This window comes from Papilio machaon, chromosome 28 (assembly GCF_912999745.1).
Source record: "Papilio machaon chromosome 28, ilPapMach1.1, whole genome shotgun sequence".
In the NCBI taxonomy this organism is placed as follows: Eukaryota; Metazoa; Arthropoda; class Insecta; order Lepidoptera; family Papilionidae; genus Papilio; species Papilio machaon.
Window position 1 is genome coordinate 2,143,293 of NC_060013.1, and position 72,089 is coordinate 2,215,381.

Below are 72,089 nucleotides of genomic sequence, written 5' to 3' on the forward strand. Positions count from 1 at the left end.
CTTGATAATGAACATATTTATTTACATAAGGGTTAATACTGAACTCGAATAATAGCGTCGGAAATAGAGCATGAATTTAATTGATGTTTCTAAAAAAAAAAAAAAATGGTTATTGTGAGAAAACTATAAAAGGTAGATATGCTATTGCGGAGTTTTATTAAGCACATCTAAAGAGCTGCAATTCTTCCACACTAAATTTTTATGCAGGTCCTATAGTTTAGCCTACGTAAGCGCTGAAGGCAAAAATGTCCCTAATTTTCGCAACGCATTTTTAAGCTTAACTCAAAATCTACTACCATCCCCATGCCAACGAGGGTCATCCAGGAATAGTTCTCATGAAAGCTACATTGAGGACCAAAGTTTGGTGGCATAGGTAATATCAGCTCCAACCCCTCTTAAGTCCCCTTACGCGACAAGAATTACCGAATGAACCTTAGGTCGACATAGCCATCGATTTAATGGAACCTCTTTACTCGTCGTTACATACTTGACATTATAAATGAGAACATAACTCTGTCTGTCTGCCTGTCTCGTTTTCACGCCAAAGCTACTGAACCGATTAAAGTGAAGTTTGGTACACGGATAATCTAGAGCCTGAGGAAGGACATAGGTCACATTTTGGCGCGAAAAAGGGGTTGTAAAGTGTTGAAAGTTGGGTAGAAATTTGTATGGAAGTATCGTCATTTTTACAGTTAGAATGTGGAAACTTATTTTTAGGCTGCTGATCTGATATAAATAAATATGACCACCAGTCCCACTCACCCTGATGAAGGGCCCCCGAAGGGCTCGAAACTAGTCGGTGACGACACCGGATATATAGACGTGAGTGTTTAAGCTGTTTCTATATAAGTTGATAAATATGACATTTGAAGTTTGTAAAAGTTTTAGCCTCAAGGTTGCAATGTAACAAAACGGAATAGGGAATGAAAGTTTTTATGGGAAGATGTGTTTGTGAATATTTTGTAAGTTTAATATTTTTGGCATAAGTTTTTATAAGTTTAATTAAAATACCACAAGAACAACATAATTCACGACCCGTAACCCAGAGGGGTAGGCTGAGACACAGGACCTACATTTGGCGCGGTCCTGGCACACGTCTTTCTATGTCTTCTACATTCATACGTCGAAGCATAGCACGTCGGTTAAGTAAAATAATTAACAAAAAAAAAAAAAAAAAAAATGTTACCCGAGATGGTATTTCACGCGGACACAGCTAGTCTAATATATAAGTTTTCACATATAAGTTCTCACTGAGACATACATAATTGCAAAAGAAAAAAAAATTACATACTAAGTGTAAAGTGACAAGTGACAATTAGTGATGTAACGGATCTCTGCTCCTGTTTCCGCTACTTTTACAGCGGAGATACAAACGTAAGTTTACGACGACTGAGAGTTACACATGCGCGGTTCGAGACGCCCAGTCCGTGCACGGCCTTACGGCATTTGTTTGTTTATGTACTTTTTCGTGAATTTAAGAGCGTATTATTTTGCTGCTGTTTGAAGCAATCGGTTTCTCTTGGTGGAGTAAACGGTCTAGTTATTGTCTATATAAAATTTGACAGCTGGCAACATGTGACTATTTCATACTTACGAGTTATTAAATGTACTTTTGAATAACTGATAACCACGTAATATGTCATCATCATTATTATCATCAGCTCACTATGCGTCCCTGCCGAGAGGCTCGAAGCTTCTCCCGTGTTGGGGGTGATTGGGCCATGGTCAACCACGCCAGCCTTTGTAAATATGTTTTTCATATTATTTACACTGCTGTTTCCGTTTCGGGTTCCGCTAAGACGCTCCCGTTGCATTACTAGTAATAATATATATAAGCTCGGAATGATTTTACGGGATTAGTTCCGTTGAGTGTGATCAAGGCGAAATGTAGTTAATTTAAAAAGAATTGAGGGACTCTGGCGAGTTCTAAATGACAATGAGAAGAAAGAAATAATTTAAATAAGGAAGATAATTACAATATGGTATCAGATTAAAATAAATATATATGTGGTTGTTGTGAAAACATTTGTGAAGTGAATTTATAACTGATTATTGAATCAAAGTTAATCAAATTAACAAAATTAGTTTATATGTAAAAGTGTAGAGAAATTTATGATATCAAATAACAATGTTACAGAATAAATAAAGATTACTGCTATACCTACACGCCTAGTGATTTAATTACGATCAAATACAAGTATACATACAAAGATCAAATAAATTAAAATAAGGAAGGGATGTAGTGTATGTAAACAGAGTGTCGTTTGTCTCGAGCGTATACGTCACAAGTGCAAGCCAGTACACCTGTCCTAAAGGTATTACCTACCGAGGTAGGGAGGCAGTCGGGGTCAGACGGTTGGACCCGTAGCACGTGGTGGTACGTAGGCGAGCCAAATATAATGGACGAATACTACAGTCACCATTGTAGGTTGCTCATTATTTATAAACTGCTCGATAACCGAAGAAGATAATATTTTAGAAAAATTTCTATCTGCTATTATTTGGTCAGTAATCGAAGGAGAAGGTGTTCTTGAGTGATCTACATCTACTGACAATACTATGTGTTGATCACTACAAGGTATCGGGTCTTCTATACTAGGCGGATTCTCCATGGTTGTTGCGGGCAAAAATTCAGAATCATCAAAGATCAAAGCTCAAAGCGCCGCTTTACCTTATTCGGCCATTTTGTTTTAAAATTCGGCTGCTCATACTTCTATACATTTACGTTTGAGTAAACTATGCACAACTCAAGCCAAATAGATAATAAACAATATACGTATTATAAAAGGATTTAAATATAAAGAGGTATGATCAAAACAGGATGAACTGACCTTTTTTTTTCACCTGACTGCCCTGCGACGCATTATGGCGGGGCCACGGGAACGCGTGAGCTTACTTCCGTGACCCCTCCTGCGTTTTCGCCCTAAGGGGGCTCCTCTCACATGTTTGTGGGGGGAAGGGCAGCGGCGAATTGCCGCCTCCTCCCCACTCTACGGCGTCGGAAGGATGAACTTACCTTGTTGCATTTTTTAACAAAACTGTGCAAATCTACTGGTTAATTTTAAATCCGTTACGATTGCACCAGTTATATTGAGGAACCGGGTGGACGAGTTTAAAAAAAAATAAACTCCTGGACTATTGTCCCTTAGCTGTATTAAGAGAGAATTAACTTTTATTAATAAAAATACATCTTGTATAAATTTCTAATTTCTATGTTTTGTAGGCTTTTTACAGATTTTTTATCATAATCATAATCTTCAGAAACTTCAGTAACTTCAATAGATGTATTGACATTATTATTAATTTTGTTTTTCTTTGAGTTGTAACATTGATTAAAAATTTGTATAGAACAATAGGATGTTTTACTGGAACAAAAACATTTATAAATTTTATAAGCAACAAAACAAATTACAATGACTATTAATACATAAGTTATTTCAGAATTATATTATGTGTGACTGGTTTTCACGTTCACGTATTTTATTATTTAAATGATCTAATTTGTGTGCAGCCAAATTAAGAGATTCCAGATCAACATTTGACAAACTTATTGGATTTATACGATGAGATGATTCATTTATTATAAATACTACTTATTCCTATAACAAAGGACTATTACTGCTATCTTGTGAATGGAATATTAATTATTTTGTTGCGTGAGGCTTTATCACTTCTATTACTTCCTTATCTCTTCCTGTTTTTCGTTTCAATCCTTTATTAAGAGGATGTACTGGGGTCAAATTTAAAAAACCTTTAATGATATAGTTAATTATTTGCTCTTGTTACCTAATAGTCTTGCAGCAGCTTACACAGAAGTTACCTTGCGAGTTTCATTTGTTTTTTTTGTAGTCCATTGGTGTCCATCGGGTTCTACTAGACGATAGTGTACTAAATAATTCAAACTCTGTAATAAGGGCGTACTGTTCCGAAAGCCCCTGTTTAATACCAAGACAATTACCGTTTATAAAATATGATCTGAGAGGCTTTTAAATGTTTTGAAGCTCTTCCTGTAAAATATCAGTATAACCTTTAAAATGCATATAGCCCCGAATTTAAACAATAATATAAACAACCCAGTGTGCATTAATTTGACGGCCTCTGTTATACTTCCGTCTCCCACATTTGGACCCGTCGATCTGAACAATTTTACCAGAACCACCAACCAATAGTGGACTGGTAAGTCAGCTACAAAAAAGTCTCATTAGAGTCTATTACCGTGATGCAACCTGTACAAATATGCCGTGCAACTGAAAAACCGTATGCAATGGCTATGCGTTTATTTAATTTGGCTATTTTTGGCTAATGTCTATAGCGGTGTTTAAAATCGATTACGGTCCACGCGGCGTAAGCTGAGCTGAGCATTTGTGTGAGTGATCGCCAAAAGTATAGTTAGTAAAAAATCAATGTTTTATTGAAAGTTAATGCTGATATTTTGATTATACTAAATCATAGTAATAACAGTAATACAATACATAACTCTTCTTCTTCGCTCATTGCATCTTCATCTTCACTCTCGTCTCATCACTCATGACTCATCAGAGCCTGTGATAATAATGAATCGCTCCGATAAACCGTCGATAGCGGCGTCTCGACCATCAAATGCTTTTTCTGCTTTAACTGCACGGTCACAAACATTTTTCCACTCTTGTACAGTGATCGCGTCAATTTTTTCCTTTGTTAATCTCATTATAGTGTCCATATTCATTGACATTTTACTATTGCCCATATATTTTCAATAGGATTGAAATCAGGGTGGTAGACGTAGAACGCTGTGACCATGTTCTTGGAGCAAATTATCAATTTTATATTCAACAAATCTTGCTTTGTTTTGTAGTATCAACTGATAAAGTTGTGGTTTAAGCATCGATCCATAGTGATCGATATTTCGATATTTGAGCCAATCAATCATAGCATGTTTACGATGGTTTAAATTGGGCGCGGGATTTTGATACGAATTGTGATATGATGCATTGTCGACCACCACAACACTATTTGGTTTTAATAATAATAATAATAATAATGGAAGTAGCTAGAACTTGGAATTAGCTGCGTATGCTAAAGGAAGTTATGGTGTAAAAGTAAAATAACAGTTAAGGATTTTAAAAATATTATCCTTTTAAATATAATTCAGCATGGAGGCATATGTCAGTTCACACACTTCAATAATAGAAGAAAAAGAAATTACCACAGATTAATTTTTGCACCATTAATAAATTAAATAAATTCAACATGCGCCCTCAAAAATTAATCATTTAATCAACAATTTATACAAACATAATTCCCTAAACAGATCATATACCTTCCATATGCTCACTGGGATACATTATAATGGACCAACATTTGTTGCGAGGATTAGGGAAACCCAGTAAAACCTAATCAGACCATTCATTTGCTTGATTAAACAATATTTCAATTAAGTAACCAAAAATAAAAATATTTATCTCGCCTCTAAATAAGCAATCAATCAAACTAATTTTAAACCCATTTTCCTTCTCATCTCATGAAAGGTGACAGCTGGTAACGACTTCGTCAACGCATCTGCGAGTTGTTGACCTGTTTGAATGTAATTTAAATTTCTTCTTCATCTCTTAGAAATCTTCTGGCTATGTTACCACCATTTGTAGCGCTTGCACCTTGTTTCACCACATCAACTAACAAGCCGCACTCCTTTTTGAATTATTGTCTTATTGCAGACTTTTGTAGCAGCTCTCTTGTAATGAGGTAAATAGATAAGGGCCGATTCAATGGATCTTTGATCTGGCCGAGCGCGAGCGGCAGGGGCAAGTTCAGATAGCAACTGTGGTATGGCCATTTCACGTTGTGAATCTTGTGCAGCATGTCGGCTTGTCGGCCAACAATTATGACAACGAAATAAAGCACTTTAAGAAAATTATAAAATACACAATCCTTTAAATAACTAAGTTGAGTAACAAAAAAATCTCCAAACCAAAGGAGTTATGACGTTTATCTCAGGTATGATTAAAAATTGAAGAATTTTTTTTCTAATATGGTATGAGTCCATTAAACATATTCAATATAAGTAGTAATAGGTAAATACTTGTATTGATCTATTCCACGGAAAATATTCATAAAGGGGTCTATTTTCTTCAAGAAAGTAAAGAGCAGCCACAACCAACAGACATTAGTATGACCTAATGTCCTAGGTGTGTTTACATCAGCATTTTGTATCAATACAGAACAAGCATAACAATGTCTAAGAATTGATTGAATTGTACAGCGTTTTTCATTATTTACTACTCATTAAAATGTCTTAAAATAAAAGTTTGTAAAACAGCATTAGCATTAATGCTACCCTTAGGAACTTCTCCAGACACTTCACTTTCACTGTTATTTTCCATGCTGCTCTCTACCTTCATGTCTCCATGGTCAACTGCAATATTGTGCAGTACAGCTAAAGCAACTATTGTGGTCTTCACATTTGGTAAGTTGCAGGTCATGCCAAATAGAAGGCATTGAAAGTGTTGCTTCCATATTCCAAAGCAACGTTCTACAGTATTTCTTGTAGCAATATGTGCTACATTATATTTTTCCTCTCTTTGGGTCCGAGGTCTTAAAATGGGAGTGAAACGATAAGGTTCTAATTTGTATCCAGAGTCACCTAAAAGTCGTCCTTTAAATGAACTTGCCTCAAAACGCTCTTTGAGTGATGACTCATTAAAGAATCGGGCATCATGGGTACTACCTCTCCTAAGAGCTGCATCACACCTGCGATAAACAAAAAAACATTTTAATTTGGTAGATAAACTAGAAAAGTATATATAATTATTTAAAAATGTATTAGTATGAGAAGATACCTGAACATTTAATGAGTAAAATCATTTTCTATTTATATAATATTGAGCTGCATCACCTCCACATTTGAGGATTTTGATGTGTGTACAATCGATACAACCAATAACAGTTGGGAAACTTCGAATTCTATATAAAATTCTCTCATCATACGCTCTTCTTTAGCAAAAGTACTGGGCATTTTAATAAAAAAAGCTGAGTCGTGCAAGTGCATGTGCAACTCTGGTACAAATCCTACTTGTGGTTGCTTGAGATAATTCATGGTGGTCTCCAGTGTCTTCTTGAAACTGTAATGGAAATATAGGATTTATAAAAGGTTTCATGTAGTACTTACAATAATTTCGTAAATGATTTTGTAACATAGTATTATGTTCGGATTGTAAAAACTTACTTCTCGACGACGTTTTTTAAATAAAATCTAAGGTTGGTGACACATGCGAGGCGCAATATTCATTATAAAGATCATTGTCTATATCACGGCTAATAGCGGAGGTACAATCTCCATTTATTCGCTTGGCAACGGTTTTTTGCAATATGGCAAGAAATTGCTAACAGGTTTCTACAAAAAAACAATTTTCCTAATTGCATAGGAGCTGTCGATGGCAAGCACATCCGAATCATAAATCCAGATGGTGGTGGATCAATCTTCTACAATTACAAAAATTTTTACTCCATAGTTCTCCTGGCTATGTGCGATGCAGATTATTGTTTTACATGGGTAAAACTCGGACTCATCTATATTCCAAGACAGTGCGTTATATAGGAGCCTAGAAAATAACACTTAATATACCAGGGCCGAAGCCACTGCCTGGAACAAATAGTCCAGTTGAACATGTAATTGTGGGTGGCAACAATTTCAACAATAATGAATATTATAAAACATAACCCTTTTCTTTAATTTTAGAACTAAACATAAATTACCTAACCATAGGTTTAACTTAATATTAACGTACAAAGGAAAATTATATTACTTATGTTTATAAAAGTATAGTAATATTCACTTTTATTTTATTGGCAAAGGACATAACTTCCTGTAAGATCTTTTATAAGTTTTGTTTACAATTTCTACTTCGGCCACTCTCACCCTTCCATCAGTACCAGCAATAGTTTTCACTATTCTGGCCATTGGCCATTGAAATTATTCTCTGAGCGGACAATGACTAATAATCTCCTACAGTCAAATTGGGCCAAAATGCTCATTATGCCATTTAGGCCTGTTCTGCAGCTGAGTAAGATAATCTTTTGACCAAGATTTCCAGAAGTCTTGTTTAATTTTAGTTATAATATGTTCCAAAATTTTAATCTATCGATTCTATTTTCAGAAAGGTTTATTTCTGAAAAAAGAGCTAAGTGTTTAGCTCCTAGCTAAGTTGCCATTTTTAATAATTAAATGTTTAATATTTATTTATTAAACAAGTTTAGATTTTTGTAATTTGTGATATACGTCGTATTTATAGCTACGTAGGTAAAATGCTAAAAACAATCGGAAAAGCCAGGTTTTCCTAAAAATCGCCTGCACGATCTTGCGCTTTAGGATTACTTTGATTGTAAACCTTAAGTGGCGATGGGCCGGCCATATTGCCCGCAGAACGGACGGCCGATGGGGCCGCAAAGTACTGGAATGGCGGCCACGTACAGGTCGACGCAGCGTGGGCAGGCCTCCCGCCAGATGGACCGATGATCTGGTCAAGGTTGCGGGAGTATCCTGGATGCGGGTTGCACAGGACCGATCTTTGGGGGAGGCCTATGCCCAGCAGTGGGCGAAACGAGGCTGAATGGATGGATGGATGATGGATGATTATGCACATTCGTGCATCTCTATGGATTTGTGTGTATGTTGAGGTAATTAGACAGCAATTAAGGATTAAATCATATATTTTTAGAAAAAATAAGTATTCCATAATCGGTGTTGCTAATTATTAATAACGAGTATCAGAAATAGGAACATTTTGTTACAAAACATTAACTTAAACTTTTTTAAGTAGTAATTAAATCACAGCAGTATTTAAACTTTAAAGTAATCATCAAATTTTAACAAAAAATTCTTTATATCTAATAAAAATTTTTGAACATTTAAAAAATTAAAATTAAAAACAATCAAGATGAAAATCTTTGAAGCAATTTTATCCACGAATTACACAAAGATAAACGTTACATTTCAAGCAACGAATTTTCGTGCGGCTTACATGTTTCTAATTGGCAAAATCTAGGCGATTCTAAATGATCGTACCCATCATAACGTAGTGTTGCCGACGACTTCAAAGCTTTTTTAAATTTCCTCGGCATTAAGTTTTCCATTTCTTCCAAGCCTTCTGCGCGACATTTTTCAGGGGAACTCAGTAAGATTTCAGATAACTCAAGACGAAAATCAAATAAATCTAGTGTTTTATTCCGTCTGTAATTATTATTGGAAGTGCAATCGATTTTGTAAGCACGCCATGAGTTGATTAAAGCTAAATCATAAAAGTGAATCATCACTTTTAGTGTTCATTTCCTAGTTTTTATGAATGTTCGATAGTATTCAACCTGTTGGTCGAGAACATCCACTCCTCCCATGTATTTATTGTAATTTTGGATTATTTTCGGTACAGTCACGTCAACATATGTGCGAGTTTTCTTATCCAATCTTTTAACCATATCTGTATAGTTTTGATCCAGTGCAGTTAGAAGCTATCAAGACAGACTTATTGTCTTTCCACTTTACCAAAACTGTAGGGTCCCTCACCATCTGCTGGCTCTCACCTCGATACATTTGATTGTCTTTTTTGAATTTTAAACTAGTCTTATCTGGTATTCTATTCGCCATGATAGTTCCTGTGCTGTGTAGGTTCTGCTTTTGTAATTCCTCTATTAATGGAATGGTGGTAAAATGTCTGTCGTGATATAAACAACTTCCTTCGGGAACGCTTCTGGATAAGTGCAAAACTACGGATGGTCCAAGATCAAGATTAGTGTTCCCAAACATTGTCTTAGCTCCTTGATAAATGTCAAAGTCTAACATAAGCCCATCACTTGTTGTCAAGACATAGTTTTTGAGACCAACTGGTCGTGGTTTATTTTTAACAACTTGTCTCAATGGGCATCGACCAGTGAATGGAATCATCTGCTCATCAATAGAGTATCCTGGCCTCCTTTCTTGCTTGTAACAACCATTTCGAACTTGATTTATCATAGGTTGTACTTTCCACAACAAATTTGTTGCCTGTCCAGGTAGTGCAGTAACAGTAGTTACAACATGCAGTGCATTTCGCAATTGTAAGAATCGATCGCGACTCATTCTTCTCGTTATTTTATCCAGGGAAATGCCATTACGCCAGTACATAGGCAGCCTTGGGAATGGAATACATCCCATTAAAATATGAATACCAAAAAGTTTCTGTATCTCGGACTTTGTGGTTTTTAATTCATTCCCAGTCTTTTTCAAATAATATAAATTTGTGCAAGTACTGACCATTTCATAAAACTGGTCATCAAAGTAATCTTGTACGTAATCGATTAGGTTGTCTTACCGATTTAACAGGTCGTGCAGGGTACGTATGCTGCTTATCTTCAAACGAAGTAACTAAGTAATTAACCAAGTAATTAAGGGTTGAATCTAGATACGCACCAAGGTTTTTGAATGCGTCGCTCCAAGGTAATGTTACATTGTCAAAGATTATTCTGGGAACAGTGCCATAATTGGGCCGATTAATCTGCTTCGATCCACCGATGACTATAATTTGCGACTTGTTGGGGTTTACTGTTAGACCATTGGCTTCAACGAAGGACAGTGGCAAGATCTTTGTTGATTTCTGAAACAACTGTATTAAGGTCATCAGCACATCGCTATTATTACGTTCTCAGCGTGTTCCGGAGCAACAAGATGTATTATTGTTTAAGGACCTAGGAGAGTGGACTGTATGAAGGCTGGTTTACTGCCGTCTTGAAAAACGATCGTTCTTAAAGGTCGTCCGTTGCCGGTGGGGTCCAAGATGGCGAGTGTCGTCGCCGTCGACCGCCGTCCGCTCCCTTTTTCAGCCAAAACTACAGTTTGTTTGTGGACTGTAATGTTTTTCCATCCATGTTATACAAGCGTTCTGGATGTGCAATAATGTCTATCTCTTTAAAGAGTTCCTTCACTTCTTTAACATGGTGTAACATAATGGGCTTATTAATTTTTTGAGCTTTCACTAGATACATTAGCTGGGGTTTTCTTTTTGATATTGATGGGTTTCGAGCCAAAACAAATTTGAGCCATTTGGGAATTTAGTGTTGTTTCAGGTCAGTCAGTCATTAATGATTGTTTTCTCTGTTTGTTCATCACTAGAATCTGTATCCATATGGTTTAATTTACTCATAAAACAAAACTATTTATCTTCCTTAAAACATTTTTCACCACTTTTATTTTTCAAATCTTGAGGTTTTTCTGCTTCAAGACTAAAATCTATTTAAACATATTGCTGTAAAGTAAACCGAGTTTTGTTTTTTCCTGTGGCTTTGGTTGTCTTAGACAAAAAGGCCTGTAAATCTTTTTTACAATCTTTAATAAGGTATCAATACATTGAACGGGCTAGGATTGCTTCTTGCTTATGACACAACTTTCAAATATTGTTCAGCTGACTCAATAGTTTTCCGAGATTTTAGTAATATGCCATACCTTCTGAAGTTTCTGTCACATTGGTTATGAGAGTGGCCTCTTACTGGAAATTGTTCGCAAAATATGTGTTCGTACAGTGGAAGTGGACTGTTATAGAAACACTTGTATTTGGTCTAAAGAACGTTTATTGTATCTTTATAAATATTGCAATTTTCAAAGCAGTGTATTTGACTCTACACACACAAGAAGAAGAGACTAGGTACGAGCTCATAGACACAGGTTTATAAAAATTGAATCTTGCCGTATTTAACACACCCCCTCAATAAACAATTTTTTTTTAAAATTGGGTTACAACATTTTTTTTGTTGTAATATGTGTCATGACGTGTCTGAATTTTATTCATATATTGAACACAACTTTTCCCTTTTTTTATTTGTTGAGCAGTATCACAGTTTGACACTTGTAAAATATTTTTATTGTATTGTTAAATTAAAATGCAAGCTTAAACATATTAAATAAAATTTATTTTAAGATATAACAAAAAAGTGACATGCAATAATATTAAATTTTATAAAGCAAGTGTTGCAATAAAAATATCTCCTAGCTAAATTGCCATTTTTAATAATTAAATGTTTAATATTTATTTATTAAACAGTATAGTCTTGTTACAATTATAGATTGTGCCTTTGCGTCTCTTGTAGGCCATTTTTCATCTTTTCATAATTTAAATCGGATCCGTTTACAACTCCAAATATTCCTTGTGCTTTTAATATTACACGATTTTAAAATTTCCAAGACATCCAATTCGATAATCCTTCCTAATAAATGTTGGTTTTCTGAAGTAACCTCTATTTTATCTGTACCGTTTACCCGGCCCGATCTTTCTTCGGATTTACCGCGATATTATATCTATAGCAATCCTAAATCTGAGCCATAGCCCATAGCCTGTTCGCATACTATGTGTTCGTACAGTGGAAGTGTACTGCTATAGAAATCATCCAGTCTGAAGCAAACTCTCTCCCATGGGTTGGATGAAAATTGGTTGAAAAAAAAACCAATTAGTATAATCATTCGCAAGTAATTCAGCTACTTCGTGTATCAAATCAGCTTGAGAGTTTTTAAATGCGTGCCGGACCTTTCCACCATAATGTTGCCTTTTCTAATTCAATGAGACTCATGCCGCACGAAGCTGGGTTTTACGGACATCTAATGTGATGCCATTGACTAGTGTGTGAGATTTAATATCTCCGTTGTACGGTTAGCAACGAACGTTGTCCATGAGTTTGGGTGCTTGCGTAGCCAAGCCCACACTATGGTAGAGTCTGTCCACGCATAGATAACAACGCATAACAATTTTGCCAACAGTACCGCACAACAAAGCTCTAAGCGAGGAAGTGACACTTGTTTCACTGGAGCAACTTTTGATTTTGCAGCCATAAGTCGTATTGTGACTACATCGTGAACAAGAACTCTGAGAACATCATTTTCGATTAAGTAAGCGAATTAAGATGTGATTGACAATTATTCTTTTGCTATCGTAACGATTCACTAACGTTTCCCGAGCCTTTTCATAACTTGCAGAAGTGAGTGTGAAGTGTTTTAATGATTGCGGAGCTTCTCCTGAAATACTAGATTTTAAGTAGTGAAGTTTTTCTATGTTGCTTTATTTATCAACATTGTGAATAAGAGATGTAAATATGTCTCTTAAGCTGAACCATTCTGTATAACTTCCCGAAAAGTTTGGAATGTTGATAGGTGGTAACTTGGTCTTTCGGGTTTCCGAAGAACATGTACCATGTGTTGAAAAATGGTTTGACTCATGTGACAAATTAAACATGCATTCTTTAATCAATGTTTTAAAATCCAAATAAACTTCCTCAGTTACCAAAGTTCGCTATATGATCAAATTTATCTGTTCCAAAACATCACTTGTAACCTTCTTTAAAATTTCTTCATGTTGATTATTGATTATATGTGTTCTAATACTCGGTTAAAGTGTCCAGTCTAGTTTCCAAATAACCCCGTGTATATCTTGTCTTAGAAGTATTTTTTGTTTTACTAAAGTTTATGTTTTATGTTTATTTCTAAAGCGTAAATAAGAGACAATTTTTACTATTTACATCTTGTTTTATTATATGGTTGGCATGACAACCAGTGTGTACACATCACTCCTCCACACTATTACAAACAAATTAACAAACAATAAAAAATAACAAAACTTACAAAGAAACCCAAAAACAAATAACATTAAAAATACTTCTTATAATCTACACGTGGCTTTCGCTTCGGGCGTGCACAGAATTGAGTGGTCCCTTCTACAGGCGCGACTTCAGCGCCCGCCTCCACAGTATTGATCTCCCGCGCCCGCCCTTCAACAACACAAGGCAGGTTAGGTGACCCGACAGCTGCAACCTGCTGTTCATCAACTCTAGCCTCACTCTCTCCTACGGTACCGCCCCTAACACACAACCCTGGCGGTGCTTGTTGATGATCGGTCGGCACGCTTGGTGGATCAGCCTCAGCTGGCAACGAATGTTGTCGTCTGCAGTCACTAACATGATCACTGAGTTGTTTTTGCGTTCCACATAATTGCGACATGTTTGAGCGTTCTATTTAGTACGACAAGGTTGAAGTTCCATAATAAACACACACATTAGGGATACAGCGTCTGTTATATCAAAAAAAACATACATAACACAATCACACGCAAGGATGAAAAGGTCACACATACAGAACACGTTAGTTAGTAAGTGAGCGAAGGAAGAAAGACGGCGTATGCGCACAGGAGCGGTTGCGTCGCGACTACCTAACGGGCGCAGGATTCCAGGAGTACGTGTCGTGAGGTGTGGTGCGGGTGGCGAAGTATGGAAGGTGAGGTGTGGGAGGCGAGGTACGGGCGCGCTATAGTCTCCCCCTCTAACCCGAATGAACGTCCCCGTGATCGGGTTAGTTTAATATAGCTCTTAAGCTTCTCCTGTAGCGGTGCTTGCACAGGGCCTTTTTTTTTAAAGTCGGGAAATGCATTTACGCACCTCTACGCCGGGCTATGCAATGGCGTAGTTAGTGTGGGACCCGCCGGCCACAGAAGGCGACCGGAATACCCACTAAAACCTGACTGCCCTCTGACGCATTATGGCGGACACGACCTTCAAATGGTGACAATACCGAGGCGCGGTATTTACCGAGCACCGTGCTATCGCTGATTCACTCGAGTGTGTATGTCGTGGGATAACTATAGTTCGAACTCTGTATGTTACATCACAGCGGGGTATGAACTTTGGCGTTTGTCCACTACCTGTGTCATTTGAAACTTGGGTCTTTAACAGAACCAAATCACCAACCTTATAATTGGGCGCTGGACTACGATGCTCGTCAGCGTATTTCTTAAGTGCCGCTTGGGTACTTTCGTGATCAAGTACGGACGAGATCTTCTTGATGTAAGTTGTGATTTCACCTACGGCGTTGTCGTTTTCTATAATCGTTCGCTTTTCCGAAAGGACTTCAGCGTAAGCCTTAGGCCCCTCGCCCACGGCGACTTTTTGTAGCGATGCTGTCGCGATGGTGTCGCGCGTCCACATCGATACAGTAGCGAAGCAGTCGCTAGCTGTGTGCCCTCGCCCACGGGCCCAGATTCAGTCGCGATACAAACGCGATACTTTCGCGCTTCTGTCGCGATGCAAACGCGATTCAGTAACGGCACAAAAATACCTGCGATAGCTACAGTTGCAAGATGGACTCCGTTGAAGCAACATTAGTCACGTTGTCTTTAGTGCTGCTTTTACGTAAGCAGCCGAAGCGTAGGCAACGAAAGCAGCGTCAATATTGGATGCACCCATTTAATAAAGAAAGATTACTCTGTGGACATCATGTAACAACGTTTAAAATACTAAAAAACTATGATCTCAAATTCAGAAGTTGTTATAGAATGTCTTATTCGACGTTTTGTGAATTGCTTTCCATTGTAAAACCAGAGTTGACACGCAAAAATACAGTGATGAGACAATGTATATCAGCTGAAGAACGACTAACAATAACTTTAAGGTAAGAAAAACCAAATATTATGTTAATTATCTTATAATAGATTTTGCACATTTTTAATCACAACTAAAAAATACTTATTAATAATTCTATATTAATCATAAACAGGTTTGTAATTTCTTACTTTTTACTTTACGGCGAATATATGTTTGTGATAATAGAATCTTGTGTAGAATTATCATTACTGTAATTATATTCATTTTCATTATCATTATGTTGCAATGAACTACCTGCAGTATTGACATTGGCACCAGCAGGCGTTGGCGGCGAGGGGTAGCTATTTATTAGTTGCGACACGCTACTTTCAGTACTTGTACGAGCAGTAGTTGTGTCGTAGCTTTGGTATCCAGACTGATATCCATAGTGACTGGTGTATGCAGACGTTTGTGCCATATTGTTATATTTGCGAAGCAAATTTATCATTTCAGCTTTCGCATCGAGTTTATATTCTTCCTTTATGGAATTAAAATGTGGAAAAAGCGAAAGTAAAAAATGTTGATCTGGATGTTGAATGGTAGGCGTGACTTTGTTCAATTTCTCAGTTAGAATTTCGTACAATTTGTTTTGTGCATCATCATCGCCATCACTTTTTTTAAGCTTCTTTGATTTTGGAATAACAAAAGATTCCAGACAGCCTTCGGAGTCGTTTTCCTCCTCCTCAGTAACTGTAGGTCGACTTGGCGGTCTGATTTCGGTCAAAGGTTGTAAAAATGTCAATAATTTATAATAAACATATTGTTTTCTGGGTTTAGCCCCGGACCCACTGGGAGAGTTTTTTTCCTTTAGCCGTTCTCTGTTAAAGCAATCTTTTAAACTTTTCCATTTTTTCTGGAGTTCAATAGCTGAAAAAACATATACCAGTTTAAAGTTTAAAGTTAAAGTTTAAAGTAGACAATTATTAGATAAAATAGGTACGTAGGCCTTTCTGTTAAATAATCTGGTTCCCTGACATGACAGCTTACTAGGGTTGACAAAATTTTTGGCTTTGATAATTAATTATATTTTTTACGGGGTATTTTGTAACACGTTGTATATATATGTATGTATTTTATAATAATTTATTTTCTTTTTTTACAGGTACTTAGCAACTGGATGTAATTTCACAGATCTTCATTTGGATTTTAAATGTGGACATACTACTGCACGTACGATTGTGAAGGAAACTGTGGAAGTAATATGGAAAAAATTAAAAGACATCTCCATGCCAGAACCAACAGAAGAATTACATTTAGAAACCGCTGAAGGATTTATGAAACATGCAAATTTTCCTAACTTAATTGGAGCAATAGATGGAAAACATATAAGAATTATAAAACCATGTCATACCGGCTCAGAATATTACAATTATAAACATTTTTTTTCCATCGTGTTGCTAGCAATATGTGACGCTAATTACAATTTCATAGATATAGATGTCGGATGCTATGGAAAGAGCTCAGATTCAACAATACATGACAGCAGCGAATGGATAAAAAAGTTACGACAAGGAAATTATAATATTAGGTCCTTACATATGAAATTGGCGTTTTGTATGGGAGGAACAAAAAGTCGAATATTTTTTCATATAATATATTTAATTAATCAAAGTATAAACCATTATTTTCTATGCACTTTTGCCATCTCATAGGTAGTTCATTGATCCCTTTACTAAAAAAAACAGTCGGACGGGAATCAATAAAATCTTTGAAGGCGATTTGGATTGCCCCATCGGAGTTGAATTTTTTCCCTTGCAAGAAGTTATCCAAATTCCGAAAAAAATGGTAATCTGTTGGAGCAAGGTTCGGGGAGTACGGAGGATGTCTTAGACTTTCCAATTGAAGCTCTTCTAATTTAGTAGCCGTCTGTTGCGCAGTGTGTGGTCTAGCGTTGTCGTGAAGCAGCAGTGGCGTGGAGCGATTGACCAGCCTAGATTGTTTAGCCGCTAGCTTTTCCATCATGGTTTGCAATTGCTGACAATAGACATCAGCCGTAATAGTCTGGCCAGATTTGAGAAAACTGTAATGAACAATACCGGCACTAGTCCACCAAACGCTTACAAGTAACTTTTTTGGGGTTAATTTTCGCTTGGGGCAGGATTTGGCTGGCTGACCAGGATCCAACCATTGCGCTGAGCGCTTCCGATTATCGTAAAGAACCCATTTTTCATCACAGGTAATGATTCGGATTAAAATACCTTCATTATTGTGCCGGTTTAGTAATGTAACGCAACAGTCGACGCGCGTTTGCCGGTTTGCTTCAGTCAATTCGTGAGGTACCCACCTTTCAAGCTTTTTAATCTTCCCAATTTGCTTCAAGTGAATTAAAACAGTTTTATCACTAACATCGCAGCCTGCAGCTAACTCGGACGTGGTTTGCGATGGATCCGCTTCCACAATAGCCTTCAACTCTTCATTATCAACTTGAGTCTCAGGCCGTCCACGGGGCTTGTTCTGCAGATCGAAATTTCCAGAACGAAAACGTTGGAACCAAAAACGAACTGTGTTTTCTTTTGCAACACGACCGCCATGCACATCATTCACCCTTCGAGTCGTTTCCGCAGCACTAGTGCCACGGCGGAACTCGTACTCATAAATAATGCGATATTTTAAGTTTTCCATTTTGTAAAATGAGTGACGCAAACAGAAAAAAACAGAAGAAAAAAAACAAATGAATGACGGTCATCGAACCACAAATACATGAGTCTATAGCTGTACAAATTTGAATTTGGAATTCCTTACCAAAGAGGAGAAATTCGTGATTAAAGTGACCAGTACGAGAAACGCCAATTTCATATGTAAGGACCTAATATACCTCAATCAAGACCTATATCTAACAATGGAATACCTATACCGTTTTCGTTTATTGGCGATGAAGGATTTGCCTTATCACAACACTTGCAAAGACCATACGCTGGTAAACATTTACCACGAAATAAGAGAATATATAATTACCGCTTGACGCGCGCACGGCGTTATATTGAATGTACGTTTGGTATATTGAGTAACAAATTTAAAATTTTCAACCGGCCCATAAACGTTAATGTTGATTTTGCTACGAATATTGTTAAAGCGTGTTGCGTATTGCACAATTTTATACGTAAGCGAGATGGGTACAAATTTGATCACACTTTGAGTATAGTCGGATTCCAAGATCCACCTGCCAGTGAAAATTTACATTTAATTAGAAGACGAGGTTCAGAACTAAGTGGTACTGGTATTCGAAACATATATACTGACTATTTCACCGGTGTAGGTTCTGTACCGTGGCAAGATTCAAAAATTTGAAATAATGTAACCTAAAATGGCTATAAGTAACTAGAAAGAGCTGTAAACGTAACTTGATTCGTTCATTCTAGAACATCTCATTATTCTCACCGCTCATCTACAATTAAATAACTTACCACAAGCATTGTTTTCTTTATTTGTTTTTTCTCCAAATTCTGAATTAAATATTTCATTTATCTCTTCCCATGCCTTTCTTTTTGCAATCTTATTCGAATACTCAGGAAGACGAGAGTCCCATATTACAGGACGGTTCTGAATTGCCATAATAAATGTTTCAGTGTCGAACGACGTTTTTGCGTTCCACCAGGTTCGCCTCCGGATGATTATAACAGGTGAACGATTACGTAAACCACATGGCGTGACAAGTCTGTTGCATTACCTCGCTTATAAACTGGACGCCGTTATCGCTTACCATACGCCTGGGACCCCGTACCGCAAAAATACCTCTGCAACTAAGACCTTGGCGCATTCTTCGCTTGAGGCCGCTGTAACAAGGAACAACTCTACCCATCGCGTACATATATCTTCTACTATTAGAATTCATTTATTACCTGTATTCGTTTCAGGAAGTGGACTAAACAGGTCTATGGCGAGCCCACAGACATAGTGCAGAGAAGACACCATAGATTAAAAAACTGTTTATAAAATCTTTTATGATGCCTTATATTAACACATATGATCGTAATATATAGCTTTTGATCATGGATGGATAGATTCATACGAGTTCGACGTGTATACCAAACTACTCTTCTAGGTATTACGAATATGTATGGTAGGTACTTGTTTTTGTTTGAAATGTACTTGTTTTTGGGGAAACACAATCCACTTTCCAATGACTTGGTCGTTATTTAGGGAAGCGACCACCTCCCTAATGCTCTGTCTTGTCTCGTGCGTTAAGATACTGTTTATATTACGAATATCCTACTAAAGGAAAACATCGTTGCCAGAAAGCTTAGGGCACACAACACCTGAAATAAGACGAAATAGAAAAATAGTCTTTATTATAGGATCAAACTACAACACAACAAGACTAAAACTGTTTCTGAACTTTATTTCAAGAGTTATTTCTTTGGACCCTATCAATGACGTCGATGCCTATAGCTCAAGGTTTGAAATGCTTTTTTCTGAACCTAAAATGTTCAATGAACAAATATTTGGGCACGTCGTCCACTTTCTCCATGTGCTGCTGATAATAAAACCGCTGACGTTTTCACCACGAACTTTTATAATAATAATAATAATAAATAATAATAGGCCCGACTATGGCTGCGCCACTGTGTGTCAGCAGAGCTGGGGGATTAACTGGTGTCTAGTGATTGCAATCCGGCGTCATTTTCAGTCCGGCCGGATACGACCGGATTCCCATCAATCCGGCCGGATCCGACCGGATTAAATCTAAATGATTTTCGCTTTTTAGTACAAAATAAGTAAGTTAATCAAGTGTCACTGCACTTATATGTAGGTAGTTTATAAAAAATAAATCACAAATATATAAAATCGACTTTATTTCCTAACTAATGTTAAGACAAATAGACAACAAGAAAACAATTAAAATTTAGTAGTGTAGGTAACTAGTAATAATTTTATTTTTCTAGATTTTACTTTAACAGATAGATCAATTTATAAGTAACAATATTATTTATCAAGTAACTATAATATCTAATAGATACAATTAACCTTACGTAATTAACTGAAATGAGATCAAAATCATTATTAAAGTATTTGAGAATGCTAACAAACAAGTCTTATAGGTATCTATGATTATGACAGATACCATCATGATTTGATGAATCTGTCGAACGAATGAATGGCAAAAATTATGACAATAATGAGTTTAGAACTCTTTAGTTTAATCAACTTACGATAAATAATTATTTTAACTAATAATTGTAAAAAAATATAAGAATTAAAAGAAAATCAATATTGATTTTGAAAATAAGTTCTTTAATTCTTGTATGCAGTGCTTCATATAATTCATTACTTAACACTGTGTCATGAGTGAACAACTTCTCTGAAACAAATTTTAATGTTGTTTCTGCGGTTAACAGGGCCGAATCTCTTCTGCACAAGGCCTCTGCAGCCAATTTAAATGGCTGCAAACTGTTAATCAAATCTTTTATTTTTGACCATTCAATGTCACTAAATTTAATTTCAGATTCTACATCTATCAAAGCTTTATCAATACACACTTTCAGCTTATAAATCTTTCCATCATAGATAGAAGACTATTCCAATGTGTGCGGCAATCCAAAATAAGACTTAATTCTTTACCTGTATGTTCTTTCACATACTTTTGCAGGTGACTGAGAGAAGCGCGATCTTGTACCACCATAATATGTGGTGGTAGTATGCGTATGCGGACAGTAACACCGTTTTAGCAAACTGTTTATCGCATGAAGCGATGGCGTCATACTCGCGTTCGACAAGCTCAACATATCCAGCGGCGTCGGCAGGTGTGTCCTTGACTGCTTCAACAGCGGTAAGCCCATGATCGCCCTCACGAACTAGGGAATCAAGCCATAACGGATCATTAGTTAATGAAGTTTCAGTCTTTGATTGTACCTTAGGCTGTGGAAATTCCCTAGATTGGAAGTGGGGTTTGGGTCTTGGAAACGGCTTCTTATGCCTGGGGGCTGGTGGTGGTTTTCGCGCGTCGGCGGTTTCCGCATCAGTGTGTTTGCTCGCCATCATGGCTCGCACCTTTTACATATAAGTAAAAAGGGATTTTTGCAGGTACATATCGTATTTAGTAGGCGATCTTTTGAACAGCTTTACCACTTTGACACTACGCACAACGCATTTAAATTACCTACTCATGCAACAGCTATATTATTTTCCCACAAACTGCTAGCACCGGATCCGGTCTTCGGATCCGGTATATTGGTACCGGATCCGGTAACCATTAAATGATGCCGGATCCGCCGGATTACCGGATCTGTTTTTCCGGATTGCAATCCCTACTGGTGTCCAGTCGCCCGTCGTGGCGAGAGCAGGCCGCTAAGGTGTTGGGCGTGCTCGTTCAGATTCGGCAACGCGACACTCTGTTCTTTCTTCTGTTATCTTTGGTTTTTGTGGTCTGGTTGCTTTCTTTTTTGTTTTTTTATCCATTGCTATTGCTAGTTTTGATTGTATAGTAAGAATAAAACGTCATTAGTTATTTTGAATGTACGATTGTTTATTGAACTATTAATTTTAAATTTAAATGACAAAACATAAAGACGATTCCAGATTTACGTTAAAACTAGTTAGGTCTCGGCGGCGTCCCGACAGGATGCGCACGCGCGTGTTACTCGTTTAATGGCTCGCGGCTAACTGCCGGTGCGGGGGACTTTCGACGGGGCGCAGTCGGACGGATTGTCGGGACGTCCCCGGAGCGCGTCCAATCCGAGAGGTGGCGTGATTTGAACGCGGTGCTATAATTGTATAAAAATATAAATTGTATTTTAATTTGATTGGGAAAAAATTTCGTTTTGACAGAATCTAATGTTGCCATAGATAAATGAATATGAAAAAATAATAAATTCATTCATTTATTTAGTTATGCGCAACCCACAATAAATGATGCCTATTTCAATTTATATTCAATTAATAACTAAGGAATGAATTCAGTGATTTTTGTGATAGTATGAAAACCTAGAGCGTCGGTGACTCAGGGGTTAAGCACTTGACTTGCAATCGGCAGGTCCTGGGTTCGAATTCCGCCGTGTACAAATGTGTTTTTCGATTCTCGATTTACATATGTACATTTATCCGACGTTCTTACGGTGAAGGAAAACTCAATGAGGACGAGAAGGATTATTCTGAACATATATGTACAATCATTGGAAGACATGTTAGAATTTTCATTTAATTTTCTATTCAAAGCGACGCCCGTTTGTGTAGTGTTTTTTTTGACCCCTGTCTTTTATATCAGAGACTTTGTCAGTCTATATTTGTTTGAGTTCGCTTATGCTATTCACAGTACTTTTATCGATTTCCATTTAATGTTGTATTCTTGTTTAGCCTATACTATTCCATCACATTGGTGGCACTATCTATTTTTATTTATCTTTATTTGTTCTACTTATTTATCCGTCTTTGTTTTTAGCTATAACCTTTTCCGCTATTTCCTCACAGTATTGAAAAAAGTCGTTTCTTTTTTCTGTTTTCCTAATTAAATTGTTTTCAAATCAAATTCATATTTATTTTTCATGTATATAGGGCAATGGAGTATAAGATGTTTCACTGTTTCGTTTGTTCCAGGTTCTTTGTGTAGTGTTAGTTATTAGCGGCTAGTATTTTCTTGTTTTATAGTCAATTAATATTTTTATCAAATTAAAATTAATGACTAAACTATAAAGCTTTGTCGTTTAGAAAATACAATGAAGCCGGCTTCCAAACAGGCCGCAGTTATGGGTCCAACATATACATTTTTTGAATCTTGTGTGGTAAGGAATATTAATTTTGATTCCGTGTTTATTTTTATTGACCCAGAAGTGTGCATGACCCAAGAGTGTGCAACACAAAACAACAACGATATGAATTGATACATTGAGTAATGTAGTAATGTCCAAAAACCAATGTGATTTGTTCCAACTGTGGCTGAATGCTTGATTTTCTCAGTCATCATCTCCTTCACATCCCAAACGAAGGACTCGAGCCTACCCCTATATTAGGGATGAGTACTCCTAACATAACTACGCCGACCCAGTGCGAATTCGATGACTTAGATGGTTAATATTTTCTTTTTGTTAACGTTACGTTTCAGTTCCTGATGTTGTTTTCATCAGCGATGGGGGGTAACGGTGATGTGTCGTCATTTCAACTGGTAATTGTGTTTATATAACTACGGCCGTATACGGCTACTATAAATGCACTTTTTCATTTATTCACTTGTTTAACGTTTATGGCCAAACAGATGTTAATAAATATTCCCTTTTCAGTTGGCTCGACTATCGTTTCCAACAGTTGAAACGGTAAGTTCACACAATTTATAGTTTTATTCACTATCTTCAACTTGCTAGTTGTGTTGTGCAAGGAATGCTTCGATCGATTATGTATAATAGGTGATCTGAATATTATTTTTATAAATACATAATAAAAACTCTGTGTTCTCAAGATGTTTATTTCGCAACAATGACAAAAGAAGTTGAAAAATGCAAAATGCGGCGCGCTCTGGCCACTCAGACAGGGAAACTTTGATCTTTAACTTTTAATCAATATTTGTACATCTGGACAACATTTTAAAAATATTTTTTTGTTATTTCCGCGTTATCAAATTGTTTAAAACACCTTACTGAATCCTGGAGTCTTGTCTATTTATTAAAAATAATCATTTAAACGTTATGTTCGTCTCCACTAGAAACCGTACAACTTGCCCAGCGCAAAGGAGATAGACCCGCGGCACAGTTACGCAGATGAGAAATTCGAGAGGCTGCAAGAGTATTACAGTTACATGAACAGCCGCATCAAGGAGCCGCATAACCCGGTAATGTGTAACAGATGGTTACGTCTGCAGTAACACTTACATTGATAAATATACACAACTCACGCCTGTAACCCAGAGGGGTAGACAGAGATCACGGACCTCCATTTGGTGTGGCCAAATGAACCTCCTCAATCCACTTTTCGCCATTTCAGGACTTTTAGCAAGTCGCATCGCCGTCTTTTTCTCCCGGGAATTCACACATATGTGCGGGTTGCATCACGATGGTTTCCTTCACCGTACGAATCACGGAGAAAGGAACATATGTAAATCGAAAATCACATTGGTACATGGCAGTATTCGAACCCAAAACCTGCAGATTGCAAGTCAAATGCTTAACCCCTGAGTCACCGACGTGAGACACATACTCTCTTTTTGTCTAAAATTTACGAAAGGGATGTCAATACACTGATCACCAGTCTGCCTCTCTGTGTTCTAGTTACTCTTTGGCTGTGTCCAAGACCCTTCATTCTTCTTACTTACGAGGGGAGGTCCAAAAGTTCGCGGAATGAAAGGGTTGTCAATGAAATATAACAATAAATTTATTTTTCCTTTTCAATATAATCACCCTTAAGTCTAATACATTTATTCGATCTATGAATTAATTTTTCTAAACCATCGAAAAAATATTTTTTGTCTTTGGCCTCAAAATGGGCCGAAATTGCCTCCTTCACTTCATTATCGTCGGAAAATTTCCTTCCCCTTAGCTCTTTTTTTAAATTTGGAAATAAATAAAAATCGCTAGGAGCCAGGTCTGGACTGTAGGGTGGGTGAACAAGTGGTTCGAACCCATGTGTGTGCAGAGCAGCCATGGCAACTCGGCTCTTGTGAACCGGCGCGTTGTCTTGCAAAAGCAACACACCCTTGGCCAATTTTCCTCGACGTTTTTCTTTAATTGACTCCTTTAACTTTTCTAATATGAGTGCGTAGTATTCTCCGGTTATAGTGGTACCTTTTTCTTTATAATCAATGAGTAATATTCCCTTACAATCCCAAAAAACAGTGGCCATCAACTTTCCCGCCGATTCTGACACCTTGAATTTTTTGGGAGGTGGTGTACCCTTTTTGTGCCATTGCATGGACTCCTGTTTGGACTCAGGTTCAAAGTGATGAACCCATGTTTCATCTCCAGTAACAATCCGCTCCAAAATCTGCACGGGCTCGTCTCCACACAACTCCAAAAAGTGCTTAGACGCGTCGACGCGCTGCTGTTTTTGAAGCGGCGTGAGCATTCTCGGCACCCATCTTGCACTGACTTTTGTCATGCCCAGGTGGTCGTGCAGGATACGCAAAATAGTTGTATCTGATACTCCAACAAATGCAGATAATTGTTTCTTCTTCAAACGTGTGTCTTCGAGTACAAGTTTTTCGACTTTTTCGACGATGTCTGATGTGGTGGCGTCAGCTGGCCGCCCAGAGCGAGAGTCGTCTTCAATTGAATCTCGACCATGTTTAAAAAGACCATGCCACTTATAAACCATTGTTTTACCAGGGCACTGATCTCCATAAACGGCTTCCATTTCATTTAAAATGGTTTGAACGTTTTTTCCTTGCTTGGTAAGGAATTTTATCACAGCGCGATGTTCAATTTTCTCCATAGTTGCAGTTTGCTTCCGGATTGACTTGTTCAGCAGGCGAGTACTCGTAAACGAATGGCACTATAGGGTTGAAATGTTATATATATACTAATTATGAGTGCCCAATTAGTATGACACTAAGCGAGCTACCCTATCCCCACTCCATCCCCTCCATTCCGCGAACTTTTGGACCTCCCCTCGTAGTACAAAAAAACTCTAAAACCATTTGTTCTTGTTTAATATTGCTAACACACTAAATGTAGATGTAAGCTTTATTGAACACTGGAACTATTGAATCTTATTAATTGAACTACTTTAAAAAAAATCCCATAAAACACGAATAGTAAAGACGAATAGAGTGAAATCAGACTGATTTTAACTGAATAACAACTGCAACTGTGCGTTTAGATACGAACTAAGTTTTTATGCGGGTTTGTAAGTTCGGTAGTCACAGTTGTAGTGTATGGTATAAATCAAACGGTGGTTTGCTGGGGACTGATTATTATTTAGCGGAATTAGTATGGAAGGTTAACATAACCTATCTACATTAACAATAATACAATACAACTGTAAGTAGATTTTTGAATTTATAAACAGTGTTATGAATGAAGGAATCTGTGAATCTTTGCAGATAGAGCGACGTGAAATTCTGGAGACGGCTCAGAAAAGACTGTTTACTTTTATAGACACGCACATAAAAGATTTAAAGCGATTGCTCTTCGAGACTGACATGGCGCTAATGTCTATGGTACTTTTAAAACTTAACAAGAAAATGGACACGTCCGAAGCTAAAATAAAATCAACACAAGCTAAAATACCTTTCGGATTATATGCCAGTCCAGGTAAGCATTTTTTTCATGTGAGTGTTATGTCATGCGGTAAGGGAAAGAGTTTTTTAAAATATATTTTATTTCATTTATAATACAACTATACTCTAAGAAGGTTACAAGCGAACTGAATTTTCCGTCAAACTTATCTCTAAAGAAAACATGAGGATACAATAAAGCTTTGTGTTACAATACCATTGTTACCTACATGGTTGCTAAAGATTTACTTATTGTACTGGTAGTTACGTAACTCCTCCGCCGGAAGAATGAAACGTACTGGAGTTGGGGGTTGGGGTTCATCTTCAACTCTTAGGTCCTGTATTTCTTGCATTGCGATGCCGATCTTAATCAATAGAATTGATCGATCGAGACTTGAATCTTCTTACAGCTCTCTTGATTAACTAATATACGGCTAAAACACTCACGTACTTACATTTGTCCGATGTCGGCACCGACTAGTTTCGAGCCCATCGGAGGCCCTTCATAAGGGTGAGTGGGACTGCTTTTACTTCGCGGTATTATTTTCGGAGTGAGCGACGGGCCGCTGTATTGTTTAATGATAATGTCTCACGAAAGTTTGAATAATTTAATAGCTCTCTTGATAATGTAACATACACTTATACATAGTACATAATATAGTAAGTAACAGTGTAGTGAGCAGAAATAGGCTTATTATCGAATACTTGTTGTTTCTGTCTAAGATGTCTTAAGACTTTCGCATTATTTAATAAGTTGTGTATGCTGTCCAGCTCTGTGTTTTTTAGTTCTACAGTAGTTTCCGCTGCGATATTGAACTTTAGCTTCGGGATTTGTAAAGTTTCCCTTAATTTGCTGTATCTAATGTGTGTTTCCAACGTATAATCTTTTGTAATAATTTTGCATTGATTGTCAATTGTTACTAAATAAGTATCTTTAAGGCGTTGGTACAGTGTTTCGTTATTCCATAAATTTTTGATGATTATTTCATTTTTTAAAACTACTATCCACAGATTTGATTTTCATGTGGATTATTTTTCTTACAATCGCTTTTATCATCAGTTTTAGATTTTTACCCTTACCCTTCCCTTTATCGATCGTAATTTTTTTTATCTTTTTGTTGTTTCTTTCTGTCTTTTGGGACTGAAGTTGGTAGATATTCTGGGTCAGTCTCAATATAGCTAACATCGCTCGAACATAAAACACTCTTTCCTGTCTGTACTAGTAGTGTTTTCCTTTTTATAGGTTCAACAATACCACCAGTCCCATATCTCATTTCCTATAAAAAATCTAAAACAGTCTCATCAACAGCTTCGTTTTCTTGATCTCGGTTATTCCAATTAGGTAATTTATTTAAAACTTCAGACGGATTAAAAAGGTGTGTCCCTGTTTTTCTGAAGCCGGATAGAATATTTGCTGGACCATTTTCGCTTAAACTGTCCATTAATTTGGACAGTAATTTTGGAAAACAGCCTTTTGGAATTGCTGCTTGGTTACGTCCATCAGTTTTCTTCCATTGTAGAATAATATTCCTCCATGCTATCTTCATAGGTCGGAAGAAAGCGACATCAAGTGGTAAGGTGAGGTGAGTAGAATTAGCTGACAAAAAAATTAAATATATGTCCCGTTTCTGACATTTTTTATCAAATCAAAAGAAAGATGAGAAGATAAGTTATCACCTACCATACATTTTTTACCGGGCTTATTTTCAAAAACTGGTAGAATAGTAGTCACCCAATTCTCAAAAATATTGGAATCCAACCAGCCAGATTGACTTCTGTTGTGAGGAGATCCATTTGGACCAGATTTCGTCCATGTATCGTACAAGTTTTGTGCCTTATAAAGTAGATAAGGCGGTAACATCTCACCTGCAGTCGTAGAAGCCATCATAATTGATACAACAGATTTTGAGTGATTCATCACTCTTTCTGGGTATTTGGTTCCTCTTTTGGTTAGAATCTTTTTGCGGCCAGGATCATCCGCCAAATTCGTCTCGTCGTAATTCACGATGTTATCGATCGGAACATCACTAGTTGATATTTTTAATTGCGGAAAATACTCTTATAACATCTGGAGAGACCGCAGCTCGATTACGCTTAATGTTTTGTGATACCCTTTGTGATATTTTGTCACTATGCCGATTCAAAAAGCTTTTGGCAAAATCAGGCCCTGGCATATTATTTTTAAATCTTTTTCTAAAATGCCTAATTTATCCAAATAATTAACTAAAACCCTTAAATAAAAAAGTTCTAATGGATATCCCCATTCCGCACACACATTAATATATTTAACAAACGGTAACTCTGTCTCTTTGGAAAGTACTGTTTGACCCCCTTGTGGTTTCACATATTTGATGGTGTGTCGGTAAAGGACAGATTTGTCGATGTAATTTTTTTTTTGCGATGCAGCTCAAAGAATTACTGTTCTCATTATATTCTTGAACAGCTTTCTCGATGAGCTCTTTAGAGTATCTCTTATACCTCTTGCCTCGAGGATCTGGCTTGTAAGTTCGTGGCATGGCGTGCGCAAAGTGCGATGTAGTGTATCTGTTTAAAATAAATATCATGTCTAGTATGCGTTTAACAATAAATAAAAATTTTCGTAAAAATAACGTTTAAAATCTATCCACTTGTATGAATTTAAATGTAACAAACACAAACAGACTTTTGCCTCCGTAATATTAGTTAGATAGTAATTCTGTACCTACTTTACTTCTTTTCACTCTATTATATCTAATATTGGTAAGTGACACAATAGTGTCCGATTGACAACCCTGAAAATCATGGTTCTATTTACCCCTTTCTCGAAGCTATTAACCACACACTCGTTTCTATTCAACCCTTTCTTCGTGTCTATTTACCCTGAAGGCGCTTTTATGCTCCCCTTACTCGTATCTAGTCATCTCGATTTTAAAAAACGGTGATGGTATCCCGATTTTACTAGAATAAAGAACAAAATATCTAAATACTGACACTCTCCTTTATATTTTTAACAGAGACAAAGATAAACTTAACTCTTAAAATATTCTAATGTTGTAGCTAATAACACCAAGAAACTTTGTTAAATTGAGAGTTTTTTGGACGGTAAAATCAGTCGTACGCACGGTTCACTTCAATTGCTTTTTTCTTATTATTTTCAAACTTGAAATAAATTTATGTGTGACCCGCTTATTGAAAAAATGTTGCCGTGCAATAAATGGTAGAAATTAATAGATGGCAACATATAACAAACTAGTTAGAGGCACTTTCATTAAATTCCTAATTTCATTTCTATTCACCCCGTTTTACGGTAGTTGTATATGCCTTAACATGAATACATTTTCTAAGTTATGAATTTTTTTTTTTATACTGGCTACCTCGGACTCTAGGGCTGAGTCTTAGTTTGCTAATAGTTTCTCATTCATACAAGTTCTCGCTTCTTTGCTTCTCGTATTTTTATTCCGCATACGCGTTTATAAGGTGGCGTCGTAACAGGTACGCCAAGATATTGCACCATATTTAAATTAGATGCAATTCCGTCAAAAGTTATTGTTGGCGTTTGCAGTGGACTGTATTGTTCGGTTACATTAAGGTTACATCGAGGTTACAATGAAACACGCAGTTTTTGTCTTCGGAAGTCAGCGGCGCAAGGGGGATCTTCTTCTGTCTTCAGAGGCCCGGTTGGATCCCTTCTTCTCGGGGTTTTGAAATTATACCTGCATCTTTCCTTAGGACTGTAAGCAGGTCTGTTCCAGATTGTGACCGAGTTTTGCTGCGTCTCATATGTACATAGTTTGTGATGTACTCACAAATTAAACTTTTAATCTTGGTTTTGGAATTGGATTTGATTACTCCTGATGAATGTAATTGTTCAGGAGTAATGGTATTAATCAACGTCAATTTCGGGTCATCAGGGCTAAGGTCCTCTTCAAATTGGAGTTTGATTTCGTTGAGTATTGGGGCAATTAGCGATACGGGAGTTCTGTTCGTCATGATCTGTTCTTGAGTAGTCGCGTTCGTTAGTTAGAACGTCATGTGTCCTGAAATATCCTTTTGGCTGGAGTGGTAATCGGCGAAATCAATCCCAGCGGGTCGAATAGTGCCATAATTATGCTTAACGCCTCCCGTTTCGTCGGCGTTCGCTTACTCTGAAGCACATCTTCGGGTATTTTCATTCTGTTTGTATTAAATCCAATATAATCCTCCTGGACATGCCACAATAATCCGAGTGTCTTCTCTGTATTCTTTCCTCCTAGGCTTACTGTGGTTGCCGGTATTCTACTTAAATTTTCTGTTAACTTTTCCGTTAAGTTTTCTGTTAAGTTTTGAGTTAAATTTTCTACAATTTTCAATTCGTTCGACGTCCATCCATCCAATACGAAGCCTGCCTTCTTATGTATAAAATCTACTTGTTTTGAAATCCTTTGTGCTTCTTCGAGGGTCCCGAAACTTTGCAAATAATCGTCCATATAGTGGTTGTTCTTTATAGCTGCCGCTGCCTCTGGGTATTCTTTTGAATATTCTTGTGCGTTCTTATTTTTGATGTAGAGTGCCGTGCAAGGTGACGACGTCGCTCCGAAGATTAAGGAAGTCATCCTTAATTCCTCCGTTTCGTTCTTGCGCCGCTGACCTCTCCACAGGAAACGCAGTGCGTCCCTGTCTTCGTTCCTTACTTTTATCTGCATAAACATCTCCTTTATGTCGGCGGTGATCGCATACGCATGTTGCCGGAAGCGCATGATGACGCCGGGAAGCGAGAGTAACAAGTCCGGTCCTGAGTATAACATGTCGTTCAGGCATACTCCCGCCGACTTGGCGGCTGCATCATGCACCAGTCTTGGAGGTTTGTGCGGCTTTATCGGGTTAATCACTGGAAAGTGCGGCAAATACCATGTACGCCCCTCCGGGGGTGGCATTGGAGCGCGCTCTGCATATCCTGCCTTGAGGAGATTTTCTATTCTTTCTTCATACTTCGTTTTCAACTCTACATTTTTGTCTAATCTCCTCTGTAGCGAGAGCAGTCGCCTCTCTGCGTCTTTAAAATTGTTCGGAAGCTCTACGTCTTTATTTTTCCATAACAGCCCTGTTTCAAAACGCCCGTCCGGCAGCCGGTTACTAGTTTCTTCTAAAATTTGTATCGCCCTCTGCTCGGGATCCTCTTTCGGTCTCTTCGGTTCAATGCCCAAGGATTCAAGCTTGAAATAATTCCTTATTTCCTCTTCAATATTCGTCTCTTGAATCCTTCCGCAAAAGGCTACTACGGTTGACAATGAACTATGACATCCATGGAGAACCCATCCTAGGTTAGTTAGTGATGCTACTGGTTGGTCTCGACGTCCTGATCGCAGCTCCCTTGTTACTATGAGATGCCAATTATCCTGACCGATCAGTACCTTCGGTGATGCATGGCTATACATTATTTCTTCCTTGATATCCATCAAATGACTGCAACTACTCAGGTGATGATCGAAGACCGTCTCTGGAGCAAATTTCATTCTCTCTACCGTTCTCACGGCCTCCAGTTCGTATTCATTTTCCACGTATTTCCCACGGATGTGAAGATTAATAATTTTACTGTTTTCCTGTTTCATTTCTGAACCAATTCCTTGTATCCACATAGGCTTCGATGGTCCGTCTGCCCCTATAATGTCCGCTACCGACGCGTCAATAAGAGTCACCGTACTTCCCTCATCCAATAAGGCGTACGTCTCTATTGTGGTGAGAGGTCCCCTTAACACAATTGGCGCTATCTTCAAGTATGCTCGACGACGTTCGCACGGGTTGGCGGCTGTGATAACTTCTGCCGTTGGCTCCTCCTTATCCTTTTGCGTTTTCCTGTCGTGATGCAGCAGCTTGTGATGTTTCTTTCGGCATCCGTCTCTACCACATAGAGTTGCCTTACAATGCTGTCACAAATGTCTTGTTGAGCAAAGACATTGGAAGCATATCCTGCTCTTCTTTACGGTTTCCCATCTTGCGTTTACATCCAGACTCAAAAAAGACTTGCACGTCGGTAGCTTGTGATCCTGCTGACATTGTGGGCATTTCTGTTCAAATTGTTTCTTATTGACAATGAAAGTACGTTCCGGTTTTCTGAATCTTCTCTCTCTGCCCTCATAATCCTCCGGAACATTTTCCGGCAGGGCGTAGGCGCTGCACTTATCCGCCTCTTCATTCAGAAACATAGACAATTTCTTCAACTCTGGAATATCTTCTACTTTCGTTGTCGAATAATCATACCACTTGTTCTTCAATATTGGTGTAAACTTTTCCGTTATTATTCTTGCCATTTCCGGGCTATATAAATATTGTTTCTTCTTAAGGGCTTCAATTGTCCCCACTATATTTGCTATACGATTTGCGAAAATACATAATTCTCTCGGGTTATCCGTGGCTCTATTCAATGCCTTCAATTTTTCCATTTCCACATGTATGAGAGCTTCTGGCCTTCCAAATCTTCTTTCCAGAGCTTCTACAATTGTTCCAGGGTCTGACTGACTTATCAGCAGGCAACCCGCCGCTTCCCTCGCCAATCCTCGGAGGCTGCGGCGTATTCTCGCTACATTTTCAGTTGCCGTAAAATATCTAAACGATTCTTCATACGCAGTCTTGAAGCTCAGCCAGTCTCTACTGCTCCCATTAAACAGTGGTAATTCTTGAATATACTTCGGGGGCTCTCTTGTTCCTCTCACAGCCTGCGACAACGCTACGGCGAGTGTGTTTACGTCGATAAGCGATTGACCCGTTTGCGCACAATTCCTCTTCGCTTTGGCTTCCAGGTCTTCTTCGCCCACATACGGATTCGACTGCGACGCGACTGGTGCGGAACGCGACGCGTGTTCTTGAGAAACGGGCGCGGCGCTGTACACTGGCGCGGTCGCGACGCGAGGCGCAGCGGTCCACTCGGGGACCTGCGCGGACACCGAAGGCGCAGCGGTCATGTCGGGGACCTGCGCAACGCGAGGCGCAGCGGTCCAATCGGGGACCTGCGCGGGCACCGAAGGCGCAGCGGTCACGTCGGAGACCTGCGCAACGCGAGGCGCAGCGGTCGTATGGGAGACCTGCGCTTGAACCGACGCGGACGTATGCACTAACACGGCGGGTGGAACTGCCGAGGTGTCTTCCTGTAACCACGTCTTGATCCGGTGTGAAGACAGTTCCTCTTCGGCTTCATCTTCCTCACTATCGTCCGTTTCTATTTGCAATCTCTGTAGGCGAAGCTCTTCTAATTCTTTCTCGGCTTGTATTTGCTTGATCTTCAACTCGGTTAAACGTTGTTGGGCTTTTATTTCCTCAAATAATTTCCTTTTCGAAGCTACCGAACGTCGGGATGTTGTCCTTGTCGCTCTTACGGTGCGATCCGACGTCTTCTCACTCTCCACAGTAGCTTCAGTGTTCGCTGTATTCTCGCTTCCATTTGTACCAGACGAAACACTTGTTGTACGTGAGGAACTTTCTTGGGGGGTTATAACAGCTTTTTCCTTGTCAGTATCGGTACTGACCATAAGCCCCTCTCGATTTGCCCCTGAAGTTCCAACGGGCACTTCCGACACATTCCCTCGTCGCTTGGCGTCTCCATCCATGCTGCGTGTTAAAACCATTTTTCTAATCTTCTTGGACAGGGATCCGGCGTCGAAGGTCCTATATACGCGGGGTTCCGTCCTTATCCAGGTTAATGCTGTACGTGAGTCGCTCCAGTAGAACTTCTTTTCGACGGGAAAGTCATGCTCATTTAATACCGTTTTCGCCAGACGAACTCCCAGCACCGCAGCCTGTAGCTCCAGCCTCGGTATCGATATAGGCTTTAATGGTGTTACGCGACTCTTCGCCGCTGCTAGAGCTACTTGGACGCTGCCGTCAGGCCGGGTCATTCTCCAGTATACTGCTGCCGCATAGGCTTCTTCACTCGCGTCGACGAAGGTGTGAATCTGATATTTTGCTGCCGGCTGACTGTCGTAACACCGCGGCACCCGGAGACCCTCTGCCACTGTTAAAGTTTTCAACCAATAATTCCATTTACCCACCAGCTCTACCGGGATAGAGTCGTCCCATTCTGTTCTATATCTCCATGTGTCTAAATATATACATATTCATCTTTTACTATTCATTTATGCAATTATACTAATCTTAACAACAATATACACGAGAAAATAAGCATTAATAAACATTCTACTATTTACATTTTTTACAAGTTTGCTTTCATAATGATGCTTAAACCCTCTTATGCGATTAGACCCCCGTGGGCCGCAGGGTCCGTTTTACGCTGTCGTGCACAGTTATTGCAATAACATTACAATTTGCATCCTTTAATAAATCTAGGCTTATTTTTAATAATGTAGCTTTTTCTGAAGCTGTAAATCTTTTAGCAGGAAAGAAACCAATAGGTAACTTCCAATAACCATTAACAGCAACAACCATAAACACAAGTATTTCTTTTGCGATTTCTACTTCGTCGCCACATAAATCATTCCCTATGTTAACGTAGCCATAATGTTTTTTGCCTATTATTTCGGCCTCTTCTCTTATTTTAATTTCGTCAAAAGTCAGCGCCACAAAAAGCGGTCCTTGTTTGGATAACTCTGACAAAGTATTCAGTGATTCTTTTGTAAACCCGGGCTCGCAATTTAGACGCGAATACCACTTTCGGAGTGTCCTTCATGTGGTAAACATAAGTCGAATTTATCCCTCAAGTAACTGTAACTCCTTGGACTGTAAAAATGGACTGTTAAAGCCAATTTTTTGAGTTCGTCGTACTCGGCCGTGTGACTGATTTGTTGCGTTGCTCTTCCGTTCACCCTGTCTACCAATTTTTGCAGTAGATTGTTACCGCACGCTAATTGAACCTCATTTCGGTGATTTTCGAGCCCTGGCCTGTTGTTTAAATTTTCAATAACTTCCTTCAAAGTTTTTAGTTTTTGCTTTTAAATTTCTTAAAACCCTATTCTTTTCTAATATTTTTCTTCTTAAACGCGTGTTTTTTCCAAAAGTTTCTTTTTTCGTGGTGTAAGTAATAGGGTTGAAGAATGCCCAGCAGTTGTGTGTGCATACGGTTCTAGTTTTCCAGATGGAACAGTAATGTCTCTATTGACATATGATGACGCCAATCTTCTAGGTTTCAGTTGATCTGCAATAAATGTAAACATATTTTACCTCAATCATGTACCTACTAAACGAAATGAATATAATAGATTAATAAGGCGTTAATAAATAAATTTCCTAAGTATACTTACAGGTAGAAATAAAGTAGGTATTGAATCTTTCATTAATACACGTCGGCACTTTCTTTGAAGGAAACATTTATCTTCAAAATGTTTGCTGCAGACTGTTGAATTTTTATATGGAGTCTATTATGCGTAGCCATTTTTCACGTAACTCAAGTCCACGGGGAAACCTTAAAGGAGGGCATAATTATTACTTATATTATTAATACTTCTAATAAGTATTTTAACTAAAGAAATGCAGGCATATCCCAACAGTGAAAGAATTTTTCCAAATCGGTTCGTTAGTTTCGTAGATACATGCGAGACACGAGTTTCCAATTTTGGAATGTAAAATAAAAAAGTCACGTAATCACAAATAGACTACGCATAATAATTATTAATTATCGTCAGTACAAATTACTTTTTGAAACCATCGACTTGATAAACTCGATATGGAAACTTATGACGTCACCATTTGGTCAAGCTCTAGTGTAAGCATGCAATTATATATTTTACATGAAATATTCTCCAATTGTAATCGTACCTAACAAATATATATAATTATAGTAAGTAAATGCAATTATCTATGATATAAAACCGTTTTGAAGATATTAAATAGCAGTCACACAATAAGGTTTTAAATATTCCAATGAATATATCATAATTACCTGTGAAACGTGTATTTATTTGGGTTATTTCTTCTTGTCACGTCACAATTGTTTACACAACAAGATACCATATCTGTTCAAAACACTATTTACCCTTAATTCTTAAAGATTTTGAAAGAAATTCATAAAATAGACTATCGCACGCAAGTTAGCGGAACGCTATGGCCTCTTACTCGACATAACGGTACTTTGTTGTGCATCTCTTTCCCTCTCACGGAGTGTGTTTAAGGATAATGATGTCTCTTTTCCACGCTTCATTGGTCTTTTAGATGCTAAGTCTATGGTTCTCGACCTTGAGGACTGCTGTTTGGTTATTCTTGCCGCTAGATGGCGTTGTCTTTTCGTAAATTGAAAATTTTGGTTTTTGTTGTTTTCTGTAATTTCACTATTGTTTTTATGTTCACTACTTAAGATGAAACCGTGTGTATATATCAAGTCACTCACCACTCTCAGTTTTTTAAATGGCACGTGGTTGAAGTTTGAAAAGTTTGTTAAAATTTATTTACTATCGGGAAAAATCTAAAAGGAAGGGTTCGTGACACTGATTAAAATGATGTACAAAAACATATGCGTCGTCGATCTTGTTTACGAGATATTTCACTTCGAAGTTTTGCACGTTAACGGTTATTGATTTTTGCACTATATCTTCTCACTGGATTACTGGATTTCCAAAATATTTTTAACGTTTTGTCCGCGATACAGAGACGCATCCGATGATGATATATAATATGGCATTATTCTGTAACCTTTTTCACCACTCTTTGATTTTTCTACTACGGAGCCGCGCGGAGCGATGCGTTCACGACGGCGCTTGGCACGCGACTAAGTTATGAATATATTTTTTTAGCCCTCTCGTTCTCCCCCTGGCGTATTTTAAGCCAGACTTTGGGTGTCTTTATTGTAATAATCATAAAATTCTTAAGCTAGTTACTTATAAAATATTACACAATTCCTTAATGCTAGTAAAACTTAGTAAGTTATGAATATTAACAATTTTCAGCTCGAAAGGTAGACTTTGATTAATCTAATTTAACTCGTACAACAGTTGGTTTGGGTTAACAATACTAGGGAGAACTTTATCTAGCTGTGCAAATGCTATTGCATTCTCTAGCATCGAAAACTTATTCTAAAAAAAAAAAAGTTGAAAACAGCTTTCTATTTGTACATCCACTTTACCTTACCAGAAGTGGGAATGTTGATATTGAATGGCATTCGTGAAGTTAAAAAGGTGTTGCATGGTTGTCTTAAATGCGTCCGACTTAAAGCTGAAACTGCTAGGCAATTGATGGGTTCACTGCCTGCGGAAATAACTACCTCCACCAGGCCCTTTCAGCATGTAGGCATTTACTTTTGCGGCCCGTTTAATACAAGGATAGCCAGAGTTCGGAAACCTATGGTAAAGAAAAGTTATGTTGCGCTTTTTGTTTGTTTTACCGTCTCGTTTGTTTATTATCTCGTCGTTTTGGATTTTGTCGTCCTTCAATAATTGAATGAAATGATTTGAGTCTTACAAAGCTCGTTGTTCTGCCGCTGACCGTCTGTATCACAGAACACATATACCCTAAAGGGAAGAACGTCAACTTCATACTTCAAAAATGCTTACACAGAAGCACACTAGCGCTGCCGTGTATGCCATCAGTAACTTTTGATAACGCGGGATATTTGAATAGTTTTCATTCTATTTTTATATTCGATACCATTTCATTAAGCGTAAAAGACGATCAATTAAATGGTACATTTAATTAATTGTCACTTACGCGTATTAAAATTCCGGAATTGATTAAATCATACAATTTTCGTTTCCGGTTTCTGCACATTTATAATAAGCGATACCAAATGAAACAAGATTTAACGAATGTTGTTCTTTTGTCGTTAAATAAAACAATATTATACTTGTAAACGATTTACTAAAGCCGCGTTCACATTTGCCTGACGTGTTGTGTCGTGATGCGTCAGAAAGGTATCGGTCTCATACAATTAATATGGTTGCGTGCACACTTCTCTGACGCAGTGTGTCGTGATGGCTTGTGTCGTGTCGCGTCAGTAGCGATCCCGGTCCGCGTCAGTTGGGTGAGGTGCGGGGGACGGCGGAGCGACACGACACAGCGGGTCGGACTAGTGTGCACGCGCACGTGTCGTGTTGTGACGCGTCAGAAGGTATGGACGACGAGCTGATCGAGTACGTACGACAATATAAAGCGATTTATGATACAAAATGTAAACAATATAAGGATCAATCTATTAAAACTAAACTATCTTTTTGTATTTACTGGATGTATCCAATATCTTCTTCTCTTTTTTTGTTTTATTAGAAGTGTTGCCAGTGCCAATAACTGCATATCTTCTTCATAATCTGAATCCGAATCGGATGATTCATGAAAAAACATTGCGAATGTGTAAACTCTCCGAGAGCCATAACGGAACTGATTAAAAATGCGTCATAACGCGTCACATAGATGTGAACAGTAGCCATCACGACAGAAAGCATCACGACACGACACGTCAGGCAAATGTGAATGCGGCTTTAAGCACAATAACATACACATCAAAAAGACTTTTTAGAAGCCATCTATAACAAGTATTCACCCTGTCAGGACTCAACGGTTACTGTTCAAAAAACCGCGTCTTGCCCCCACGCGCCGAGCGCCTCCGAGCGCCACTCGTCGCCGTCAAGCGCGAGTCGGGCGCTTTAAATTATCCGCCACAAAGACTTTTAAACATTTTCTAATATATTTATTTTTCTTAATAATGATTTTTTTGAGGCTTCCTCAACAAATTCTCGATTTTTGATTGCGCAAAACCGTTTCAGGCATATTGCAACTGTACTGTCTAATATTGTTTTGAAATTCATTTCGAAATGATCGTCACACTCCTTCAGCCAATCTTTATTTAGATTATCGCCATTTTTCAATTAAATTATACTTTATTTTCTTTTTATGCGCATTTTCTTTTAAGTAATTGTTTATTACATTTGCAGCATTTTCAGCCATTTTACAGAAACTGGGCTGGATGTATTTTAAATTGCATCTTGCATCATCATATTCCCTAAAAAATGTGAATAAATGACATACCTCAGTGTTCGGATCAGCAAGCATAATTTTTTTTTACATTGCTCGCAATTATTTTCTATTTTTTTTGCAATAAAGCCGCACACATATGCACATGTATGCATTTCTCCAGAACAATGGAGGTATATTTAGCTCTTCTACACCTCTAATATCATTTTCCACTGAAAAAGTTGTAGAAGAGTTTGCATCTTTTTTTGATTCTTCACATCCTTTACGAATAAACAGTGTAAAGTTATTTAACACCTGGTTGTCATCATCCAGGCAGTTTCTGTTTTTATTATTATTAATTAAATTTGTTACTATGCTAGTTTTCAATGCTGCTATGAATTGAACTGAAGTGGGGTTCGGATTACTACCACAGTTGCTCCTAATGCACCCGAAACAGTTTTCGAGAGGATCTTGATTAAGCCTTCGGACACATAATGTGTTGACATTATATTTTTTAAAATTTTTAAATACACGCTCGATTGCGTTCAACGTCCTCATCCAGCCATCTTGTGAGGAGGGCTTACTTCTTGCCCCTAAAAACTTCATTTCCGTGAACAAAACTCTCATCTTATTAAAAAATCTAGATGAGGGCTTGTTGAGGACAAGTTAGTTATAAATGTTTTCCCATTTTTTTTGTCCGGTGTATCACCGTTCATGGCGTCGAACAATTTATCTAGATTTGAAATGAGCATCGCTGTCGCAACGGCATCTTGTGGTAATTCATCTGAAAGTAAAAAAAAAACATCTTAATGTTAATAGGAATATTATTTATCATACTTAGCTCAAAAGTAACAACTACTAGGTATTAGATATTGGTAGTTCTTTATTCTTTAACAAGCCAATGTCTGCTTCTTTTTTTTTAAACAATAGGCTGCTGCATGAAGAAAGAAGGTATGCATACTTTCTATTACATGTATAGAATTTTGTTTAATTTCAAATCCCTAAAATCCCAGGATTTCACAATTAGTATCCCGGAATACCCTAGGTATAGGGATATAATATAATCAACAAATCTTTCTTAGTTTTAGTTTTTATTCCAAATTACAGTACAGTAGAGCCTTGATAATCCGAACTAGCAAAAACTAACCCCTGTTCGGACTCACGAAGCGTTCGGATTATAGTATGTAAGGAGAAAAAAAAAAACATTTTTATTCTTAAAATAGTGTTTAATTATATACATAGTTTAAGAGGTACAGTAAGCAACGAGCTGGGCTTTACATATTGACCTTGGGAACGCTCTTATTACAAGCAGCGTAAGGACTACAGTCGTAATGCAAATAAAAAGCCCGGCTCGTTGCTTACCGTACATTTACATAATAATTAGGTACCATAAAATACGTAAGGTGTAAATTGTCTATTTAGTCATAAACTGATCTATTTTAGTTTGGCGAGTCCTGTTGATGGACCAGAAAAAATCTTTGTCCCTCAAGTTACGTAGCATCATCTTTTCCGATAAGGACAGGTCATTTTCTTCAGCCCACTCCAAGCAAGTGTTCAAAGATGATATGGCTTGTGAATGAGTAATTTTCTTGACATTTGAAGCAAAATAATCTTCAGCTAAAGACTCGTCATTCTCTTGCGTTATTTGGGTTATGATCTCATCATCAGTTATAGGATCTGTGCAATTCTCCTCTTCACTCATGGACAAGAAAGTGGAAATGGTTTCTTCTGTATAACCACGATTACGTAAAATACTGAGCGGGAGATCGTCTTCTACGTCGAAGTCATCATTTTCTTCTGATCTATCTTCTGTTGAATTTATTTTTTCAGGCCAAAGAGGCTTCCAAGATTTTTCGATAAGAGACGATGATACATGATCCCAACATTGCGCTAGCGAAAAAATGGCGTCTTTAATTGTGACGCTTTTTATAACATCATGCAAGGTTAAAGCCTCATCGGCTTCTTGCTGCACGAACATTTGAATCAGGAGTTTCTTTTTGTAATTTATCTTGACATTTTGGATTACGTTTTGATCCATAGGTTGGATCAAAGGCGTACAATTTGGAGGCATGTACAGTACAGAGAAGTTGCCGTCTTCTGTTGTCAAATCTTCAGCATTTGGATGTCCAGGGGCATTGTCTAAGAGTAGCAATGCTTTTTGTGGCAGTCCCATTTTTTTTAAATGGCGTTTGACTTCAGGAACAAAATGGCCTCTAAACCACTCGAGAAAAATATCTCTGGTTACCCAAGCACGCCTCTGCCCTTCATAATGCACTGGTAATTTTACAGATCCAAAAGATCTTGGCTTTTTTGCCTTCCCCACAACTAGCAATGGTAATTTGTGATTCCCTGTAGAGTTTGCGCAAGGCATAAAAGTTATTCGCTCTTTAGACACTTTCGACCCAGGAGCGCTAGTTTCAGCAGAAGAGGCTAAAGTTTTATCCGGCAGAACCTTCCAAAACAATCCTGATTCGTCGGCATTGTAAATTTGTTCAGGGCAAAGGTTCTTTTCTTTTATCTCGTTTAGGAATTTTTCTTGGAATGGTTGAACAGCTTCCGTATTGCTAGAGACTTTCTCACCTGACACTTTCAGCTGACGTTTGCCATGACGTTTTTTAAAATTATCAAGCCATCCTCTACTAGCAGAAAAATCCGAACCTGTTAGTTTTTTATGGAAGAATCTCGCTTTTTCCATTACGACCTCACCAGACAATGGAATGTGGCGTCGTCTTTGTTCTAAAAACCATGTGAACAGTGCTTCTTCTAGCACTGGATTCTCTGGTAATTTTAGAGTTTTTCTGAACCCTGGTCCTTTCTCAGTTTTAGCTATAAAAGATCTCAATTTTTGCTCATTTTTCTTGAGGTCTGTAATTGTTGATTTTCCAACGCCATACTTACAAGCAAGAGAAGTTGCCGACACTCCGTCCTTTAAACTGTCTAGTATGGTGCACTTTTCGGCTATAGTCAAAGTTTTATGTTTGCGTTTTGGTGTTGGAACCATCTTTATAACCTCAAAAAACACGCCGCGCACGAGTACAGAGCAGAAAAACGTGGAATGGACGCGCAACGTGGCAGTCGTAACTGCAGACTAATTAATAAACAACATAGCAGCGAGGCGAAGGCGAGGAAGTGGGGTGGGGTATGCAGTTCGGATTATAGCGACGTTCGGATTAGCCTGAGTACGAATTATCGAGGCTCTACTGTATTTAATTTTATCTACCTATGGCAAGATTAGCTGCAGATTTTTTAATATCTCTTGTCAATATCAGTTTACCTGTTTAGCCTTAGAAAGTACACAAAAACAATGGATAGAAATTATATTCACATACTCGTGAGCAAAACAAGTCCCTCCTTATGGGTCGTGGCACAGTCGGATACAAAGGCTAGAAAAATGACAACATAATTATTATGTTGAAACTTACTTTGAGCTACTTTAGCAAATAATCCTGCTGCAACAGAATGACTCAAAACTTGAGCAGCAAGCCGAACTTTCATCTTTTGTTTACCATTGGGCTGAAGGTGTTGCTGGGTCAATGCTGGTGCAAAAACGAAGTTAGGGTTCTTTTTATCTATTTTAAAAAATTCTTCAATGTGGCTCCATTTAGCTACTCCTGCAATTATAAATCAATGAATGTTCTTTATTTTTATAAATACAGGTATTAACAGAGAAATGAATATCAATGGTAGGTGTACTTTTGTTTTTAACTTTTAATATATAATCAATATTCTCCAAGGTAAAAGGTTCAAAATAAATATATAATAATCCTGTAATTATTGTAGGACCAAGTAGCAAAACTGATGATTTGGAATATTGAAGTTAAATCGATTCTAGAGGAACTTCAATAAAATGGTACAATGAACTGACTTACAATATTTTTACTATAATGAACCAAAACATTTAATAATTATTGAAATAATTCACACCAGAGGACATCCCTCTTAGACTCGGCCACCATACACCACATAAGCATGCCTAAGTAAACTAAAAGTTACTATGTATGTTAACATTGTTAGTGATAGTTTTGTAACACTGCTAGTAAAACACGCTGTTATACCTACAACTTCAATAATAAGCGATACAAACCTATTCTTCGTTGACCTTCTATTTGTACATCTTGTACATATTGTACATTATGTTTTAAGAAATTGTTTCTAAAACATTTTAGCAAGTGGGGTGGATCTAAGATGGTAGAGTCTGTCCACGCATAGATATTCGTATCTTCAGTAGGTATACTAGTTTTAATATCATTTAACAATTTTGCCAACAGTACCGCACAACAAAGCTCTAAGCGAGGAAGTGACACTTGTTTCACTGGAGCAACTTTTGATTTTGCAGACATAAGTCGTATTGTGACTATATCGTCGACAAGAACTCTGAGAACGTAATTTTCGATTAACTAAGCGATTTAAGATGTGATTGACAATTATTATTTTGTTATAACGATTCACTAACGTTTCCCAAGCCTGAATGAACGTCCCCGTGATCGGGTTAGCTTAATATAGCTCTTAAGCTTCTCCTGTAGCGGTGCTTGCACAGTGCCTTTTTTTTAAAAGTCGGTAAATGCATTTACGCACCCCTACGCCGGGCTGTGCAATGGCGTAGGGAGTGTGGGACTCGCCGGCCACAGAAGGCGACCGGAATACCCACTAAAACCTGACTGCCCTCTGACGCATTATGGCGGACACGACCTACAAATGGTGACAATACCGAGGCGTGGTATTTACCGAGCACCGTGCCATCGCTGATTCACTCGTGTGTGTATGTCGTGGGATAACTATAGTTCGAACTCTGTATGGTACATCACAGCGGGGTATGAACTTTGGCGTTTGTCCCCTACCCGTGTCATTTGAAACTTGGGTCTTTAACAGAACCAAATCACCAACCTTATAATTGGGCGCTGGACTACGATGCTCGTTAGCGTATTTCTTACGTGCCGCTTGGGTACTTTCCTGATCAAGTACGGACGAGATCTCCTTGATGTAAGTTGTGATTTCACCTATGGCGATATCGTTTTCTATAATCGTTCGCATTTCCGAAAGGACATCAGCGGAAGCCCTAATCTCAGGAGCGAAGTTTAGATAAGCAGGCGAGTAGTCTGAGCCTGACGTGATTGCCGAGTTCATCGCAAACCGGATAGCAGGTAAGTGGATATCCCATGAAGTATGGTACCCAAATGATAGTTGAAGTCTTTCGACTGTCATCAGGGTTATCTGACATCTTCGAGCGGGCGTGGACTTGCGGGTATTCCAATAAAATAACTGTTGTAATAATTATCACAATTATAACTATCGATGATACTCGTACAATCAATGTCATTACTAAAGTAATTTAGGATTGTTAAGATAGAATTGGATTTAAGTATAGTAACGTCCACCGAGCACGTGGTTGCGTGCGCACCTTATGACGATTGAAACCGAACTGACAGATTTGTCAAGATGGCCGCCCTACCAGTCCTCGCTGTTCGTTATGGGTATTGACTGCGCCAACATAGTTATTTTTATTTTTTATAGAAATGTAGGTATATTAACATGTTATTTAGCTTAAGGCTTATTAATTCAAAATTCTTATTGGAGATAATAAAGGATAATATTTCTACTCAGGGTCGCGTTACTAGTTCGCGGGTATTGATCAACTTTGCTTTTACCCACTTATTATAAATTTTGTGACAATATTGTGCTTTTAAATTAGACCATTTTAAACAAAATACATATAAACAACACAAGTCCCTGTGCTCGATCAGTCATATACCTGTGAAGTGGCGGCTCGGAGGGAAACTTCTGGAACAGTCCGAGCATACGCTGGACAGATCCTACTCAGGAATTTGGTGACACTGACCTCGATGTTGATTTGTAGTGATGATAAGAAAGGTTGTACCTTATTTCATCCTAAGCTCTTTACATGGACTGCGGAATGCGTTTCATTGAACCAAATACTGTGAGTACCAATACAGTCAAAGTAGCATTTTAATAATGAAAATGCTTTAACCAATAATTTCTATTATGAAGTAAAAAAGAAATCGAAAACGAAGATCGAAAACCCATCTGAAAAAGACAAGACAGCCATTAGGACAAATCTAACAACTAAAACACCGAATAAATGTAGATTATTTTCCCATACATACCACGGCTGCTGCTACAAATTTAATTTTGGTTTTAAAGGACTTTTAAACCAATCCTCTCGCGATTTCCCACCTCTCCCTGTGAAACAGCGAAGGGGTCAATCAACGTGCTGAGCCCTAAGGCTTCAGGTTTGAAGAATTATGATATTAGCAGCATAAAACACTTACCACTATTAATTATTTTGGCTAACCTGCCATAATATTCTCAATATCAAGTGCGATCACGAATGAGTTAAATTCTCTAAAAGTAGAATAGCACCAGCACAAATAATAAATCTGAGGAAGGTAGACTACCACCGGCAGTTGATTTTGAGGCCGTTGTAACAGGGAACAACTCTACCCATCGCGTACATGTATCTTCTACTATTAGAATCCATTTATTACCTTTACTCGTTTCAGGGAGTGGACCAAACAGGTCTACGGCGACTACTTCGAAGCGACGCGCCGTGAAGGGCGTCTGCAATAATCCTACCGGCTTCCTGTTCTCTGCCTCATAGCGCTGATAACTTCTTTTATTTTTAAATGCACGCATACATGAATGCATTCTTTTACATGTTAAAGCTACGAAAGTTTTTGCAACGTATTAAGACTACAACAATGCTTCATTAGTTGGTAAAGTGGACTCATCTAACTGAATTGGAAATTAACTAGTTTTCAGACGATTGCACAAAAACTTTTCAATGTGTTCGCAAAATATGTGTTAGTACAGTGGAAGTGGACTGCTATAGAAACACTTGTATTTGGTCTAAAGAACGTTTATTATATTTTTTAAACTATTACAATTTTCAAAGCAGCGTATTTGACTCTACACACACAAGAAGAAGACACTAAGTACGAGCCCATAGACACAGTGCAGAGAAGACACCATAGATTAAAAAACTGTTTATAAAATGTTGCCTTATTTTAACACATATGATCGTAATGTATATTGATGATGGATGGATAGACTAATACGAGTTTGATTTGTATACCAAACCACTTACTCTTCTAGGTATTACGAATATGTACGGTACTTGTTCTTGTTTGATATGCGCCTGTTTTTGGGGAAAAACAATCCACTTTCCAATGACTTGGTCGTTATTTAGGGAAGCGACCACCTCCCTAATGCACTGTCTTGTCTCGTGCGTTGAGTAAGATACTGTTTATATTACGAATATTGTTATATAATAGCGAATGACTGAGGTTCTCGGTACCTATTGCCTGTAGACCAAGATCATCTGCCAACTCCCTTTTTACGTACGTTCTCTGCGAACCAGAATCTAGAAGTATTCTTACTTTCCTCTCTTGTTTATCAGTAGATACTTTGACTACTAGTGTCTGTAACAAGGTAGTTATGTTATTACTTGATAAATTATTGTATACTTCCTTATTGCTATCGCAATGCTTTTCTGGTGCATTTTGTTCACACGTCTTCGGTTGTTCGTAGTGTTTTGGGCAAAAGATAACTAAATGCCTCTTACTACAACACATACATCTAATAAATGCTTTACAATACTTGGCGAGATGTCCTTTCTTTAAACATATGTAACATCCACCCTTTTTCTTTATTGCATTCTTCTTTTCGTCGAGCGACAGTTTATCTGCTTTGTTGCACTCAAGAGTGTTATGACCTTTATCACAGAAAAAACAAATGATCACCTTACCTTCTTTTTCTTTGATGACATTGTTCTCCTGCTTCGTCGTGAAACATGACGTCGTTGGAATAACCTGTTTTGGAACGCTGTTATCAAAGGAAAACTTAGCAAGGTCACACCTGCCCTGCGCCTCAACTTCATTTTCTAAAAATGTCATTAATTGTTGAAGTTTCGACCCTTTCTGCGTTGGAATTTTAGCCCATTGCACTAAAATATCATCGGGCAACGATGATTCAATTAATGGTAATAGAATGCACTCATATTTATCCCTACCTATGCCTAATGATTCTAATATTTGCAAGTTTACAGAAATTTTATCAAAAATGCCAACAATATCTAAATTATTTTTCGAAAGTACAACATCTAAAATTTCGCGAACATAAATCTCAATTAATACTTCATCCCTGGCGAATCGTTTCTTCAATGTGTCTATGACTTTTTCGTAATTATTCTTTGTAGGCGGGTAGCTTTCCACCAACGTTCTCGCCTTCGAATGTTCCGCCATGCAACTTAATAGATATGTAAATTTTTCTTCATTCTGTATCCTTGCATCTAAATGAATTTTCTCATACTGTGTCCAAAACGGAATCCAAGACTTTGGATTGTCGTCAAATTTTCTCATATCCATTTTGGGTATGTGAAATTGTATTTGTGTGCATTCTTGTTTGTTCAGGTCTGGTCTATTAAATTTTATTTCCAGCCATTTTTTCTCAATTTCTTGACAATCGTCGAATTCTTTTGTTACTGTTTCTTCGTCATAGTTGACGTCTTGCAACAAAAATCAATCAACAATTTCTTGAATTTTATGATCCAAACTTATAATTGCTTTAAATTTTGCTTCCAAAAATTCGATATCGACGTTGGTTAATTTTTCTTCCGTCGCCGTGTGTCTATTAAAAATACGTCTGAGCTGAGACCTTTCTCTAATTAATTTTTGAAGGTCCATTTTTTTATACGTATTTCTTCGGCTTATTTTTCCACTTATATGTGGTCATTAGTCACGGTCGCCACTAATATGTTGGGGATATTTTCTATCTCCGTATCTTTAGACTGCCATTTTTACAGTGACATCTATCTATATTTTTAGTTTCATATTCATATTTCTTGTTTTTGCCTGTCTTAAGATCTAAGTAGGTTTTAATCCACAACAAATATCCTACTAAAGGAAAACACCGTTGCCAGAAAACTTAGGGCACACAACACCTGAAATAAGACGAATTGAAAAATAGTTCTTACTATATTATCAAACTACAACACAACAAGACAATAACTGTTTCTGAACTTTATTTCTAGAGGTATTTCTTTGGACCCTCACAATGATGTCGATGCCTATAGCTCAAGGTTTGAAGTGCTTTTTGCTGAACGTAAAATGTTCAATTAACAAATGTTTGGGCATGTCGTCCACTTTCTCCATGTGCTGCTAATTACAAAACCGCTAATGTTTTGACCACTAACTTTTATAATAATAATAATAAATAAAAATAGATCCGACGATGGCTGTGCCACTGGATGTCAGGATGGGGGATTAACCGCAGACCAGAGCAGGCCGCGAAGGTGTTAGGCGTGCTCGTTCAGATTCGGCAACGCGACACTGTCTTCTGGGATTTCTTCTCGTGTTATCTTTGGTTTTTGTGGTCTGGTTGCTTTCTTTTTTGTTTTTTTATCCATTGCTATTGCTAGTATTGATTGTATAAATACATAAATTATATTTAAATTTGATTGGGGAAAAAAAATCGTTTTGACAGAATCAAACGTTGCCATAGATAAATGAATATGAAAAAAAAATCATTTATTTATTTAGTTTTAAGATTAACTTATTCTACTGGCGGTTACGTAACTCCTCTGTAGGCAGCTGTATTATTTAATGATAATGTCTCACGAAAGTTTGAATAATTTAATAGCTCTCTTGATAATGTAACATACACTTATACATAGTAATATAGTAAGTAACAGTATAGTAAGCCTAATAGGCTTATTATAGAATACTTTTTGTTTCTGTCTAAGGTGTCTTAAGACTTTCGCATTATTTAATAAGTTGTGTATGCTGTCCAGCTCTGTGTTTTTTAGTTCTACAGTTAGTCTAAGATCCCGCTGCAGGATTGGTGTGCTCATCGACTTTTTGTTTAAAACCAAATGTTTATGTCTATTTATAGTTAAAAGAATATATATTTACTAGGGTGCCTATCAAAATTTGGCCGCCATTATTTTTTTAAAAATTATTTTTAATTGATTTTTGGTAAAAAATTTCGTTTATTTATTTTTTAAATAAAATAACGTCTACATAACGGTAATTAATATCAAGATTCTAAAAAATCACGGTTGCCGTTGCGCACCTGGCCGCACCTCTTTGCAGCCAGGTGTAAACAGGTATGATTTCGATAAATTTATACGTTTATAACCTATTTTTATTAATTATATGTCAAATTAAAGCTAATTTTTTTCTATTAATTATCATATAAAGTTGCTTAATTAAATCTGGCCGCAAATAAGGGTTACTGGCTGTTAAAGATAATAAATATTTAAGGTAGAGTGAAAGAGAGTTAGCGCGTAACATCATTTGTCAGACGAGGACAGCGATTGCCGGCTGTGCGACGCTTTTAAGCCATTGCGCATGCGTCGAACGTTAGTGTTCTCAACCACCGGGGAGTAATAGAGACGACTTATAATAAATACTCCAAAAAATATGTAATTTTTTTCAAAATGACAAATTTAAAAATTGCAACAATTACATTTTGAAAAAAAAACAATCTCAAACAAAATGCACTCAAAAGTAACCTAAAAAAACCAATTTCAAACAAAATGCACTCAAAAGTAACCTAAAAAACCAATTTAAAACAAAATGCACTCAAAAGTAACATAAAAAAACAATTTTAAACAAAATGCATTCAAAAGTACCATAAAAAACAATCTCAAACAAAATGCACTAAAAAGAAACAAAATAATGACATGAAAACTTCTTTCTTTCTTTCTTCTCTCTTTCAAAAACCCTCTAAACTCTAAAGAAAGTTCTCTTCTTTCTTGTAACATGTCTATATTGTATAATTATTGTTATTTCGCAGTCGGTGTCGGCCGAAGTAAATATAATATTATACATTTTATATTTGAGATGTGTGAGACATACTTACGTTTATGTCCCTACTTAGGCCGAAACCGACTCCAAAATAACAATAATTATACAATATAGACATGTTACAAGAAAGAAGAGAATTTTCTTTAGAGTTTAGAGGGTTTTTGAAAGAGAGAAGAAAGAAAGAAAGAAGTTTTCATGTCATTATTTTGTTTCTTTTTAGTGCATTTTGTTTGAGATTGTTTTTTATGGTACTTTTGAATGCATTTTGTTTAAAATTGTTTTTTTATGTTACTTTTGAGTGCATTTTGTTTTAAATTGGTTTTTTAGGTTACTTTTGAGTGCATTTTGTTTGAAATTGGTTTTTTTAGGTTACTTTTGAGTGCATTTTGTTTGAGATTGTTTTTTTTTTGAAGTCGGCTATTTTTTTTTCTTAAAATTTTTGTTTTATTTCACAATTTTTAGTGAATTTGAAGTTCAATTACAAATTTCCTTAATACATACCTATATAAAGACATAAATAAGACAAATAAAGAAAAGGACTTTCCTATTTGATATGTGTGTACTTCAATTCAAAAACTAATTTAGAATGCAGCAGATAACAACTTATCCTTTAAACAATGAAATAATTATCAAAATCGGTATACAAATTGAAAATTAACGAACTAATACATCGTAGCGTGCCTTTAATTTTGTCCAGCCGCGCGCCGCAGTAGCATTTTTCGAATGCGCGTAGTTTTTAATTATTTAATATCTCCCAAACTATTGATCAGAATTACATAGTTTAATGGCTAATGTAATCTGCATTTAATACTATAGCCATCAAATATATTTATTTGGATAAGGATTCATATCGAATGTAATATAATAGCGCCGTAAGCTTACGACGCTGTTTTTCGTGTGCATTTTAATCGAAGTTTGTTCACAATAACATGGTTTTTGCGAGACATCCATAGATGATAGATATATGCCACCGAAGACTTTTATTTAGCAAATTTAAGGATCTATAATTACTCCATACTTATTTTTATGTAAGTCATATAGTTTGACCTACGTAAGCCCAGAAAGCCAAATTGTGCTTTTCGTGTAGCATTTTTCGTTTCCGCGTAATTTTATTCTTACGATATCTCCTAAACTATTAGACAGAATGATATAGTTTCAATTGCAAATATAATCTACATTAAATTCTCTTGATAATGAACATGTTTATTTACATAAGGGTTAATACTGAACTCGAATAATAGCGTCGGAAATAGGGCATGAATTTAATTGATATTTCTGAAGAAAAAAATGGTTATTGTGAGAAAACTATAAAAGATAGATATATGCTATAGGTATCCTACGAGATTACTTTACGCTGACAGCAAGTTGTTGAGCATTAGGAAATTATACATACTACACTTGTTAATAACAAAACACAAATCAGTTTTCTATAATTCTAAATTGGATACTAGAAGAAGCAAAAAAGCAATCAATGAAGGTATGGTAAAAACATGTTTTGCTTGGCGTCAATATAAAAAACAATCAGAATACATATACAATAAAACCAATAAAATTCTAAATATGTCACATTTGAACCTACATGATTTAAAAAATATTGTTACGAATTGGCTTAATCAACTAGAATATGATGAAGTAGAAATGTTACTTAACGCACCATAACAGACACATTCAGAAACAAAATAGACCAAAATACTCACACTACTAGTTCCACGCATACACTTTCATGCACTTGCAGTTTAAACGCACACAACACAACACAACAACACGCGTGCATTTACACTTAAAAGCAAACACACATGCAATGTATTAGTCTAAGTCATAACGAAATGTAACAAAATAAAAATGTATAAAATTTCATATGTTATGGAAGAACGGGGCATCCTGACACAAGTATGTACTTACTTAAAAGGGTGCCTCAACCTAAAATTTGTTTGTAATAATTGTGTTTTGAAATAAATAAAATTTATTATTATTATTATTATTATGCTATCGCTGACTTTTATTTAGCACATTTAAAGAGCTACAATTCGCCATACATCATTTTTATGTAGGTCCTATAGTTTAGCCTACGTAAGCGCTGAAAGCAAAAATGTCCCTAATTTTCGCAACAAATTTTGAAGCTATATTCAAAATCTACTAGTCTTCTAGTTATTTAAAAAAAAAAACAAAAAAATGGGACCCACCTGCAAGCACTTCCTTTCGATTAAAATATTTTTTATCAAAATCGGACCACCAGGGGCGGAGTTTCGCGGTAACACACATAAAAAAAAAAAAATACAGTCGAATTGATAACCTCCTTCTTTTTGAAGTCGGCTAAAAAATGACATTAATCAATTTTTTAAATAAATAATTATTTAAAAAATGTATTGATTATATTTTTTAAATTGTTAATTTTTTGATAAATGCAGTAATTCATTTTTATAAAAATAAGAAATTAAAAAAAAAAATTAACAAAAAAACCTCAAAGTTAGAACTGTGTCATTTATATTGCAACTATAACCTATATTATTCTTAAATTCAATTCAACTTTTACTTACGGTTTGTGTTTTGCAAAAATCTTCAAATTCTTGTTTATCTTTTTGCTTCAGAACCACAATTTTTTTAGACACTCTGAATGATATCCAAAATCATTAGTAGAGTCAATTGTAAATAAAAGGTCATGATATTTATATTTTTTTTTACGACGAAACAATAACATTAGCGAGCACTTTTGGAATGAGATATTATTAAAGTCAAGTACATTGCTTTTTTCGTTACACAAAAAACACGACTTCATCTTTATCAATTCTATTTTACGTTAATTAATATAATAATTTTTAGATGCACAAATAAAATAACAATGTAAATATAAAACGTTGTTTATTACGAACTCCAAAAAGGACAAATGATGTTGTTGATTGGATGTGGTTATGTTGGATCTTGAGAAGAGAAACGCTGTTACTTGTTCGAAATTTTATTAGCGACTCGCCATCTTTTACAAAAGTAATAGATAATTGAATAGATCATAGATCAATGAATCGATAGTTCGTTTACATTATTGATCATAGAGTAAATATCGATTATAAACTAACATGCCCCCCACCAAAAAGGGCACAGGCCTTTTTAAGAAAGTTAATGAAATTGAAATTAAACTGTATATAAACCAAAGAATGAATTAATAGCAAACTGTCAAAATTTTAAGTTGTAAACACAAATGAATGAAAATCTTAAGTAATACAAATATGCAAATATGAAAACAAATGTACGAAATTATCCTAGTATTTACAAAACATCCTAATTTTAATTAATCATCCTTATAGTTAAATCGCTGTAATCAGTACAAATCAAAGTAAATGTAAACAAACTTAGCATAAATCAAAATGAAAAGAAAAACAAAATAAATAAATCTCAAAACCAAAATAAAAACTTAAAACATAACTGCTGAAATCAATATAACAAACATAATCAATTAGTTTTAAGTAGTTGCAAATTAAATATGTACACAATACAAACAAACATTAATTAAGAATCTAAGGTAAGTATTGAAAGTATGAATCAAGTAAACTTATTAGCTACAACAATTTATAAAGAAAAATGATATAACATATATCTACTTGATAAGTTTTACAGTAAATTATGAATCAATGTTAATAGGTAAATGACACAATTTAAGCACATTTCTTTTAGTAACACTATCACCACACTTTACACTATACACTCTGGTTATCCCGTCTGGTCCAGGATGTTTGTTGAGTATGCGCCCCAGCATCCACTTCCCCGGAGGCATATTGTCTTGTTTTATTAATACAATATCATTAATTGAAAATTCTTTTTTAATTTTCAACCATTTGGGTCTTTGTTGTAATCTTGTTAGATATTCTTGTTGCCATCGATGCCAAAAATCATTTAAAAGTTTCTGTGTATAAAGCCATCTAGTATGTAAGTTAAAATTAATGTTAGTTAAATTAGGTGTAGGAACAATTTTAAGGGCTTCTCCAACTAAAAAATGTCCTGGTGTCAGCGGGTCCACATTATCTACATCACTGTCATCTATTGGTGTCAACGGCCGAGAATTGAGACAAGCTTCTACTTGACACAAAAGTGTGCTCATTTCTTCGAATGTTAAATTTGTTGTCAAAACCCTCTTCAAATGACCTTTCATTGATTTGACTCCAGCTTCCCAGAGTCCACCGAATGTTGGACTGTAGGGAGGAATGAAATGCCACTGAGTACCATCCATAGCCAAGGTGTTTGCAGTTTGTTTATGTAATGATTCTAAATTAGCTTCATCTAGGGACTCCTTTAGTTCTCTATTTGCAGCAATAAAAGTTCTACCCTGATCGCTCCACATCTGAGCACAATGCCCTCTGCGCGACACAAAACGTTTGAATGCTGCAATAAAAGCTTCTGAGGTTAAGTCGCTCACCAATTCTAGGTGTATAGCCTTTGTAGATAAACAAATAAATATAGCAATGTAAGCCTTGCTTGTGCGAATGCCCTTGCCCTTGGACATGAGGATGTTGAATGGTCCCGCGAAATCTACGCCGCTGTTGAGAAAAGGTCGTGATGGAGTTACTCGCTGACTCGGTAGATCACCCATGAGTTGACTTCTTGTTTTGGCTCGAAGTTTTGCACAAATTAAGCATTTAAAAGTATGTGATTTAACAATGCTTTTTGCTCTTATAATCCAATATTTCGTTCTCAAATATGAAAGCATGAGTTGCAATCCACCATGTAAAGTTTTTCTGTGTGCATCAGCTACAATAAGTGCGGTAAGTTTAGACTTGGAGTCGAGTATAATTGGATGTTTACTGTCTTCACTTAAGTTTGCATGACGCAATCTTCCTCCAACTCTGATAACTCTTTCTTTATCAAGAAAAGGGTTCAAAGTTTTAAGGTGACTGTTTGGTTTGACATATTCAAACATCATAATATTTCTTATGTCATCACTGAAATGTTCGCTCTGATCCTTTTTTATACAGATTAATAAAGCTTGATTTAATTCTTCTGTTGTAATGCTGGACTCTTTGTGTTCCCTTTTTCTGAAATTTAGAAATCTTCTACTGTAAACAATTATTTTTTGAAGTTCTTCTAGTGTATCAAAATTATCAAAATCTAAAAATTTATTTGAATAGTTATCTTCAGTTTCCATGGTATTTAAACAAACTTGTACAGATATCTTCTCGAGATGAGTTGATACAATGTTAGGTCTGGAAAATGTTATTGTCTTTTGTAGAAGCCATGAAGGGACATTCCACCATAAAGTATCGTTTTGAAGTTCATCGACACTGCAACCTCTTGAGGCAACATCTGCCGGGTTCTCCTGAGACTTAACATGATACCATTGACTGTTGTTGATGTTGTCCAATATCTCCACTACTCGATTAGCGACAAATGGTTTCCATCTGTTTGGTTCTCCTAGCAGCCATGCTAACACAACTGAAGAGTCTGTCCATGCATAAACTTGATTTGATGGTATTCTCATTGCATTGGTTACATGGTGTAATAATTTTGATAGTAGGACTGCACCACATAACTCAAGACGTGGTAGGGATATTGTTTTCACTGAAGCAACTTTATTACATTTTTGATTAAGACCTGGTGACTTTTCTAATTTGCTTTCTAATTGTTTGAATCTTCTCAATGCTATCTCTCGACTATTTCCTTCCATGGATTTAGGATTGTCTGTTTTGAAAGGTAATTGTACAATATATCTGCCATTGCTACTTCTTGATGTTGTATTCTGAAATAATTCTTCACAAATTTGTTCATCTTGCGTTAATTTTCTTTTAGAAGTTGTATCTATTTCCCATAGTGATTTTAACATATCATCTAGGTTTGTAATTTGATGCATAACTATAATATTTTCTTGGGTTGATTGTAAACTATCATCTATTGTTCCAAAAATTATATAACCTAATGTGGTGTTTTGAGCACATGGTGTTCCCGGTGGGCCTCTTATAACCTCACTCAGTATTATTTGTGAATATACATCTACTCCCAACAGTAGGTCTACAGATCTTGAAATGTTGAAACTTGGATCGGCTAACTCAAGTCCTTGTATGTGGGGCCAGTCGCTGTATTGCAATGTTGTGTTTGGTATTCTTGAAGTAAGTTGCCTGGAAATCACAAATGCCTTTATTTTGATGCTAAAATCTTTCATAAATCTGGAGCTTACTTCAATTTGAATTGATTCATTTATCCTTGACTTTACTGATCCCACCCCGATGATGTTTCCTTTTGTTGAATATCTCTTTGCCTTTAACAATTGAGCGGCTCGCTCGCTTATTAAACAACCTTGTGAACCTGGATCGATTAATGCTCTTAAAACAGTTGTGTATCCATCCTCGCTTTTAACAGCTACTATTGCCGTCCCTAATAAAACTGTTTTATTGTATGTTGTATGTGATTGTGAAGTCGCTACTGTATTAATTTGAATTGGTGTTTCTTCAACATTTGCATTTAAAACCGTAGGTTGAGAATGATTTGCAATGTTACCTTGGGTACTCGCTGTGGGTGAATGATGAAGAAGCGTGTGATGCCGTTTGTGACAAATCCTGCAAGTGCTAGATGATCGACAATATTTGACAGGATGTCCTGGAATTAAACAGTTGTAACAGATGTTATTCTGATTGATATATTCTCTTCTCTTTTGTAGATTCATTTTTCCAAAACTTTTGCAGTGACAAAGTGCATGATGTTCTTTACATAAGACACATCCTTTAAAATTTGTTGTAGTGTGACATGTGTGGACTGTATTTTTCTCTTTTGTAGATGACTGCAATAATTCGAGCGTTCTAAATTTAATTTCTAGAAACTTTTTTAAAATTGAAAATGTAGGTAGATCTCCGGAAACTTCCTTGCTTACATATTCTTCCCATCCCTTTTGTGACTCTAGATCTAATTTATTGGTAATTATATAAACAATTAGAGGGTCCCATTGATCTGTATTAATGTTTAAATTATTAAGGCTATGGAGGCATTGGTTAGTGGTATCAAATAGAGCTTTTATATGACTCACCGATGGACTCTGCAACTTTTTCTGGTTAAATAATTTCCTGAAAATTGATGTTACAATGAGACGTTTATTGTTATATCGCTGCCTCAACACCTCCCAGGCTTGATCGTAGTTGTCCTCCGTTACTTGTATATGTTTAAGTTAATATTCTGCTTCCCCGCTGACACTCAATTTTAAATATTGTAGTTTTTGTACTTTACTAATTCCATCGTTCTTGTGAATGAGGGAGATAAAAAGGTCTTGGAATGTTGGCCAATCTTCATAATTACCGGCGAATGTGGGTACTTCTATATTTGGTAATTTTACCTGCTGCTTCATACTTGGTGGGCTGCCGATAGCTGGTATGCTGCTGCTTTGGGGATGTGCTGGCTGAAGAAAATCTTTCATAGCTGCTTTACCTTGAATGTAGGTCTCTTCGCAGTCGACGAATACTTCGTTCTTGAAATACTCCAATGATTTTCTTTGTTCTTTCGTTACTATCCTTATTAAGCTGTTATGATTATTTGTGAAGGCGACCCAATATTCTTGTAAGATCGACATCTTGGTTTCAACATATCCTTCGGTCAGACGACTTTTTGGAGTCTTCTTGAAATTCTCGTAAATTCGGGTAATGTGTTGGCGTATGTCTTGGAGCACTGTTAATAATTGTTCTACGTTATCCATATTTTCTACCAATTTTTCTAATTTTGAATAAAACGCTGAATATTCGGCTCGATGAGGCCACTATGTTGATTGGATGTGGTTATGTTGGATCTTGAGAAGAGAAACGCTGTTACTTGTTCGAAATTTTATTAGCGACTCGCCATCTTTTACAAAAGTAATACCTAGTCTTGCCATATATTCTGTCCCTACCTAAAACATGTCTATCTTAAAAATAAACTAACAAAAAGTAATGAAATACAACACAGTTATTCTTTATTAACTATTTAAAGGAACTTATAAGAAATTTACTCAAAATGACCCCCTTTTGCCTTCACACACATCTTCAATCGGTCCGGCCACTCATCTATCGCCGCACGCACCGTATCCAGAGGTATCGAAGCTGCTGCTGCCACCAAATCACGTTTCAACAACTCAATATTGCGGTGAGGTTTCGAGCAGGCCTTCTCCTCTAAAACTGACCACAGTCGGTAATCCAGAGGGTTGAGGTCTGGACTTCCCGAGGGCCAATCTTCACACGCGATAAAACCCGGCAAATTGTCCTTTAGCCACTGCTGAGTGGTTCGTGCTTTATGTGCCGGGGCCGAGTCCTGTTGAAAGATCCAATGCTCATTGGAAAACATTGATTGAGTGAGTGGCTTCACAACAGGCTCCAAAATGTCACTTTGGTAGTTTGCCGCCTTCGTTTTTACGCCATTTTGGCAAAAATGGAGGTCAGTGACCCCTTCGTACGACACGCCCCACCAAACCATGACTGATGCCGGGTGATGGCCTCTTTCAACCTTGGTAACCTTCTCCGAAGCCTCCTGAGAGCTGTGAGCATAGACCCTGTCATTTTGACGGTTGTATTTCTCTTCTACCGTGAAAATTTTCTCATCGGAAAACAGGATTCTCCGGTACCCGCCTTTAGCGTGCTGTTGAAACAGCTTTTTCGCTCTGGTCGCTCTTATGTTTCGTAAAGCTGCAGTCAAGCGATGTCCTGTACTTCGTCGATAAGCGGCAAGTTTAAGGTCTTCTTTAATTATGCGAGAGATGGTTCTCGGTGGAATTTTCATCTCCCTAGACAAGATTTTCTGCTTGCGGAGAGGATTTCTTCGGATTCGCTCAGCAACAGCTTTGATCACCGCTGGCGTCCTGGAATCCCGCGGGCGGCCGCTCCTGGGCCTGTCATCGACAGAGGACATCTCACTGAACCTTTTGATAGTACGGTACACGAATTTCATTGAGATTCGAAGCGATTGCAACAGATTGAATATCTCGCTCGGTGTTTTACTGCACTTATGTAGAGCTATAACAGCGACTCTATTTTCTTTGACGCCCCACTCCATGATGACTTCTTGGATGAATGTTACCAAGTGAGGGTTTTCTAGAAGAATGAAGCCTGCTAATGTCACATGAAAACAAAAATATTTGAAATGACATTCCATTTTCGAAATTTTTGAATACAAAATTTTGGGACAGTATTTATGGCTAGACTAGGTAGATAATTGAATAGATCATAGATCAATGAATCGATAGTTCGTTTACATTATTGATCATAGAGTAAATATCGATTATAAACTAACAGATGTTACGCGCTAACTCTCTTTCACTCTACCTTAAATATTTATTATCTTTAACAGCCAGTAACCCTTATTTGCGGCCAGATTTAATTAAGCAACTTTATATGATAATTAATAGAAAAAAATTAGCTTTAATTTGACATATAATTAATAAAAATAATAATAAATAGGTTATAAACGTATAAATTTATCGAAATCATACCTGTTTACACCTGGCTGCAAAGAGGTGCGGCCAGGTGCGCAACGGCAACCGTGATTTTTTAGAATCTTGATATTAATTACCGTTATGTAGACGTTATTTTATTTAAAAAATAAATAAACGAAATTTTTTACCAAAAATCAATTAAAAATAATTTAAAAAAAAAATAATGGCGGCCAAATTTTGATAGACACCCTAGTAAATATATATTCTCTTAACTATAAATAGACATAAAAATTTGGTTTTAAACAAAAAGTCGATGAGCACACCAATCCTGCAGCGGGATCTTAGACTAAGTAGTTTCCGCTGCGATATTGAACTTTAGCTTCGGGATTTGTAAAGTTTCCCTTAATTTGCTGTATCTAATGTGTGTTTCCAACGTATAATCTTTTGTAATAATTTTGCATTGATTGTCAATTGTTACTAAATAAGTATCTTTAAGGCGTTGGTACAGTGTTTCGTTATTGCATAAATTTTTGATGATTATTTCATTTTTTGAAACTACTATCCACTCATTTGATTTTCAGGTGGATTATTTTTCTTACAGTCGCTTTTATCATCAGTTTTAGATTTTTGCCCTTACCCTTCCCTTTACCGATCGTTATCCGTTTGTTGTTTCTTTCTGTCTTTTGGGACTGAAGTTGGTAGATATCCTTGGTCAGTCTCAATTATTTATTACTTATTTATTTATTTACAATACAATAAAAACCTAAAATAGAACTATGTCCCACAAAATTATATAAAATAATTTGACTGTGGGATCAAAAAATTTAATTTAAATTTAAATTGATATAAAATAAAATTAGATAAGTATGATAATTAAAATTAAAATAAATTTAATATAAATTTAAATTAATATAAAATAAAATTAGATAAGTATGATAATTAAAATTAAAATAAATTTAAAGAAAGTATAATGAAATCAGTAATGAGAAAAGAAGTTATGGCAATGAATGTAATAAATATTTTTTGAGCTTTTTTTAAAATTTCCCTTTGATACTTTCATCCGTAATGACTGCAGGTAAACTATTAAATATATACGGTACAATATAGCTATCATCGCTCGAACATAAAACACTCTTTTCTGCCTGTACTAGAAGTGTTTTCCTTTTTATAGGTTCAACAATACCACCAGTCCCATATCTCATTTCCTTTAAAAAATCTAAAACAGTCTCATCAACAGCTTCGTTTTCTTGATCTCGGTTATTCTAATCAGGCAATTTATTTAAAACTTCAGACGGATTAAAAAGGTGTATCCCTGTTTTTCTGAAGCCGGATATAATATTTGCTGGACCATTTTCGCTTAAAGTGTCCATTAATTTGGACAGTAATTTTGGAAAACAGCCTTTTGGAATTGCTGCTTGGTTACGTCCATCAGTTTTCTTCCACTGTAGAATAATATTCCTCCATGCTATCTTCATAGGTCGGAAGAAAGCGACATCAAGTGGTAAGGTGAGGTGAGTAGAATTAGCTGGCAAGAAAATGAAATGTATGTCCCGTTCCTGACATTTTTTTATCAAATCTAAAGAAAGATGAGAAGATAAATTATCACCTACCATACAGTTTTTACCGGGCTTATTTTCAAAAAATGGTAGAATAATAGTAGTCACCCAATCCTCAAAAATATTGGAATCCAACCAGCCAGGTTGACTTCTGTTGTAACGAGATCCATTTGGACCAGATTTCGTCCATGTATCGTACAAGTTTTGTGCCTTATAAACTACGAGTACATAAGGCGGTAACATCTCACCTGCAGCCGTACAAGCCATCATAATTGATACGGCAGATTTTGAGTGATTCATCACTCTTTCTGGGTATTTAGTTCCTCTTTTTGTTAGAATCTTTTTTCGGCCAGGATCATTTGATCATTGATTGTTAAATTTTGGGCAACTGAAAACAAGATGTTGCAGATCGGAAGTCCTTCAGGACAATGTTTACAGTGACTGTTCTCGTAGATATTGATTCGATGGAGATGTGTAGGGATAAGGCAGTGACCAAGCCGCATTCACCAAGTTCACGCGTCAAGTATCATACCACGGTCTTATTGGTAAGTCTTTTTGCACCTCAGCATACCACTTTCCTTTGGTCTTAACTGTATCACCTCTCCGTTGACCCGGAGGGTGGCCCCCGCAGGAACCCTCCACAGAGGCCCTTTAAAGCAAAGGGCCTCGGTCTTGCTGAGGGCCACTCGGAGGCCTAGCGCCTTGATCTTCCGGGCCAACAATGTGGCTCCGGCCTCAGCCCTCTTTACTAACCTACTCCAGGTGGTGTCCCGGACGGCTACCAGCGTGTCATCTGACAGCCATCAGCAGATGACCGCCATCCGGGACAGCACCTCTCCGCGGATGGCCCAATCAAATCCGATGTTCCACAGCAGGGGCCCTAACACGGACCCCTGTGGAACACCGGAGGCCATCCGCCTCTCCTCCCTGCCGGTTCTCCCCATGTAGGACACTACCCGTTCCTGCAGGTAGTGTCCTACGACTCTCCGCAGGTAGAGGGGCACTCCGTGGTACCGGAGCGCCTCCTCTATTACCGCAAAGGGGAGGGAGCCGAAGGCGTTGGCGATGTCTAATGACACCGCCATGGCTCCCTGCCCCTTTTGGGCCGCTTCGTCAGTGAACGTCTTCAGGGCGGCCAGGGCGTCCATGGTGGATCGTCCTGACCGGAACCCGAATTGGTTCACCGAGAGCTGCGGCCCGTCCCTCGCCAGATGCTGGATGATCCGGGAAGCCACCACGCGCTCCAGCAGCTTCCCGACCTCATCGAGCATCACCAGCGGACGGTATCCCGACGGAGAGTCCGCGGGGCGGCCTTCTTTCCTTATAAGGACTAGCCGCCCCTCCTTTCACACCTCAGGGAAGTGCCCCGCTGCCAAACAATCGTTGTAGAGGCAGCGTAGGCGGTCCCCGAGGTGCCTCAAGGCGATGGGGAGAACCTTCCCGGGTACGCCATCCGGTCCCGGGGCCTTCCGCGGGCCTTGGAGCCGGCGGGCCGCCCCCAGCATCTCCTCCTCTGTTATCAGAGGGGGACTAGGGGCGGCGTCGTCCTCGTCCTCAGCCCTCTGCTGCGCCATGCGCGGTGGCTCAAATGGGGGGCTGTCGGGAAACAGCCCCTCTACCACCGCGCTGAGGACGGCCGGCTCCATGGCCTCCGTGGGAGACGCCGTTTTTAGTTTGGCCCGTACCATCCGGTACGGGCGCCCCCACGGGTCCGCGTCTAGGGCCGCCAAGAACTTCGAGTAGGCAGCGTCCTTGGCGGCCCCAATGGCGGCTGAGAGCGCCTTCTTAGCTGAACGCATTTCAGCATGAAGGCGCTCCAGCTCGCCCGGTTCCCGGTGCCGACGTCTTCGGCACCGGGAGAGAGCACGGCAGGCGGCGTTGCTGGTGGTACGCAGGGCCGCGAGGTCCCGCGACCACCAGTACACCCCCTCTCGGGGCGCGAGGCGTCGAGCCCTAGGCATTGCCGCGTCGCATACAGCTGTCAGGTCCCGGCGGAACCTGGCAGCCCTTTCTCCGACCCCCAAGGATTGAGGGGGGTCGGAGGCCCACGCGCAAGTGATTGCGGCCTCCTCTGCCAGGTCTTCATCGAGACGTGACAGCTGCCACCTAGGGAAGACGCCTCGGCCGCCCGCCGTGCGGGTTTGACGCCTGCGGGGCGCTGTGGAGACCCTGAACCTGATGTACAGGTGATCTGACAGGGTCTCCACATCTTCCAGGACGCGCCAACACGTGATGCGCGCGCCGATATTGGGGGTGGTAAACTAACATCAACGACCGAGCTACCCCGTGCGCGCACACATGTGTAGGCGCTGCCCTGGTTCTCCGGGACCAGGCCAATCATGAGGGCCCAGTCCCGAAGAGGCGCCCCTTTGACGTCGGTGACAGGGGATCCCCAAGCCGCGCACTTAGCATTGAGGTCCCCCATCACGATGACCTGGGCTGGCAATGCCCTCCGCACCACCAGCTCCAGGCCATCCAGGAACCTCTCAAATTGGGAGAGGCTCCTGTTCGGGGAGAAGTAGACTCCGATGAGCACTACTTCTCCCCAGTTTGCCGCCACGTAACCCGCGCCCCTCTCCCTAAGAGAGAGGCGTTGCGGGCCCGTTGGCGGCACCACCATTCCGACCGAGCCCTCCGTGTCCCCGACCCAATGGATTGGGAAGGGATGAGGTAGGGCTCGGCCACGACAGCAACGGCAATTCTCCACTCCGCCAGGACCTGCATGAGCAGGTCCGGTGCGCGAGCGGAGTGGTCGGCGTTCGTCTGCAGGAACTCTGTGTGCAGGTGTTTGGGCATTAGGACACCTGCATACGTTCCTCTTCAGGCTGCGGCTGCGGCCTGGGCGGCGGTTGCGCTTGTGGCGCAGGGGGGGGCCGGTGGAGCGGGCCTTCCCCTTCACAGTGGGGGGGGGTGCATTTAGCTCCCCCCATCACGTGCGCGTGCGGGCAGCCTGTCCTGTTGCACACAGCGCAGTTGACAGGCGCCTCGCACGCAGCCCTCTTATGGCCTTCCTGGCCACATCGGAAGCAGAGGCGGCCATCCTCTGCCTCCGATGGGCATAGGGCCCGGGTGTGGCCCAGCTGCATGCACTTGAAACAGCGCAGCGGCCGGGCCCTTACCGCGGTGACGGTGGCCATACTCCACCCTATGGCCACCTTCCCTATTTGGGCGACAGTTTTCGCCGCCGCCGCCGGGCACCTCACTAGGGCAGAGCTCCCACCCCAGAAGCTGGGCCTGATGAGGCCCACTTTGACCGTATCGGGGTGGCAGCCCCCGGTTGTTGCCAATTTGGCTGCCACCTCCTCGCGCTTCACCGTCTCGTCCAAACCCGAGACCCGAAGGTTTGCGAGTTTGGACGGATGGGCGATGTCCGCCCAGCCGCCGATGACCCTAGTCAGTTCGGCAGCCAGGCGGTCGGCCGTCTCTTCCGGGGTGTTCCCCCCCACTTCCATCAGCTTGGAGCTGGTCTTGCTGGTCCGCACTTTGACCGTCTCCAAGCCGAAGTCCCTGAGGCTGATCGACGCCTTAGCCTTGGCCAAGACGTCGGTATATTTGGCCTCAGAGACCTGTCCCTCTGCTGTTGTGATCGTGGCCCCCGGTTTGAGGGTGACGGTTATGGCCGCCGTCTTGGGGGCCACGATCTTTACTGCTTTGGGGGGGGAGGAACCCGCTGCACTCTGACAGGGTGAACCTGTGCAGCGGGTGGGGCCCTGGCCGGAGCCTTTTTCTTCTTTCCGGCCTTCCGGCCGACTACTTTGGCCCACTGAACTTCTTCGCCCCCGGATGTTTGGGGGGCAGGTTCAGCGGCTCCGGCTTTGGCCTTCCCTATGCTCCCTTCTCCGCCAGCAGGTGGAGGGGGGGAGGGGCGGCCGTTCTGGCCTTGGAATTTATCTTCCGTTTAGGGGCCGGTCCGCCTTTGGCCACCGGGGTCTGAGTCGGCCGTGCCTCCGCGTTTCTGGTAGCACCGGTTACCAGGTTTGGCCGGGCTACAGGGCGCGGCGGCGGCGGATGGTGCCTGTCCGCCTGGAGAGGTGGTCTGACCACCGGCTCAGGGGGGAGGCGCGTTTCTAGGTCTCCTTGGCGGGCGTTCACCATCCCGCCTACCGACTCTAGAAGTTCGCGCCTCATTTCTTCAAGCGCGCCCCTGAGCACTGTCTCCACGCTCTCCTCCTGGGCCCGAGGTGCCTCCCTCGGAGTCGCGGCCGCTTTCTTTTGCGACTCCGAGTACGCCTCTTTGAATGCTTTGAGCTCCGCGCGGATGAGCTCCACCTCTCTCGCCAGTCTGGCGTTCTCCGCGCGGAGTCGGCGTTGCTCCTCTTGGGGGGTGATCGAGCGGAGTTCCTCGACCGCCTCGATCACCTCCTTCGTGGCCCGGTTTATTTGCCCCAGCACCGTGCCTTTAATGTTGCCGCTCTTCTTGACCTACCCTGAATGGCGGCAACATTCAGGAGGGCGGCAAGGGCCTCGATTGTGGCGGCAGCCGGCTGAGCACACCTCGGCTCCGATGGGTCCCTAGGGAGGCACGGAGGCCGGTAGGGGGGGGGGGGGGTTCGAGCCGCCTGCTCCACTCTCCCCCCCCTCCGCCAGATGTGCTTTCGCCTCCTGCAGGTAGCTGCTATGAGCCCCTGGTCGCCTGGGACGGCCTCTTGCCGCTGTAGACATTTTGACGGCGACCGGGGCCGCCGCTTCGTCGTCTTTAAGTGCCCTCTTTTTCGGCATCTTTGCCTGGAATCTGAGGGCAATCCTCGGGGCTGTCGGGGCGGCCTTTTTCGCCTCCGCTGTGTCTTTCATGCCCTCAACCGTGCTTTCCGAGTCGGAAGAAGATAACCCGGATATCCCGGATATCTCGGACACCGACAGCAACTCGGCGTCACTCGTCTCGTCTTCCTCTGCCTAGTCTTTGCCTGTCTTTTTTCCTCTTTCTATCCACTCTTTCCTTCCTTTCCTAGTCGACAAATCCAAATGGCTTGCTAAGGTTTCCATAATTCGTGCTGTGGTCGTGGGTTTTTGGCATTCTTTGGCCCCCCCAGAGTACGTGGGCCGGCCAGAGGTCAGAATGACCTCTGGGAGGGATTCTCCGCTGGTGTAACCAGCGGTACCCTCCTGGGGTAATAACTTCTTAGTCTGCCATTGTCATGTTTTTTCCAGTGTTGTCGGACACCGGAAACCGCCTTTTTAATGCAGGGTGAGGTCCCCTAGTCCTGAAGCGCGGCCTTGGAGGCCGCCATACACCGACCGAAGTCCACTGCCTTTTAACGTGCTGCCTCACGCCCTCAACCTTGACCCAACGGGTCACCAATGTTCCGCGGGCACTGTCCCCCTATTGGGACATTTAGATTTCAGAAATTTAAGATTATTTTATCGCTATATCAGTCCTTTTGACCGTCACCCCTATTGGTGACGTATAGGTTGGGTTAGCATTATCTCTAAAAATAGTCTTTTGTCATAAAATAAAAATATGCCTCCACCTCTGGGCAAGAACGTTAAAAACGTCGTTATGATACACAATGAGCGAAATGACGACGATAAGGAGAGGCCGAAAGGAGCCGCCAAGGCCAAATCTCAGGCGCAGCTGCAGTCCAGTCCCAAACGAGTGGAGGGCGCCACACTCCGGGCCTTTAATATGTATGAGGCCGCATACGCCCAATTGAGGTTGTCGGGAAATCTAAAAACGACAATCAAAGAAGCCGTCCATGATGGCCTCTGAGGGCTGTATCAGATAGTCCTCCAGGTGGACGACCGCCTCCATGACCGGGAGCTCCAGATAGAACGGATGCGATATGAAAAGGAGAGGGAATTGTTAGAAAGGAGGGAAAAAAAGGGCAAGTTAACAGATAAGGAAATGGACACGTTTGTGGGTACAGAATTACAAATAACGATGGGTAGAATAGAAGCAGTAATGACAAACACAGAAATAATTAAGAAAATGATAGTTAATGACGTAATGAGTAGGTTCGATGAATATCCCCCGGGAAGGGCGTTATGCGGGAATGTTAGTAAACTAGAAGACTATATGGATATCATTGAAGAGATAAAAATAAATGTTGATAGGACGAATAAAAAAGTAGAAGAGACCGCCAAGGTAACGGAAGGCGCGGAGAAAGTAACAGAAGGGATAGTCAGGAAGATAGAAGAGGCAACTACGAAAGTGGAGACAGTCGGGACGCAGGTCGAGGAAGTCGGGAAGAGGGTGAGGGAAAATGGAGAAACCATCAGGGAGACCAGCAAGGCCCTAGAAGCCCAAGAGGCCCCCAAAGGCCCGGAGGCTGCGACCTACGCCGATATGGCGAGGGCTCAGACACCAAAGGCCCAGCTCCCGGCCGTTAAACCAAACCACGCCCTGATTGTCTCGTCAAATTTAGAGATAGACACAAGCGAAAATGTCATAGAAAAGGCAAGAGAGGCCCTGGACGCCCGGAAATCGGGGATTCGGATAGAGAGGATAAGGAAGATAAGGGACGGTAAAATAGTGGTATGCTGTGGGGATAAGCTAAGCTACTGGAATCAAAGTGAATCTGACTATGCTTTTATACAACATACTCATAGTTTTGGGGTCTGATCCTCAGTAAGTACCTGCTAAATGACGTAAGATATTTATAACTTCTCATAGCCTACTTACTAATACATTCTATATGTTTATCAAATTTTAAATGTGAATCAATTACACCCAAAAATTTATGATGATCAACAATGGGAATTTCTTTGTTATTATAAAGAATTTTCATAGCTGTATTTTCTTTACTAAATATTAAAAGTGAACTCTTTTCTGGACTCACTTCTAATTTAAGTTTGTTATGATAATATGTATATAATTGGTTTAAAGCATTATTTATTTTATTTTTAGCTATATCTATATTTTGATTTATACTATACAATAGTATTTATTTATTTATTTAGCTTTATATAAATTCCATACATTAATTTATAGTTATTTTCATTTATTCTTTACACAATTTTTATATATATATATATACTACTCAAAACAAAATAGGGCCCACCATCTTTTTGTCCCTTAATTTATGTGCATACATGATTATTAAATTTTTACAATTAGTTGATGTTGAATTAGGGTTTTACACATTAAGTAAACACAAAATAACGTTTGAATTGTTTAATTTTATCGCAATACACTCAAATACTCCTTTTTAGAGAAAATGAGCACTAAGTAGACTGTCAATAAAAACTTTTATAGTCACTGTTTGTTTTTAATAAACTTGCCGGGAGCTTTTCTTTAGTATCGAGTAGGACCTCCTTTGCTCCGTATGCACTCTCTGAGCCTATCTGGAACACTCTCAATCAGATGAGTGATGTTTTGGTCGGGTATTCGTTCCCAACAGAGTTTCAGCGCGTTTATGAGGTCCTGTTGGCTGTTAACGTGGCTATGGGTCTCTTTAAGACTTCTTTTCAATTGATCCCATAAATGCTCAATCGGGTTGAGATCGGGACTCATTGCTGGCCAAGGTAAAACCGAGATATTGGCATCAGAAAGTGCCCTCTGAGTGACCCTAGCTGTATGCGCACGAGCGTTGTCTTGCATAAACACAAAATTATCACCTACTCTTTGTGAATATGGGATGACATGAGGTCGGATTACTTGCTCGACGTAACTGGCTGCAGTGACCGTCCCTTCGTTCAAGATCACTAGCTCTGTTTTGCCTAACAAGCTTATACCGCCCCATATCATCACACTCGGGCCCCCAAAACGATCAGTACCGTGCATGCATGGTTCAGTAAAACGTTCTCCTTCTCTTCTCCACACACGTACACGTCTGTCATCGCTAAAAAACTTGACTTTACACTCGTCTGAAAAGAGTACTGTCCTCCAATTATCCATGGTCCAGTGCAAATGCTCACGCGCAAACCTCAAACGTGCTGCCCGGTGAGCCCTTGTTAATTTTAAACGAATAACACGCATCCTAGAATGTTGCCCGTCCTCGTGGAGTCGATTCCGAATGGTTTGACCACTAACACGTGTGCCAGTAGATTGCCTTAGCCGGGATTGCAAGGTCCGGGCGGTTGTCGTGCGGTCCCGGCGCGCAGTCAATCGAATGTACCGGTCTTCTTGAGCAGTTGTGGCTCGAATCCTTCCTGATCCAGGTCTTCTAGCCACACTACCTGTCTCCTGGAACCGCTCCCATACGTTTCGAATGGCTCGCCGTGACACACCAAGGCGAGATGCAACCGATCTTTGCGATTCTCCCTCTTGAAGCAAAAGAACTGCCCTTGTCGAAGTTTCCACATCCATATGACGACGAGAACCTGGCATTGTAATCGGGAATAATGCCGAAACTAAAAAACACAGCTAAATAAAATGTGTTCAAAGTATTGCGCTTAAAGCAAGACTGAGAACACAAACGATTGAAAATGTAAGAAATGGGTAAATGGGTAAGCACTTTACTTTTTTGTCTCCCCACTTGAAATCAACAAAAAAGTTAACTTTTGAAACATCATTATGAACTAATAAACATGTGTGCTAGAAGTGGTAGTGCTTCATTTTGTCAATGATAAGTATATGAGTTATTTATAAACACGATTAGAGACAAAGTTTCGGTGGGCCCTATTTTGTTTTGAGTAGTTTATATATGTTCTCACCTAATCGACGGACTTCGCATAGCCCTAATATATCTTGGTTAATGATTTTTTTTTATTTTTTTTATTTATTTATTTTCAGAAAAAAAAATAACACTATTTACAAATTAATATTCGCCAAACCACTCACGTGGTTTGTAGGCGTCGCACCTTTTCAAAGAAACTTTCCAAACACATAAATATAAACTTAATTAAATACAATTTTAAATTAACGCCATCAAGTTATTTCTTATTTATATATTTATTACTGAGCTTTCGATCAAGAATAATTCATTGTTGATTGAAAGCTACAGCAGCATATTTTTCAATGTTTGCTTCAGTGAGCCCCTACTATTTACAGAACTATTCACAATTGAACTACGAACTAGTAAAGGTCTTAAGAATTTATTAAAAAGCTTTGGAGCCAAGTATTCTCTGGTTCGTTCGCCGTAATAATTATAAGCTCTGGCTTCGCGTACGTACCCGCAGCGACAGCCCTCGTGTTATAATTATTAGTAGTTACTTCTAAATCCGTAACCTTTTCATTTTTATAGTATAACTGTAACATTATTAAGTAGTGTGTTTTTTTATCAATAGGTAATATCTGACATTCTTTAAAGAGTTTATAATAATCGTGTTTATATTTATCTTTAAATTTTTTATCTACAATTAATTTCAATAAACGTAACTGTATATTTTTAATTTGATCTATATAAGTTTTAAATGTTAACCCGTATGAACTTAAACCATAACTTATCACTGAATCTGCTAACGCGTAGTATACCATGAACATAATATCTTTTCTAACCACTCTTTTGAGCTGATATAATTTAGCCAAAACAGCTCTTAATCTGTTACAAACAGTATTTATATGCGGTCGCCAGTTAAAACAGCTATCTAACGTCATACCTAAATACCGAAAAGTAGTAACACAGCAGCATCTGCAGCGCTGCCTTTAGTTCAATAAGTTTCATTTCAGAAGAGAGTGACTTGACGTTTTAGGTACAAATGTTTAAATTCGTTAGTGTTTCATTGTTTTTACTTGGAGGGTTTTGGTCGATCTCTCCCGCGGTGACCGGCTGTACTGGGAGATTTGTAGGGTGAAGAGGGTTAATCTGTTATTGCTATTCTATATTCTGTTGTGTAGCCATCCGGTGAGGTGAGTCTATCTTTGTTTTGGGAAAGGTAAGTTTTGGTTTGTGAAGTACAAAATCTTTCATGTTGGTAGCTTTGTTCTTTTTCTTTGGTTGTTTACCACGTTGAGTGGAGTAGTTTGTATGCGATGATTCCGGGATTCGGACAGGATTCTCTTATTTAATTGCTTATACAATAGTAAGTCATCTGCAAATTGTAAGATGTTGACCGATTCAGTATTGACATATTTCAAAATCTCTGAAGTATATAGATTGTACAGCAAGCGAGATAAAGTAGGCCGTGTTAGCTATTCGGTAACTCTGTCGCCAGTTGTATCCATTGCTCTCTAATACGTGCCGTACGTGCGTCAATTCAGCCTGCAGGAATTGAGTGTCGCATAAACGTATTGCGCGATTTATAAGCGTGCGCGGCACTGAAGATAGCTGGGATGGATGGTGATGAGAGTCCGCCCTCAAGTACCGGTCCGTGTGTGTAGGCTTTCTATACACGGTATGTACTAGATTACCACTAGGTTCCCGCTTCACTAGTACGTCCAAAAATGGGAGAGTTCCAACATTTCCCTCCTCCGTAGTAAAATGGATTTTTGGATGTACGTCGTTCAAATGGTTTACGGCCTGTCTGGGAACTACGGCGAACACGGCGTCTACGTATCTCCACCAGTATCTGGGTTTAAAAGGTGCATGCTTTAACGCCTCCTCCTCGAAGTATTCTATAAATATATTAGCCGCAACTGGTGCTATTGGCGAGCCCATCGCCACTCCATCCATCTGAAGGTAAAAATCCCCTCGCCAACGGAAATAGCCACTCGTAAGGCAGAACTCTATTAAACTCATGTAATCTGTAGGTATGTATGTTGTGTGATATAAGGCTTTGTCTTATAATATTTATAGTTTCCGCTACCGGTACATTTGTAAATAGAGACGCCACGTCGAAACTTACCATTATCTCGTCGTTTTGGATTTAGACGTCCTTCAACAATTGAATGAAATTATTTGAGTCTCTTACAAAGCTCGTTGTTCTGCCGGTCACCGTCTATAATATACTTGCCATGTGACGTGAGCTTTTGTAAGTAGGCGAGTCTATTTGACTCACGATGGGACGCAAGGGCCAGTTAGGTTTATGGATTTTTAGCAGTCCATATATTTTTGAGGTGTCGGATTCAGTGGCCGCAACTGTTTTTTGTCACTATCTGGAAGCGTAGATAAGATCTTATTTAACCTAGAAGTTGTTGATGAACAATATTGACAATC

At 38.8% G+C, this 72,089-nt stretch overlaps 4 protein-coding genes across 4 annotated transcripts; 1 reads left to right on the forward strand and 3 right to left on the reverse strand.

Moving 5' to 3' along the window:
- Nucleotides 1-14,900: 14,900 nt before the first annotated feature.
- Nucleotides 14,901-18,970, reverse strand: LOC123722612. Its single transcript, XM_045684989.1, has 2 exons — nt 18,804-18,970; nt 14,901-16,266 (listed from the first exon to the last, which is right to left on the reverse strand). The coding sequence occupies exons 1-2, from the start codon at nt 18,949-18,951 to the stop codon at nt 15,557-15,559; spliced, it is 858 nt and encodes a 285-aa protein (XP_045540945.1). The 5' UTR covers nt 18,952-18,970; the 3' UTR covers nt 14,901-15,556.
- Nucleotides 18,971-22,959: 3,989 nt separating this feature from the next.
- On the forward strand, nt 22,960-33,722 carry LOC123722617. The gene is made up of 6 exons (XM_045685001.1): nt 22,960-23,114; nt 23,435-23,494; nt 23,610-23,642; nt 24,029-24,154; nt 26,360-26,570; nt 33,289-33,722. Exons 1-6 carry the CDS (start codon nt 23,049-23,051, stop codon nt 33,648-33,650), a joined length of 858 nt encoding a protein of 285 aa, XP_045540957.1. The 5' UTR covers nt 22,960-23,048; the 3' UTR covers nt 33,651-33,722.
- Nucleotides 33,723-40,787: 7,065 nt separating this feature from the next.
- LOC106717232 (jerky protein homolog-like) lies at nt 40,788-42,576 on the reverse strand. Its single transcript, XM_014511112.2, has one exon. The coding sequence runs from the start codon at nt 42,372-42,374 to the stop codon at nt 40,788-40,790; it is 1,587 nt and encodes a 528-aa protein (XP_014366598.2). The 5' UTR covers nt 42,375-42,576.
- A 28,475-nt stretch (nt 42,577-71,051) lies between these two features.
- Nucleotides 71,052-71,591, reverse strand: LOC123722590. The gene has a single exon (XM_045684859.1). The coding sequence runs from the start codon at nt 71,589-71,591 to the stop codon at nt 71,052-71,054; it is 540 nt and encodes a 179-aa protein (XP_045540815.1).
- Nucleotides 71,592-72,089: the final 498 nt, after the last annotated feature.

Excerpts from the sequence above, each read along its gene's own strand:
- LOC123722590 (XM_045684859.1), bottom strand. The coding sequence starts at position 71,591 with ATGGGCTCGCCAATAGCACCAGTTGCGGCTAATATATTTATAGAATAC.
- LOC123722617 (XM_045685001.1), top strand. The coding sequence starts at position 23,049 with ATGAAGCCGGCTTCCAAACAGGCCGCAGTTATGGGTCCAACATATACA. Across the intron at positions 24,155-26,359 it reads TCAAGGAGCCGCATAACCCG|ATAGAGCGACGTGAAATTCT; the intron begins GTAATGTGTAAC and ends GAATCTTTGCAG. Across the intron at positions 26,571-33,288 it reads CGGATTATATGCCAGTCCAG|GTCTTCTTCGCCCACATACG; the intron begins GTAAGCATTTTT and ends TTTGGCTTCCAG.
- LOC123722612 (XM_045684989.1), bottom strand. The coding sequence starts at position 18,951 with ATGGCAATTCAGAACCGTCCTGTAATATGGGACTCTCGTCTTCCTGAG. Across the intron at positions 16,267-18,803 it reads TAAAGAAAACAATGCTTGTG|CTATTGAACTCCAGAAAAAA; the intron begins GTAAGTTATTTA and ends ATGTTTTTTCAG.
- LOC106717232 (XM_014511112.2), bottom strand. The coding sequence starts at position 42,374 with ATGGTTCCAACACCAAAACGCAAACATAAAACTTTGACTATAGCCGAA.